A 72,089-nucleotide genomic window follows, 5' to 3' on the forward strand; every position below is an offset into this window, starting at 1 on the left:
AGGAAGCTGTATACCAAGTCTGAAGTCAATCAGAACTGTAGTTTGGGAGAAAAAGACGATTGAAATGTTTTCCCCATAAGAGCCCATGTTAAATTTTCCGTAAGTTCCCGGATCCAGAAGAAGATCCTGATCAGCATGTGGCCATTATGTTTTGATCATCTCCCCATCAGGGCTGTATTGTAGAAATTTCAACTTGATATAATTTAGTTACTGAGTTATTGCGTCGATCCACTTTCTATCGCTTATAATGGGGAAATTTTTCAAAGTCACACCAAATCCAGAATCAGATCCAGATCCAAATAATTTCACTAACTTTTGTTGACATCATCATAAAGAAGCTGTATACCAAGTTTGAAGTCAATCGGAATTGTAGTTTCGGAGAAGAAGACGATTGAAATTTTTGTAACGGACGACTGACGACAGACGATGACGACGGATGCCGCATGACGACAATAGCTTACGGCCTGTCGGCTGGTAAGCTAAAAATGGAGAAGAAGACAAGGAGCATGCGCATAAAGCTTACTTGGTTCTACTGGGTCTGATCCAGTATTTCCTCTTGGTTGCCCTTCTGGTTGCCCCTTTCTGTGATAGATCAAAAAGCATGTAATGAATATTGTTTGTTGCAGTTGTTTGTTGCTAATTGTAATGAAAAAGTAGCTGGAGATTTTGATTCAATATTTCCAATAAGTTCAATAGCTGTTGTAACACGAGCATTACTCTGTAGTCCACCATTGTTGTTGTTGTTGTGAAGTGGTGTCTTGCCTCTGGGGTGAAAGGGTAGAGAGGTGGGGCTATGGCATCATTGTGTTAGGAAAGTTGCGGTTTGGTCGTACAGACGAAGACATGAAACCGGCACTTTCAGAGCTATCCACTCTGGGACCCGGTTTCAAAAAGTTGTGGTTTCAGTGACTGAAAACACCGGTTTTGTGTGGATGAAAGGCCTATCCGATACCAAACTACGACTGAAACCGTCTTCGTCTGGACAGGGCCTTAGTCTCAGTATTAGGAACCTGTGATCTACGGAGTCAAACCCAAATCAACAAACATAGCAAAAGCATGTCACCACTGTTTCTATGAACAGTCCCACACTAACAAAACCAAAGGGCTGTACTGCGGTATAAAACACTCTCAATTCAAGGACAAAAAATTCCCCCACTAAAACTTTTACCAGGTCAAAATGGATGAAACATCAGGAGAACCAGAAAGGAACAATGCAATAGATGTTGTTAGTACAGAAATGTCCGTATATTAAATGTTTCCAACTCTAAGCAGTGTTAGAATTCTAGAGTACAAACGTATCAAAAGTTTCAAAGAACATGTAAAGTCTAGAGGAAAAGCTTGTTTAGTCGATCCGTCCATCCATCCATCCATCCATCCATCCATCCATCCATCCTATAATTTACAATATTACTGTCACTTCTGTTAATTTTATGCCACCACTGTAGTTGAATCATACAGTACATCTACATTCAGCAGATCTGGCATGACTTCAATATACAAAGTGCATAACTGAAACATAGGACCAAGGTACATAATCAAAATAATGATCCTTTTCTCTGTTAATCTTATGACAGAATGGGGCGCAGTGACATGAAGGAGTCAAATGATGGTAAACAATGCCAAATAATGAAAAATATGTCATATCAGTTAGTTTCAGCTTCTGTTGTGTATACATGTAAATGCAAATGATTTTCACGATTATGTAAATAATCTCGATGATGTAAAATAATTGCTATATGAATTATGTAATAATTGTGACAGGCCTAATTTTGAGCAGTACTCTTCAGGCCTTGGGTGTTTTCAAAGTGTAAATAAGCAACACATGTGATTCAGTGGCCATTACTAGTGTCTCGCACATGTATTGTAACATAAATCTTTTGTTATTGAGGGGTAATAGAAGTTTACAGCCTCCATATTTTACAACCCCTGACCTCCACCGGCACTCCTCTGTTTTCAGCTAAATCTTTTCCATGTTTAGTTTTTCACCAGCATCTGTCTAGAGCAGGGATTTCCATGACACTGTCACTCCATGACATCGTAGGGCATTGCTCAAAATGTAATTCATTATACAGTTTCTAGATAATCACCACTATTTTAGAAAAGTATAATTGTGTGTTCTTATTACACAGTGTTTCACAGATTCAGGGTCAAAATGTTCTGCTTCTGCAGTAATCACAGTTTCCACTGTGTTAATAAATTAATAAAGTGTAAATGTTCCTTCAACCTGAAGGGAATGTAGCTAAAATTAGTTTCAGTACATCTGCGTAGCCCTGCAGTTATATCATACCAGTAATTAATAACCATTCTGAATGCAGTGCAGCAAATACTGGATATTTATGTTCAGCACTCTATTAATAATAAAAATAATATTAATTTACAGAAATATATCAAATTTGAGCCAGTTATGACAAAAATAGACATTTTATTACTGAGACCAGACGCAGTAATTGACAGTGATGGCAAAAACATGAAGGCAGCTAATATTAGACTTTTTATGGCATCTGCATTAATGGTCATTTTTGTCTCTGTCATTCCTGATTTGTATCAGATAACAAATATTGTCAAGTTGATCAACAGCCTCATTTTAAAACATTAAAATTAGCTTACTGTTGCATAAAAGACAGAGTAGGAGAGTCAGGAGACATGTAGTATGTAGGTTTACGCCATAAGCAGCGGTTCACCAAGTGTTCTCCAATCAATATCCTTCCCTCCCAGTCCCTCCATCTCTGGTGTCTGACCTCAGTGCTGGTGCAGCAGCTGAGTCCCTTATTGCCTGGTAACAACAGCACATTCTCATTTTCTGTGACAGCTACTCATGCCCCTTCTGAGCCATTCAGCATCATTCACTGCCTGCAGGTCTTGAACAAATCTTTGAATGTCAAATTTTGTTGTTCTGTAGTTTTCTGGCTGGAAGATTTAAAATTTAGCAAGAGAAAGTCAATGGAACGATTACACCAGCCTTTAAGGGTGACGACACACCGACCCAATTTTTGGTGGTCGGGCGTTGTTGGGCAGTCTGGCGAGATCGACATGAGTTTGTTTGTTGTGTTCTGTGCGTTAATGCCATCGCCATTCTTTTCAGCCAGTTCAACATGTGTAATCGGCCAATACCCAGTCGTTCAGTCCGACCAATCTGATTAGTGGAGGGATAGCCCTTGACTAGTGAATCAGTGAACGAGAAGACTTCCTTCCTTCCTTTTTCCACAAGAAGAAGCCAGAGAGCTGACAATGCCAGTTCTTCTTATGACTAGCTATCCATTCAACGAGTACAACAACAATCCTTCTTCACTACTCAACACTCTCTGCTGACAACAATGAATGACAACAGCGAGCTCTGTTTTTTGGTCTAGAAAGATGTTCTGTCATTTTCGTTTTTTGTTTTTTTGGGCCATAATACAGATTAGTGCCACCTGCTGTTAATGGAAACATTATGTCTCGCGCAAGAGCAGAACATATGCTCAAGTCAGTAGTCGATTTGGTGTGTTCTTCGCACTTTTTTGACCGTGTCGGGGAGACGGGAGTCAACTGATCAGTCTGGCTACCTTTTCTGGCAGCGGTCGGCAGTCAATTTGGTGTTTCTTCATCTTAACAAGGAGTTAAAAACCAGTCTAACCAATTATGCACCTCTTGTTTGGGAGGGCATTGTTCTCTGTGTGGTCTATAATGTGGTTTTGTTGTATCTGAACCAGTTCAGTCTCCTTAATTAAACCCACCTTATATTTTTTTTTTTTAGCCCAGAGCTCTTCAGGAACTTCTTAAGGGATCGGATGAGTTGCAACATCAATTTTGTTTAGCAGATTTTTTTTTTGTTTCCTCAAGTGGATTTTAATTAACTGAACTGTTCTAGGACCAGCTGTGGTGTTTAGAGACACTGAGAAGCAAGATCACTTTTTTTCTCATGGATCCAGTGTTAATTTTGACAACCATTTTTAATTTAGTTTTATTCATAGTCTTTAGATGAAAATATTTTATTTTTAGTCATAATTTAGCCGTCAAAAATATTTTGATTTAGTCTGGTTTCAGTCAGCTAAATATCATTAAAATTTATTCGACTAAATCTACAACAGATTTAGTCAACTAACTTCTCATGTAGTGATATAAAGGGTATCTGAGGTCATAATTTTGACCTATGACTGATTTCAAACACAAATGTATCTTTATTTGCCACAGGTCTCATTAAACGGCATCTCAATTACAATAGAAAAACAATGAGAAGTAGAGTCCTACTTTCCCTGGCTAAGATGTGCATTAATCATAACAAACTGCACATGGCATTCTCCATGAAACTGAAGATTGTTAACTATAAGTAGTGCTCACCTGAAACTATTTTAATGGCTAAAACTGCCCAAAACATTTCAAAGGATGTCACAAATCCACCAGGGATTTAAACTTGGTATCAAGAAAAGTGGCGTAGAATTAAAAACACATTTCTAAACCTTAACAACAACAGCAGTAAATAGCACTGAATAATACTGATAATAACGACACAGCAGAGTTTACAGTGCATCTGGTTGGCCTTAATATCAAGAGTAAAATGTTCCCATATATCTGCTCTTCCCTTTCTCCCAAGCGACAACATTTTTCGGTTCCCATGTGCAGCTTTACTGTTGACACACTCTGTTGGCGGTTAGATCAAAACAAATCTAAGCACCTCATAAAGTTGAGTTCTGATTGGTGTTGACAAAGACTATGACAAAAACTGTTCGTCAACAAAATTAACACCGCATGGATCTGAATCCTGTCATTTCATTTTTGTGTTTTAGTTTTTGCAAAGGACACATGTAACTGAGTGAAGCCCATGATCATCATATGCTGCATTTGATTGCCAGAGAAATGAGCAAATCTGTGACCCACCCAAAACAAACCAACTTGATGTAAACTTTTTTCAAAAGTTGCTTGAACCATTTTTCTCAACATTTTCATAGACTTAAACATAAATAAGGTGTACATTGCAAATCAGCTGGTGTCATGCAGTTGTTAAGAGCTGATGCAGCATAGCAGGCTTTATTTGTTAATTCATTATTAACATGACACAATGCTAAAGTCCCCTTATAAACATGTAACAGTGCTCATGAAGGACTATGACATGGTGAAACAGAATCTCACCATGGCTAAACCGTCAGGTGTCGATATAAGACTAATTCCTTGAAAAGACATTATATGTTTAGCCAAAATGTTAATAGGGCAGTGATCTGATGAGATAAATCTATGCGTAACAACTCCTGTTTCATAATCTTCACATGATAAGGGTGTGGTGTATTTCCGAATATTCCTGATGCATCTAATGAGTCCTACAGTTCTATAACAATTCTTTTGGCTTGTTAAATATTTTTTCCCCTCTGTTCCCTCTAATTTCCCTCTATTGAATTTTTAGCTCCTGATTCTACCAAAAATACCACTTGTTGACCATTCACAAATAATGTATGAGTGGGTAGCTGCACCCCGCCTTCACCCAGTGGCACCAGGGATAGGCTCCAGCACCCCCACAACTCTCTCAAGGACTACGCAATTTGGAAAATGAATGAATGAATGACTGAATGAATGGGTAGCTGCAAATAGGCTGATGTGGAAAATTTTATACATGTCTCCAGGTGGTATGTTTTCTTACTTCATAGCCTGGGCTAAGAGATTATGTGTGTCTTGTGAGGCTGAGTGTGTGTTTTGAGGTGCGTTCACCAGTCTGATGAGGCTATTCCTCATCATGTGTCCATGCTTAAGTTTCTTTGTCCTCCTCCTGGACCTCTGTGTTTCTTAACTGGTGTATCGATATTTTTCTTTTGTGGACAGTCTCTTGATCACAGTCCCTTTGTATGTTTCTTGTCATTGTAGTCAATGTCTGTCATTTTGTGGATAATTATCTGCTACTTTGGGCCAGTGGATGCCTAATTTCCCTCATACACAGACATCTCAGTTAATAAGTTGTTGGTCTGAACAACTGGGGAAGGCAAATGTGCAGCATCAGCCATAACGTTGTTTTCAGTCTATGTCCTGAAGACAAGACTATCATGTCCTGATGCCACTTTGTACATGGGCATTTGGATGTCCTTTAACAGCATAAAGATGGACTTGGCTCTTGGTTCATCTTGTCAGGCTGTTTCTGGCGAGACCTAGACAAGAGGGTCCAGTGAAACCCGTCTAGATCAAACCCATCGTCATCATCATCTGTTGTTACTTGGTTTATGTTGCCAGGGAGCAGATGGGTTGTGTGTTGGCGGTGGTCTGGATGGATCTGTTTGTGGTGCTGGATCTAGTTAGTTTTGGGATCATCCTTCTGGAGTATCACACACTGAGAAGCATTAGATTTTTTCAATCCTGCTTTTGTTTTCCTTTCCCTAATCATAATACAGGCCTCCACAAATTGAATGCCTTCGAGAATACTCTGAAATTACTTCTCTCAGGAAGTGGAGACTCTGTGATCCATACATTCAGTTGTTTTCATGAATCAGCATTAAAGTTTTTATCATGTCCTGTATTATTTGGCTCTAAGGGGGTCATCACAATCATTGTCAACAAGGTTTTTTAGTTTTATGCTACACCAAGCCATTGTCTTTTTTTTTAACTGCTTAGAAATTAATGCTAGATCATTTTAATCCTTCTTTACCTTCTGCTTAATTTATTATTATTTTTTGCCTATCCTTATTCCATATTCTGTACATCCTTTGGCACTTTACTCTTCACTTGCGATTCCTTCAACTTACTGTTTCCTTCCTCTTGTAGCTATATCTACTGTCTCACGCTAAATCTACCTCCATGAGGTAAGCCAAAATCTTTTACCCAATCATCTAATGTTCCTGCAGCTTCTTCACCATATTTCCTTTCCATAAGAACATTTAGAGCTTTAAACAGGGTTCCCGCAGGGTCTTAAAAAGTCTTAAAAGTCATGAATTTACAAATCTACTTTTAATACCTTAAAAAAAGTCTAAAATGTATTATATTTGGTATGGTAGGTTTTAAGTTATGTTGCCATAAATTTGTTGGCTGTATTGTGTTTAAATGTGTCTGTTAAATGTCCAAGCTGCACAGAAAGTAATGTTAGTCCTACTCAGTTCCACCCATTCCTACCTGACAATTTGTATTGAAATTAGGAACCAGTTATCGCTAACTTTACAGCCCAACACACGTGCAGCTGTTATTCAGCATGTCGCCCAAAAAAGCTGACTTTGGGAACTTTAAGAGATGGCTTACAAGCAGAAAGTAAGCATGACAAAGTGCACATTAATAATGCCTGGTTGCAGAAAAGATCATTCTCATCCTGGTTGATATGAGTTTTCCTAAAGTCTAGGAGTTATATATTTTTGCCAGTATGGCTGTGAAATAGGCTCTGAAATGAGCATTACATTTTGTTCTAAGTAGTCTTAAGAAGGTCTTAAAAAGACGTGAATTTTACTTGTAGAAACCTGTAGGAACCCTGTTTAAAATCTAGGGTTTCACTTGCATTACATGTTTTGTGTCCCATGGTCATAAATTTCTACTGGGTTCCGGTGTGCACTATCTCATAAAGACACAATTGTCACTGTGAATCCAGGTGGTTTCCCCTACAAGATCCGTAAAAGCAGTCAGACAGTGATAAAAACTACATGGGAGGCCCACGTCTTAAACCAAGCATGTTTCCCTTTTCACCATTTTTACTTGCCCCTGTATTGACTAATTCTGTGACCAAATGTGGCAATGGGAAAGCAACCAAAAGTACCATTTAATTACATCTTCCCTATCAAATTTAACACCAACTTATCTCAGATTTCTCATAATTTGGAACAAAGGCCCAATTAGTTAGTGTCTTAGCGGTGATGGTCCAGGGCCAGTAATGGTCAGTCCTCTCATCTCCGAGTTCTGGAGAGGATGGAAGTTTTCTCTCTCCATGATTATCAGTCACCATCAGTCGCTGGCCCCAGATCCAGTCACCCAATGGATTCCACCTCTGACACGAAGTTTGTCATTGAAATTTGGCTTGGGGCCTTGTGATTAGCAGAGGGGGGGCTTATTTCAGGAAAATGTTCAGATTCAACTTTAGCCCTGATTTTCTGATTCAACAAGATGTTCTAAGCACTCCTATGTAATTATTTTTTTTAAATTTTCATCCAAACCCCCACCCCCCCACCACCCCAAAATTACTTTTTCAACCCTGAAAACGTGGGTTTTTTGGCAACTTTCAAACCTTCTTCACTTTTGATAAAGTACAGTGTAACAATATGCTCATGCTGGGCCCTTAAATGTTTTTTTTTGTGAGACATGTCATGTCTTAAGAGTGCTTTGCACTACAAAAGGTGTAGTGTCAAGGTCAAATCATAGGTCAAAGGTCACCCAAATGGTCAAAATGCATATTTGATGGAATTAAGCTGTTAATGTGGGTTCTTCCAAATGTTGGACTCAGGTTCTCTCCTCATAACACATCTATTGACCACAAACAACTTCCATTCAATAAGACACAGTAAACACAACTATTTACTCAATGTATTATCCATATAGACATGTCAAAAAGAACAAACGATAGTTTCACATGACTTTGACATTTACATGGATATGTCCCGTTGTGGGTGACACAGTGGTGCAGTGGATAGCACTGGTGCCTCACAGACAGAAGGTCCTGGGTTCGATTCCAACACCAGTCGATGGGGGTGGGACCTTTCTGTGTGGAGTTTGCATGGTCTCCCCGTGTCTGCGTGGGTTCTCTCCAGGTACTCTCTCTTCCCACCATCCAAAGACATGCACTGATAGGTTAATGGGTTAATCTAAATCACCCATAGATGTGAATGTGAGAGTGATTGTTTGTCTCTATATTTCAGCCCTGTGATGAACTGGAGACATGTCCAGGGTGTACCCCGCCTTCGCCTGTAAGTAGCTGGGATAGGCTCCAAGCGACCCTCATGACCCTAGTGAGGATAAAGCGGGTTCAGAAAATGAATGAATGAATGAAGTGTTAGTGATTCCCGCCAAAATGTGTGCTAGTGTTTCCCACCACACTAATGGTGGCAAATTCAAATGGAATGTACACGTTGCAATATTTTGTCTCTAATGTGGCTTTGAAAGGGCCAAAGGCCTTTGGGGGATCCCACCAGGAAACCAGAGGGAAGAGAACTTAGGACAGATTTGATAAATGTCAGAATGGTATAAATTTTTTAAAAACCTAGGCATTTTGGTGACCTTTAACTTACAACATGACCTTGACATTAGACTTTTCATTGTACAAAGTACTCTTACGATACAATATGGCACTTACAAGATCATTAAATGGCCCATCATGAACATATTTATACATTGCACTGGACAAAGAGTGGAGAAGCTGTGAAAGTTGCAATTTTCAGAGGTAAAAAGTAATTTCCGGGGTGGGGGGTTTGGACGAAAATTTCAAAAAAAATTACACAGGAGTGCTAAGAACATCTTGTTGCATTAGAAAATCAGGGCTAATGTGGTATTTGATATTGAGCCCCCCCCCTATTGTGATGAACTGGCCTCCCATCCAGGGTGAACCTCATTTCACCCATTGGCAGCTGGGACAAGCTTCAACATTCCTAACGACCCTCTCAAGGACTAAGCAGTTTGGAAAATGAATGAATTAATGAATGAATTTGCCTTTGTGAGGTCCTGACAAAGAGTCAGGATTGTCTTTTGTTTGGTTTATTCCTGCAAGAAGAGAGAAAGTTCAGTGATTTTTAAAGAGTCTGGGTAGAGGAAGTATGCATGAGACAGTTAAATGGTTTTAGTAACAGAGATATCAGCCAATTCATACCAGTTATATCAACGTCTTGGACATAGTGAAAACATTATATGTGACAAAGGAACATTTTATTTATGAGCATCTACATCAACCTTAAGACCTTTTAGCTAATGTAAAACAAGATAATGACAGTAGTGTATTTGGAGTGTCTTACTCATTGGTTACCTTAAAGGGGTCATATTTTGCTAAACCCACTTTTATCATCTTTGGTACATTTATTTGTGTATTTGGACCCTAATAGTTCAATAACTTTGAATTTGAACCCTCCAGGTGCTGCAAAGCTATCTTTATATTCATTTTGGCTAAAATCAAATGGATTTCTACAACCCATTTCAGTTCCTGCTTAATGTGTTATGTCTATAACTAGTTGCGTCACAACATTTGCACATATAAGGTCAAGACTTCTGATAAACATTTCTCTGAGTACTACATAATTTTTTGTCAGCAGCAGCGGTTATAGTCCATACTGAAAATATGGCCAGACTTTGAGCCGATTACCTAAAATGTTCAGGTGTTGATTGAATGGGACAGAGCAGCAAAGCAAACAACTTGGAGGGGGTGGGGCATGAAGTGGCTTTCTGGTGTCATTACTCAGAAATAGGGTTGAAGATGGACCTGTGGAGTTGAATTAATGAAGAATTCAGACCCAAGCATAGCATTTACAGTTATATAGACCACAGGGAAATGTTTTAAAATGCATAATATCACTCCTTTAAGCCAACGTTCACACTGCAAAATTCAGATCCTATTATTTGTTAATATTATTTTTCAAATTGGGCCGATATCAGATCAACCTGCATAGAGGGTCACTAAAGGCTCGGTTCATCCATTTCTATCTTGCTTTCAAACACAGATGGCTTACCATACGTCCCCTCAAGTTTCAACAGCAGTGTTCCCCCAAATACTTAGTTCTAGCATCTCACTATTCCCCATTGCTACTTTTTTCCATGTTTGTTTTCACAGAGTAACTCCCACCAGCATAGAATTTAGATTAATGTCGATTTAAGTTGCGTGACGGCTCAGACTGAGGTCACATTGAAAAGCTCTGATTTACATCATATGGAAGTACCCCAATTCACCACTGAAAAGGTCACATTCCATGCTTTTCATGCTGTCATGAAAAAAACAGACTTGAGTCACAATATGAGCAAAAGATTTGTGTCACTTTTTCCTGCAGCCCTGAATGTAGCCTTACTGCGTTTAGAAGTAGGCATTTGTTGAACATAGTCAAAGTTTGACAAATGGAGTATTAATGCATATTACCGTTATACCATCAGTTATTAATTTGTTTCTACTCCTTCAACCGCTTCAGTTTGTTCTGCGACAACACTTGTAGTACGACTGCCGTTTTAAGCCGTACAATTACCCGGCCACCTGTAACGAAGCATGCTGAAGCTACACACTCACTCACGCTGTCCGAGCTTACTACAAACACGCCTCTGCTCACACATAAACACACACATTCATACACACACGTGGCCTGTCTGACGTCAGCAGAGGGGATTTCCTATGTCGTATGAGAGCTTCAGACAGACACTACAAATGCTGTGTCATTGTGTGGCTGCCTCGCCTCACCACGCCACTTCAGCTCCCTCGCTTTTCGATTGCCTTTCTGTTTCTGTGCGTCTGTCTGCCTCTTGCTGTCCGTCCTGTTTCGTCTCGATCTGTTGTCTTCGCCAGCCCGCATGAACTTTAGCTGACTTCGTCTTGTCTTTCGGTGGCTCCAAATTCAGCAGCCCCTGTTCACTCTGGCACGTCCTTGCGGTTAATATCTGAACAGTCTGTTTTGCAGCACTCTGTTTTTCTTCAGATGATTTAAGATGATTTCACTCGATAAGGAAAATACATCTAGGTAGCGGTGCTCACTTGCCGCGTTGGACAACATCAGTTTCCCATTGGTTTTTGTAAGAACATGCAGATTATGCACTGACATCTAGTTTAAAAAGATAAACCATAAATGATGTTTCAGTTTATCACAAAGACTTTGTAAAGTGGAAACACCAGCCTTTTCCATTGACGGTTTAAATGGCACGTCCTGTCATGAGCACTGTAGATCTCTGATTTGTATATAATTTGAAGCTCAGTTTTTTGTCTCCTGCTTGCATTGAGTCAGCACATTGCTCTTTGCTGTGTAACTGTGCATTTTGCCTGTCACAGGATTGTGTAGCTGCTTGAATGAGGGAATGAGTGTGTGTGTGTTAGTGTGTGTCTATGTGTGTGTATGAACTGTGCAGTCCAGTCCAGTTATTGCAGGCAGCCCTGACACAGATGGTGCTCAGTGATACCACATACCAGAGGCATTGTTTAGGGAAGGCGAGTTCGAGGAGATAATTGACAGGCATAGAGAGGACCCTCCCCCCCCCACGCACGAACACACCTCCTATCCACCTTCACTGTGTCTCTTTTTGTCAGCCACTCTTTTATGGTGCTGCACACACACACACGAACACAAACGCAAAGACCCTTTCTCTTTTTAAACCTCCTGTTTCCCCCCTTTTTTTACTAGCTCCCATTCCTCTCGCTCTCCCTTATTTCCCTCTTTCGCCGCCCTCCCTCGCTCTCCTTCAATTTCACCCTAGCAGCAGAGCCCAGCGCCGCCTCTGATTGGTGGACATAGTGCCTTTGTGTGCTATCTCTAGCGTGACGTCTCTCTCCGGCGAGCTCTGTGTGTTTGCATGCGTGTGTACATTTACTCGTGAGTGTGTATGTTTAAAGAGGAGCCAGAGGGGGGAGGGGAGGTGATGGACAGGGGGGAAGAGGGCATTCACATCATGTATGCAGAAGGGGAGTGAAAATAAACGGAGAGAGCAAGAGGAAGGATCTATGTAGCACGGCGCGATGATAGCGATCAGAGTAAAAAAAAAAATCCCTCTTGCGCGTGTGTGTGTGAGCGTGTGTGCGGTAGACCCATTGGCATACTAGCAAGAGTGAGGGAGGGGGTAGAGCAAGGGGACGAGCAGGCTAGAGCGACACAGAGCGAAGTAGAGAGAGGGGGAGAGAGAGAGAGAGAGAGAGAGAACGTGCGTACGAGGGCTCATGTAAAAGCAGATTAAAAACACAAGATGGCTTCCTGAATGGGCTGCTGGAACACTGACGGAGAGAAAGAGACTGAGAAAGAAGAGTGGAGAGAGAGAGAGAGAAGAAAGAGGAAAGGGATAGAGGCGAAGACGAGAGGGAGCCGGAGTCTTCTGATGGGGATTTGGCCACCGGACGGAGGAATACAAACCAAGGCAGCTCAGAGGCTTGGAGGGTAAATATTCATTACCAAAGAGTCCAGACTATTTTAGGATTGATAGGTGGGTAGGTGGAGGATTAGAGGGTTGGAAGGAGGGGGGAGATGGAGGAGGTTGGCGGGACTGGGGGAGCAGCTCGAGACAAAACACATCATTTAACATTGAGACAGCCAGGGCCATGTAGACAAGGGGGACATGCTGTGCCAACTAAGAACATGCTATTGTTTTACACTAACCAGCCCTGCTTTGATGGAACACTTCTATGTATTTCACTTACCCACTGACACTTGTGTGTATTGTCAATTTTCCTGTTGAAAACTGGGTTGTCTGATGCACACATACATTACTAAGCCTGCGCCAGGTCAGGATACAGACATTACATAATTCTATGATTGAAATTGAATCCTCGCTTTGCCGTCTTTGATTCTCTATCCCAGCAGTAGAGGGAAGTACCGGCTTAATGTTTGAGCACAAACCAAAGAGACAAAATTAGCTTTTTGATGGTTTCTGAAGATGACAGAAATGATAATGAAATTGTGTGTAGAATTGCATTCCTGTTGTGACTGCTAGTCCTACTGTCATTATTGATAAGGCTTTCTGAACAGGCCCTTGTCGCATTATTTCATTGATTGTTATTCTCTCCCCCTCCCTTCTCTCTCTCTGTCTTCTTCTCACCCCCTCCCATGCTCTGTTGAATGGCTGTAAAGGTGGAATATTTTGAAGACAACAGTCCAGGCTGCTTGGGAAACCCTAAACTGGCAGCAGAGGTAAGAGAGGACACTGGGTTTCTTTCTGTGCTATGTAATCTCTACCTGTATGTGTCACTTTGACTCTCAAATGTTTATTCATTGGTATAATGAGACACTTGAGGTGTCAACCAGGGAAAAGCCTGTTCCAATAAATGTCTGCTGTCTATGTGTCTGTTTGAGCGTGTACCTTTTTCCGAATGTGTTGGTGTTTTTTTTTCATATTTGTACAGAATGTGTGCCTCTATTAAAAAGCGGCCTGGCCGATGTACCTACATCCCAGAAAAAGCTTTCATCATCACCGCTGTGTCTCAAGGATGTCATTTCCATATGCTGCTCTCACCGGCGGGCTCACAAGCTCATTATGTTAGCCTTGATATCATCATGGGTTGGAATAAAGGTGCGTTAGGCACCTTTAAGCGTCTGTCTTTCGTGGAAAGTGGCCCCATTCAGGCGATATTAAAACATCTATTTCGGGTTTATCTCCAAGCTACGGCGAACTCAGAGCTTCAGTGATGAAGTGGCGGCATCCTCAGTTTAAAGCGTCCCACGCTGCCCGCTGATTGGTGCCAGAGCCAGGCATGTGTAGATACAAGAGACCAGCGAGAGGAGGAGGGAGGAGGAGGAGGAACCCTACGCTCTGGCTCAGGAGCCAGGGGGGCCGTCCTTCTTCTCCTAGGTTCTGGAGTCAAATGAGGTAAAGGGAGTAAAAGTTAGTGGGTCACGCATGCGTACGTGTTTGATTGTCGGCGTAGTAACCTGTGGCGTGTGGCGTGTGCCGCTTAGCGCTGCTGTTCTACAGCTTACCGAGTCGGGGCACGCTTCTGTGCTTATGTAGAAGTTTGAGCTACGAGGTTTCCAAGAGTAAGGATTTATTGGGCACCATACAGCTGCTGTCTTGTGCAGAAGACGGTTGGATTATAGGAATCATATGATCATCCAAAAAAAAAAAAGCTGTAGCAAGACGTGATGAATTTTCCACCTTAAGCTGCAGAGCTGCATCTGAGTGCTGTGACCGAGACATGTAGAAGTGAGAGATGTCATTTGAGGTCATTTACACTGGGAGGTACTGGAAGGTACCTTATCTGCTGTCAATACAGTGATTAGAAATATAGGCTAGCTGATCACCTTGGATGGATAATGCTCAGTTGAACCCCTAATCCCTGTCCATATGTGGATTGTCTCTTTATCTCCAAGGTATGGGTTACCATCTGGTTTGCAGCCAAAGAATCACTGTGATTAGTTTGCATTTAACAAGGTGCTGTTTTCTGCTTTTGTGCTTTTTCTATGCACCTGCTTCCCAAGGGCTGTTGCTATACTTCCTTTTGGTCAAGTGTTTGACATGAAGGTCTGCTGTCCTTGTCAAACAGTTCCTTGGTTACACAAATGCAATTTGTGCCTATAGCTAACAAGCTGGATGTTGTTTTTAGGGTGACATTTAAATAAGTAAGAATTTCAGGGCCCAAACATTATACCGAATGTGGGAAGACAAGAGCTCTGTTTGGAACAAACATGGATAAAACTTGGTCAGGCATCAGTGTTACAAGAAGTGCTTAGTTCTTAATTTTCTTGGCTGCTCTGGATGTAGAAGTGAAATGAAACTGAGGTTACCACAGCAGGTTAAGAGACTGCACTTGCGTGATTTTTTTTTCCCAAAGACAGGATTTCCTTTCAATACGCAAGATTAACACACACAGTAAACCGGTGAGAAGGTTTTTAAAAAGCAGAGTAGAAACTCTCAAACCTCTGAGAGCATGACAGCAGATGGAATATTTGTTAATCATATGTTTAGCCTAGCGTGGAATCCCAGCCCTGCTTGCAAAGGGTTAACACTGACCTAGTTTCCGTGGCAACATTGAATCTCTGATGACATCATTACTTTAATTTTAGCTCAAGTCCGGCATCTGAGGTTGGTCACATGACCTACTAGCCAGCACCACATGCATGTGTGTTTGATGTGTAGTAGGTGGTTTGGTATATACTGTAGTAGAGACTCAGGAAGTGGAGGCTTTGACATCATCTCTTCCAATAAGCGTTGGCTTTCGATGTAGTCTCTGCTCTGAGGTTTCCTTTCAGTCAGAAAAGAACTGTTTTCTAACACATCTGCCTTGACATACAACTAGTCATATAATGCTTTATTAAATATGGGAAGATTGTGACATACAGTCAGCAGTTTGCCTCTTGACAGGAAAGATGAGTCAGTTTAGTCACATTTCACCTTACTAAGTGTTGTTTTCTTGGTGATTTTGACCATCATTACAATCTGATATTATTTATATTAAATAAAACATTTTTATTTATTCATTTTACTTTACATTATTCTCAGGTATTTCAAAATCAATTGACTGATAATTTACTGGTGAATTTCAATCCTGCATGCAAAATGTATTAATTAATATTGCTTTTTCACTTAATAAAAGGATACAAAAGTGAAAATAGTAGAAAAAGTAAGAAAATAGTCCAAAGTCCTATCTTTTTCACCAAAAACAGTCCAAAAGTGAAAACATACTGTCTTGTTACCATTGAACCAAACTGAAGGTTGCTAATTATTTTTCAAATGACTAATCTATTAGTTGTTGCAAACCTAATGCACATGCAAGTCTTTGAACTACAGTGAGACATGCTCATCGTTGTCTCCTTATCTGCTCTAAGACAAAACTGTAGACTTTAAAGAAGCATTTAATCAATGACACCACAAGGACTAGTCACCATCATACATAAAACATCACGTACAGTGGTAAAGTAGTCATTTACATGCAGTCATTCATCAATCCAGACTTGCTAAGCTCTACAGTTTTGCGATGCTTCTTTCTTAATTAATAATGGCAGTTATTACACACAGGTCTCTGGATTGTCTGTCTCATCTCTTGGCCTTTCCTTTAGCATAGAACAAAGCTGATCAGTGTCCTGAGGTGGATTGATTCTTTGCATGCACAATAAGTTTTGGATGGAGGTTTAATGGAATCGATGGTAGTATTGTGTTTGATGTTGGAGGGAGGTTGTCGGTCGCCCAGTGCCGCAGTTAATAAAAATGAATGGAAAGAGAATGGGGAGGAGTCCTCAGCTGTTGCTTGAGCTCTTTAATTCTCACCTCTCTGGCAGCTGCTCTGCTGCTCCCAATGGGCACACAGTTTATACAATCCTGAATCCCTCTACTGCCAGACACTGCCAGGTTTTATGTAACACATCACCACAGCTGTTTGAGTTTTTATCACACACTACTGAAGCACATGCATGAAAAGTCATTTCTGAGGCAATAAATGGCAACAATGTTTGTGAATTCAGTGACTGGTGTCTCCAAAGGATGAGGAGGATGTACTGATAATATAATATGGCTAGGCTTCAGTAGAGAATGAAGCGGGGGTCACAAAAATGCATGGCATGAGTTTGCTGCAATCAAAAAAAAAAAAAAAAAAAAAAAAAAAAAAAAAAAAAAATCACATTGAAACAAAACATCATCTACCCTTTATGTTCTGAACTGTCAAAGAATGGAGCTGCCTTCCTTTTGAACTGTAACAAAGTTATTGGGAACTTTGTGATAATTAAGCAGGATAATTTAGTACATATTTGGATAGTGTACAGTCTAATGCATTATCGCAGCAGAGTACTGGCCCTTTAAGCCAGGCTACGCCTGACTTGAACATATGGGAAGCTAATCTTAGCCCAAGTCCTGAGAGAAACAAGGCTGGCAACCAGCCACTGTGCAGGCTGTAGAAGGTTTGTTTTTCTCTCTTAAATCATAGCAGATTTTCATCTAATCCTAAAATAGTGTCCTAAAAATGTTTCACCTAAACATTCACCTGACAGAAATTGTCAACACTGTTTTACATTTTCATGATTTGGCACACATCACACAGCAGGTAGTAGTACATAATGTTCTTTTTATTTGCTCACTCATGTACAACCCATTCACCTCTTTTCTGTTACTTTTACTCTGTACACTGTACATGAGGTTACTTTTCTCTTTTCATCTTCTGCCCCAAACCCCAAGCACAAAGAGCTGCCTTTTAAAAACAGAGCCCTCCTCCCCTGCTCTCGCTCCTCCTCCTCCTCTCTTGTCATTATTTTTTGGCAGCTCCACCCTGCCGACAGCCCCCACAGCACCACCTTTCCATTTTTACTCTCCTCCCTTTCCAACCACTCCTCCTTTTCTTTGTGAGGAGTGTTAAGGAGGGGTAGGCCTTCCCCAGCTGTGCGGTTCGTGTTGACTTGCACGTGCCGAATGTCAGGAGGTATGACTCAGACTGGATATCCTACATTCAATACTACAATCCACACCCAAACACACCCTGAACCTAACACCATCCTGCCTGGGAACAGGTCGCAGAGTGAGCCAGGCAGACAGATGTCAGGATAACACAACAAGGTGATGTCCTAAATATGAACAATATGTTAACAGTCTGTTACTCATTATAGACAGATGGGAAGACACTCTACATACATATACAAACTACATATGGTTACACATCTTTACAGACAGAATTCATCATAATATATTTTAAACTGAAAGACACTGGCTATCATTTTATCATCATTTATTTACTAAAACACTGAGTATGATGAGATCTTTCAGTTAATTATGTGCCCTATTTGCATAACTAGGGTCAAACACTTTTCTTTTAGTTGTTTTTATTCTGCGAATTTTCCTGTAATATGTTCTGTGCAGCGCTTCTTGTCCCACCCACCAATAAACCCAGTGACCCTCACTCAACAATCCAATACTGTATGCATACTAGCATGTGTATGCAGAGGGACAGGGGATCACTGAAGTGTGCCTCATATGTTTGCCACTCCTGCATCTGGAGCAGTCCACAGCATGTTTTTCTATACTTCTGTCTTTTGGATACATATGATATGAAACATGTCTTTCTGTTTGAAGTAGAAACAAAGAAAGTGAAAGGTAGAGAGACAGAGGGCAGAAGGGAGAGAGGGGGAAGGAGAGAGAGTCACTGTGTGTGTCAGATCAGATGACCTTGATGCCATTAGACTGCAGGGCAATGTGGGTCGGCGTGGGGGTGTGTGGTGGTAAATGGCAGTAGCGGTTGAAGGGAGGTGGAGTCAGCTGACAGGAAAAGATGGGAGGAGGGGTGAGGGTCCAATGTCATGACTGACTGTGATGCTCACTGTCATGTGAATTCTTTAATGGTTGCCAGATGCAGCCATGCTTTATAAGCAAAAAGGAAACACTTTTACATGAAGACATTATATAGTATACATAATATTCTTACAGGTACAAATACAGTCATTGGTGTACTTTTAACAGAACAATTACTCTAAGAACTACAATGAGTAAACCATAAAAATGAACTGATACTAGAAGGAACTGCCTGTAAATTCAGCTTAATATGCCCCCCCCCCAGTTAATGGTTCACAGCTTCCAATATTTGAACAATATGTGGCGTGTGATAATGTGCTTTTTAAATAACATTTGATGCCATGAGCTACTACAAATCAGGACTTCATATATCTGGAAATGTGAAAACTGGCAGAAGAAGAACTTAACAATCAATCTAAAACTAGTCACTTCCTCAAAATAAAGTGAAACTAAAAATATAAATCTTCTTGTAAAAATACTGAACTGAAGTAAGAAACACGATAGGTCTGAATAAAAATTTCAAAACTAAAGTAACTCTGAGACCTTTTAGAACTGTCGAAAATTTTAGAAGCTTTTTTGTTCGCAAGGGTATTTATGTCATGACCTTGTTTAAAAAACGACTGAGAAGAAATGACTCAGGCTTAGTCATATGCAAGCCATCCCAACACACACTGCTGAGGATGGACTTTTGTTGTCAGTCATCCCTCCTACAACCAGGACCTTTTGCTGTGCTGCTGAGAAACAGTGAGCAAGAGAGACAGAGAGAGATGGAGGTAGAGAGAGAAACCAGCGAGAGGTAGCAGAGGGCGTGAAACAGCTCATTTGGATGAAATTTGACTTGGTTGTGAGATGATCGATGTGAGAACCGGAGACGTACCTTTTCCTCCGTCCATGCCGGGTTACAGCAGGTTTACCGTAAGTGTGGCAACATACTTGTGTACCGTTTCATTTTCGCACATTTCAAAAAGTTAGGTAATGGAATTGTTCTTAGAATTTCCAGTAAATGAAAGTAGACTATAATGAGGACAAAGCTACAGACTGTATGCCTTAAGGCTCTCACGTTGTCTATGGAGAAGTAAACCATTGTGATTTTAGAACACTTTTCTGGGGCAAACCTGAATGGCAGCATCATTGAATTACATGTGTTTATGGCTTTATTCACAAAGAAACATCTTGAAGGCTTTGTTGCCTTTTCACATGAACATGTCCCAGGCAAGTTCTTGACAGTCACGATGATAAAGCATGATTAGAAATGGAAAGATTATTTACACGAAATGACACCATGATGTTGGCTGGTTTGACTCATCAGTCACTACTCAGAGGCTTGTGATCATGTCATTTTTTGTTGAACCCACATACTGTAAGTTGAAAACACTATACATTTACTGGCAAAAGCTGAGTTTGCTATAATGGGTTATTACTTATTCTTTGATGATGTTGAGATGAAATTGTAGTTCAGATTTTTCCTCATCAGTGCACATGTCACAGACAAACCTTCATCAGAGGTTTTTGTTTTCACGGTGTGAATGAGTTCGTTCATTCACATTCACACATTCAATTTCTGTTCTGTTTGCCTTAACAGTTATGTGCAACAGTGAAGATGTTATGACTGTGAGATATTTCTTTTGTAGCACCTGTAATATTATTTCCACTTAAGATGATGGCTGATTGGTCAAGGTCTTTTAGCATATCAATGTTGTCTTTATTTTGGCACGTGTTGATAAGGCACTTCATTTTCTCTACGTAAAAGTCTAACTCTTCATCGATCGTAACTCAGAGTTATTACAGAGAACACGTTTTCTGGTGTGAAATGAGGAACTGTGCATAGAGAGCATGTGATTCAGGGGTTAAGTCGAGCCTTGAGCTAGAACGCTGTGTCATTGCAGCTGGGGGTGTGAGCGAGAAGTTGTTCGATGGAATGAAAGAGCATGTTTTGAGTGTCCGTTGGTGTGTGATGTTGGTGATAGAGAGTGGGCATGTGTCAGATGACACATGTGCCCACCCAGCGGTGGAGGCAGGCGGCCTGGTGGGAGACACTGATGATGATGCAGATGACGAAACAGCTACGTCATCACCACATGTTTCCTACCTCTCTTGCTCATTGCTCTCCCTTTCACTCATTGGCAGTCCACGATCATGTGACCTAATGCTCTATTTCTTCTCTCCTTCCCGTAGACAGCTTAGGCTGCGCTGTGTTTCTCTTTGGGATTGACTCTCATCTGTGTGTGTATATACGAATATGTGTAGCAAAAGAGAGGCAGACAGTGTACAATTTACAACGCCAGAGAGCGGGTGCGTCAGAAAGTGTTGGAACGGTAATGCAATAAGCTATTGTAGAAGTAAGAAAGGCTAAGGAAACAAAACAGAGACACATCGAGAGGGGGACGCAAGGGCAGATTGAGAAAATGAGAGACTAAGAGAAACAGAGAAAGCTTGAGGGAGAAAGCTGGGAAAGGCTACTGAAGTTAATCCAGCCATAGCACAGTGTAACCGGCACATGCTCAGTAATATAAGAGAGCTGAGAGCGATCTGCATGGAGGAGACGGCCATGTTCCCCCTCCTCCTCTTGGTCAAATCTACTCCAAAACTCCACTAATATTGAAGAGAAGAGTCACCCAAGGCCGGTCAGCCTGCAAGTAGGCGAGAGGAACGTTCAGCGATCATGACGACTATGATGATGACAGTGACACCAAGGCAGAAGAATGGTGAGGAGACAACAATAAAAAGGACAGTATCGTACTGAAGGCTGGTGGACGGGAAAGGACAGGAGAGTCTTGTGTCCTCAGCGAACAGTGATGGTTTGATTAGTGGTAGCTGCTGTTTTCATCAGCAGCAACTTGCCGATCATTTTGCTGTATGATCCTTGTCGTTTTCATCATCTTTCCTCCAGAATCAGTCAGATAAATAACTGAGGGACTCTGTTTTGCTGCTATTTTCTTCGCAGATACCCTTGTGTTAGTCATGCCTCTTGTCAATTTCCTTTTTATATCCTTTATTCATTTTTCTTCATCACAGTTGACTTGCTTCTCGATGTCGAATTGTCATCCTGTCTTCCTTCTTCATTGCCCTGCAGAACAGTATTGTTGTATAACACAATTTTCATAATATCATTGATATCATTTTTCCATCCTCTTCGCTCCCTCAAGTATATTAATACGTATTACAGACTTTAGGAGGATGACGATCTACTGAGCATGTTCTGACTTCCTTCAGTTAGAAACCTCTTTAGTGTCCTTTTGGATCTTGAAAGAAGGGATGACAAGAGCAAATGAAAATAATCATCAAGCCGGTTTCCTCTGTCTTCCTTCTGCTAGAGAACCTATTATTAGCCACAGGTGTAAATCTCATGGGAAAAAATGGGCAACATAAACATGAATGTGGAAAAGGACGAGCAAATGGAGAGCCATCATCGTTCGCTTCTCCTTTGGCCCAGGGCTGAGTCGAAACCAGACACTCAAAGATGGATCAGAATCTCCGCGAGGAAAACCTGCCGCCGGATGCTGAAGACATAAACAAGCAACTTAATGTTGCTTTTCCTCACTCCTTTTTCCTTTTCCTGTTGATGCCGTTGTGAGTTGAGATGGTCTATTCGCTTGGCAGCCTCTGGTCGCTTCAACACTGGAAAGGAGGAAACCTCTGTCATAGCAGAAATTGCAAATACCTGGCATTTGTGGCTAAACAAATCGCATTACATTGCCTTATATGCAAAAAATGCGGTAAAGCAAGGAGTGTTGAAGGGTGTTGATTGAAACAGATAGAGGTTTTCTCATTGGTAAGAGCTCTGCTGCACTGCTGTTTCCTAGGCTGCCACTACTAGTGACGATTCCCCACAGCTCTCTGTGTTTCTGCTCACTGCACACTCCTCCATTCCATCGTACGTGCCCGCTGTGGCTCAGATAATGGCCTCTCGCTCTGCACACACTGAGAGAGAGAGGAGAGGAGATGGAGGGAGAGGCTGCACGAGAGGGAGGGGAATGAAGGGAGGGAGGGAGGCAAGAGAGAGAGAAGGTGGGGGCTCAGAAAAACGCCGACTGCATGTGTAGCTGAGAGAAAGAAAGAGGATATTGAAAAAGGGAAGGGAGGAGCAGACAGAGATAATGAGAAAGGAAAAAGGAGAGAACAGAAAGCATCGGCCATAAGAAGAGGCAAAGAGAATGAGAAACGCGTGTGCCGCACAAGGGGGGAGGTGTGTTTTTGTGCGGCTGATTGTGTGTGCGTGTGTGAATGCATGCATGTGTATCTCAGTGCTCGGTCTGTCTGTGCGCTGCACAGACTGGAAGCAATAAAGAGGAATATAACCCAACCAGGCCATATTTGCTTGTGTGCTGTTCTGCCGGCAAGCAATTCACATGCTCCTTTTCATCGTCTCTTCTGCTTTCCGCTCTGTCTGGACGTTTAGGACCACGTAAGTATGCGTTTCTGGTCCTCGAGCACTCAACCGGCTTCATATTGTCACAGCCTTTCCTTCATGTTCCTGCTCGGCACAGCCGCAAAGGAAGGGGTGGGGGATGAGAGAGGAGGACAAGAAGAAGGATTGGGGGTGTTGTGTATCTGGGATTTAGGTTCAGCTGTCTACACACACTGAATTTAACCCCCTCACCACCACCTTTACACATTCTATGTCCTCTGTCTAGTTTTTTCTTTTTTACCTGGAATGTCAGTGGTGAACAACACTTGTCTGCTTTGGTGCATATCTGTGAGGACATCTAGTTTAAAGGGCTCCCGGTCTGGTCTATCAGGTTGTGCAAGGTTTGAGCCGGTCAGGTGTGCTTATGTTTTTAGATGCACTGTGTGTCAAGACTGTACAAATATGTGTGTAAAAAAATGGACGCTGTCAGAAGCATATTGTCAGTATAAGAGTGGGTTCTGTTGTGGTGTAAATATTTCAAGGCACGTGGTCTGTACTGTCTAAGAAACCCGGATATGTATAAAGCATAGTGTATGAGTGCATCATTTCCATCCTTGACTGACAAATGCCTTTACAAAAAAGTCACCCATGATAATCAAAGCTCAGATTAGCTGAGGATGTACAGTCATTTTGTACATGCGGTGGTGTTTTATGATACAGTGTAATACACCTGCAAATAGGAGTAAATTCCACTGTGTTGTGTGGTCAGGTGTTTCGCTTGAGGCACTTTAAACCCATGTGACTTTTGTCTGTGACAGTATTTTGTATATGTAACTGAGAAAAAGGGGAAAAGAGAGTGTCAGTGTGACAGATAGTGACTGATTGTGGGATGTGTGGTTGTGCAGTGTTGCAGTCTCTCTCTGTTTCAACACTGCAGTTCTCATAACTGCCGTGCACAACCCCCCCTTCCTCTGATGCCACTGATAGTGCAGACATGGGGCCTCTCACGTATTGCATGCCGGCTGTTGACTACCACCCCGACGCCCTCCCCTTATATCCCCACACCGATTCTTACCAGTACCACCACTACCCACTGGGACCCCCACTAGACACACTGCACAGAAGGTGGATTCAAAAGATCCGAGCATACGGCCAGTCCAGTAATTAGTCAGTTCAAAGGCTCATTTCAATAATATTCAAATGATGGGGAAGCTGGACGTCAAACTCACTTCTACTGTCATATACATGATCTATCTCATGTACAAACACAGGCCAGCCTCTTTATTTTCTCTGGCTGGAGATAATAGAATACTGGGTTTACATCCCTTTGAATGAGGAACTAGCACACTTTTATGTTGGGCTGTTAGCCTGTCAGCTGGTTTGTGTGTATGTCCAGAGAATTAATTGGGTCTGTATTTCTATTTTAGCTCAGTTTTTGGAGTCTCCTCTACTTTGGAAATGTTTTACTGGCACATTTAAGTATCTGGACCTTATTTGAGTACCATGTCAAAGTTTTTAATACAGTGTGCCATTGTTTTTTTCACAGAAGGCATAGTGGAATACTCAGTTCAGACACAACATGAACTCTGTCAATAATTTCTGAGCATGCCCTTGGATTATCTTTGTTTGCTGTTCCTCTCTGGACTCATTAAATTATAATTTATGAGTAACTAACCTGGGCTGAATAGTGTTTGCAGGTAACATCATATATTTCAGTAGAAGTGGAGTGGCAGGTTGTTTAACCCTTTAACACAGTAAGACATAAGTCACACACATGACACATGTAGCACAATTTGTCCATTTTGTGCCTGAAACTGACCTAGATGAACAGAATTGCTGGAAAATGAAATTTGACAAACAATCAGGTGATGTGTCTGCAGTTTTCAGTGCTCTACAATGTGTTAACTGGGCCAGTTTTGGCTTAGAGAAGAAATGAGATACATACAACTTCTGGTGTTACCAAATGGAAAATGAAGAGCAGTGTACTGCAATGTGTAGTATTTAAAATACAACATAAATGTGCAGTAACCACTGCTGTGTCAAAACATTTAGTGTTTTATATTGCTATTCAATATGACTTTTTATTAAACCAATTACACTGCGCTATTCCTTAAAGTATGTCTGGATTGCAGAATAATGAGCAGCGAACACTTATGTTAGTCCTCAGTCCAAACTTCAGATGCACAATAACATCTTGTCATAATTTTAGCCAAAGGAAAATTATTTGTACAGCAGATGGCTGGAGATGGGAGAATTAAGACCATACTGAGTCCTATTGGGAACAGTCAGTTGTTGCTTATATTCTACTTTGAATATCAGCATTAGGAACATGCAAGCATAGAGCATGAATTGTTAATCATAAACAAAAACAGCAGTGCAAAATCCTTAGACCTGAGACATTGACAAAACTCCTTTCCTTCATCATTTGACAAGAAAAGAAATGTTTATTTCTCAACAAACATATGTTTTCAGTTATGTTTAATCAGTTAAAAGCATTAGACTGAAGCCCACAAGAAGACTGCTATGTTCTTAAACTACATCAGTGTAGTCATTTTAAAAACAAGTCAGTGTGAGCTGAAAATCAGTATAATGAAAGTCAGTGTTTCTGTACACATGTGCCCAGTGTTTTCTTGAACTGTAGCATTTTTTTCACATGGTCAGACCATCATGTGAGCAAAGCCATATGAAAATATGTCTTCTTGCTGTGGATAAACTATTGATATGATCACTCGTAGTATTTAACACCAAATTAACTACAACATAACAAACTTTCAAAAATTATCGTTACACTATTATTGTCAGCTTCTTTTCCCTGCTGCATCTTTTGACTTTGTGACACTTGATGCAGTGTTGTAGATGGCTGCTTTTCTGTTACAGATAACCCCCATAATTTCAGTTAACATGATATTTTTAGGGTGTTATTGTAGATAAATATTATTTGCCCAGTAATTGCATATATTAAGTGTTGTAACTAAAACAATTACCCCACATACCCATAACTGTGAGTATCAGTATTACTTGAGGACAGTCAAATAACACTGTCCTGTTGTAATGAACAAGACTTAAATATCTAACTATTTTCATTGGAGACTTATACATTCTTTCAACACCACAGGAGACCTGTTTTACTCCCAACTGCCTGTTTTGCATAGCCCAACTGATCTGGAGCAGGGTGTCCATTTATAACAACAGTGAAACTATGTCACATGACCTGTGACTTCCCTGACAAAACACTTTGGTGTTGTGAAATCACTCTGCTGAAGCATTGGTTAATTCAGTTTTCCTTAGCCCTACTGACCCGACCCTGCAGCACTGTATGTTCTGTGTAGGTGGGAGGGAAACCCTGGATAAAATGTGCTAGAATGGAGGGAATGGAGTCTGCTCTGTCTTTAAGAGTCTTATCATTCTGTTAAATATTTTCAGACTATAAATACAGATTATTATTTATATTGCTAACACTTTATTTGGATAGTCTACCTACAGTCAGGCCAGAGTATTTGGAACATCTCAAATGTTTATTAAATGAGATTCAGCAGTTTAGATGTTTTCCTTTGTCTTTACATGAGTAATCACCCTCACTCTATAGATAAACTGTTCAACATTATTGACTCTTTTACTCTTTGAGCATGAATAATGAGAAAAATTATTCATATTTTTAAGTAAAGATTGTTGATATTATTCAGTGTTGAAATTGCTGAAATTGAAACCCATTTTAATTTTTTTTTACAAAATTCTGTTTTAAATTAAATATTGAGCATAACACTGAAGTGTTACAAATTAATTCACTGTAGGGGGACTATCCACGTAAAGAGTTACAATTATATTCATTTACAGTGCTTATTAAATCCGCAAAGACAATTATTTAAGATCTTGTCTGATGAACAGTACATACTGTTTACCTTATTACCTCACTAACCTTTCTCCTTGTTTGCTTTTCAGACTGTTTGCAAAGTCACTTCAGTGGATGGCCCCAGAAGTGGAGGCCAGATGGAAATTGGGTCACATGACCGCCTCAAGGAAGGCGCGTTGAGCCTGGAATTGGCCAATGGCGTAAATCGCTACCCTAATGATGATGAGGCATCTATGGAATTGGAGCAGCAGAGAGCAGGAGGCATGCCTCCAAGGCAGTGCTGGGTACCGGCACATGGCAAGGTCACTGACACCCAACAACAGCCATCATGTTGGAATAGCAGCAGGAGCATAACTGTGGGGGAACCCGTCCACCATGCTAACATAGAGGATGCCCACAATCTGGTGGCTTTTTCTGCTACTGCTGGGTCATTGCCTCCTTCTTCCTCCTCTTCCTCCACCCTGGTGCAGCCTAATACAACCAAGCTGTATGAGAAGTTCACCCAGGAGATGGGTGCTGAGGGAGCCCAAGTGAGACTATCTGCAGGGGCTTCAGAGGGAAGCTGCCAACCTCCAGAAGACCTGAACACCCTCCAAACAGCACTGAGCCAAGCCAAACATGGGCACAAGCCCCCAAACTGCAACTGCCATGGTCCTGACTGTCCAGATTACCTTGAGTGGCTGGAGAAAAGATTAAGTTGGCAACCAGCGAGGATCAAGTTGCATGCAAGATGGCTAATGCACAGCCTCAGCCACATCAACAGCATCACACTGAGCCTTATCATAAGGTGAATGGTGGCAACAGCGGGTCTACTACTTACCCCCAACAGCAACAGGGAACTCAACGCCCTTACCCAGACAAAGTACCCTGTTCTAAACCCCCAATTCCGTGCTCTCCCCAGGTGCTCTCCATAGCCAAGGAAAAGAACATCAGTCTCAGACAGCCATTCGCATAGAAGCTCTTACCCAGTTATCTGGCACTGGCCACAGGATACTGGCTCTCCAGGTCAAACCCACTACAACAATAACCTCCATCACCACCAACATCCCCAGCGCTCTCAACTCAGCCCCCCAAATGGCACTAGTTTGATTTTGCCCTCTCCCAACACCCACTCATCTTTTCTCACGCTCTCAATCCGTCCCCCCCAGGACTACAAACAGTCCAACAATCTCGGTGTCCTGTGAGCATCGGACCCCAGTCCCAGGGCCAGCCACCCCATGCTACCCCTCTCCTATCCTCTACCTCTCTTTCCCAGGTAGGGAAAACATCCAGGCCTCAACCCTCACCCCCAGCAGTGGCAGCAGGGTTCAGGTAGAGGCCCGAACCAGCGAACCCATGGATGTGTGTGAAGTCTGAACCCCAGTCTCATTATGCCGCTGCACCCTCACAGCAGCTCAGACCAATGTCAGAGCCAAACAGCTGCTTGGTGACACCAGTGCAAGTTCAACAGTGCTCCTTTCAAGCTTCCAGTCTCACAGCAACTCAATCAAAATGGAAGTATCCAGGCCCAGGATAATCTTGTGTTGGACAGAATAAAGAAAGAGCCAGAAGCCAGTGAGCACTACCATCATGCTTCCTCCATGGAACGTATGGCATGGTTAATGGTCAGCAGCAGGGTCAGCACCTACCCTGGCACTCCCCTGTCTCCGAACCAAGCAGCCATCAGCCACTCACTCAGGCAGCTTTGCAACAGCACCTTCACTACAAGAGGAACCTCTTCTCTAACCACTCCCCTGGCTTCGGCACACCAGGCCCACGTGCACCTCTTGCTTGCCAAAACTTGAAGAAGTGGTGGCCACAGATGGAACCAGAAGCTTTGTCACATCTGGGTATCAAACAGGAGCCAAGGAACCCAAGAAGAAGAAAAGCAGCCAAGGCTCTCCTATAATAAAGCCTATGAGTGGGATGCTCACACCCCCTCCCAACCCAAACAGTAATCATCAAGAAGACCAAGCAGAAAGCCTCCATGCCAACTTTCCTGCCTCAGACTCAGATCATCATGCAGAAACCACCCGTTCTCATGATGGACAGAGCCCTGGCTCTGCCCACCTTGCAACCAGGTTCTCTTCCCTCCCTGCCCCTCCATGGTATTCCCACTCAGGCTGCTGCTGCAGGCCTCCCTGCCCCAGCCCAATCTCAGGTATCCATTTCCAACTCCTCAGTGACTCCCTCTTCAACTGTTTCTGCTTTGCCAGAAAACACTCCAGCCCTCATAAGCCCTCTTCCCCCACCTGTTGCCCCCACTATGTCAGAGGGAGCAGGCCAGCTTGACGCCCAGTAACACCAGCACCATCACACCTCTGACCCTCCACTCAATCCAGCACCTCACAGTTACCAAGTCTCATCAATATAGACCCGAAGTATGAAGAACTTATCCGCCAGTTGAGGCTGAATTTGGGGACTCAGACATACCGCCAGTCAGCCCATGGAGGAGACTGCTACAGCCTCTCCACCAGGGAGTCAGTCCCAGACCAGTCCTCAGGCCCCCAGTCAAATGTCATCATCCAGTTCTCAGTCTGCTCCCATAATTCCTTCCACTCCAGCCAGCTCCTCAACTCATACAGGCGATCATGAGATGGAAGGAAATGAGAAGGAGTCAGGGAACCAAAGTAAAGCAACCTTGGACCAGGCTTCCACAGAAAGCCCTATGGGGGAGCAGCATGAAGGCCCCCTCTGTACGACTTTGCATCAGGAGGCCATCCCAGACAAGCAGCAGCAGCCCCCCAGTGTATTAGGTGATAGGTTTAGCATGCCATGTTCCCCACTACCTAAACGCATGAAGATTGAAACCTCCGGTGATATAGCTGTACTCTCTACCACGTGCTACTCTGAAGAGGATACACCTACTAAGGACAGTCTGCCAGCTTCTCCATCTCTCAGAGGCTTCCTAGAGTCTCCTCTGCGCTACCTGGATACCCCTACCAAGAGCTTGCTGGGTACTCCCTCCAAGGATTTACAGGCAGAATTCCCAACCTGCAACTGCGTGGGTAAGTCAGCGTGCTTATGTGTATGCTTCTGTTTATACCTTGGGAAGTAGATCGGATCCATCAAAGGAGCATTCAGATCAAAAAAGTACATTTTCATCTCTACTTTTAGCTACATGCATGTAACTAAATCTGTATGTGCCATTTCATACCAACTCACCCAGTCCTCCAAGTTCATGTGGAAACTTCTTTTAAGTTCATGGGATCACTGCAAAATTTTGAAGTTCTACCTCAAATACTTGTGAACATTGAAGCTCAGTTATTGAAGCTAAATTTCAAGCTTGAAGCTTCAAGTTTATTGTCATGTGGATCATGAGTATTAAGAGAATACAATGCACATCCTTATGCCTGTGTTAGTCTCCATGAATGAATAGTATGAAAACAGTTTTCAAAGGCAGTGCAGTGCATGAGGACAATGCTCACAAAAGTGCAAACATAATATACAATAAATAGTATAAGAGAAGTGCACAAATAGGCCTAGGGCAAAACATGAGGATGAAACATAATAGACAGGATAAAAACAGTCTGAAAATATCAAGAAGGATGGCATATATGATGGTTTTATGCATCATAAATGTGTGCATGCTTCACCAATTACTCAGAATTTGCTGATGATTCAAAAAACTCTTCAACATTTGTACCATGTATTCATATAAACATAATTTGTGACTTGAGGAAATAACAAATTGCTCTTGTAGTATCAATTAGTTCTATGATAATTCAAAGTTGTGCAGCCTAGCATTATATTTGCTTTCACTAAATACAGACTAGGAGCCACAAAATAAGTATTTTTTATGGGAACGCATAAATATTCATTACAGATGTTTATTATTCAAAATATATGGTATTACTTCACGCTACATTATTCTTTTACTGTACAAGTTCACTACAAGGCTTTTTTCGCCCCCACTCCTTCCCCTCCTCTGTCTGGATGCTTGTTTAGTGTATCTAAATGTGTGTTGCCAGGGTGTGTGGTGCGGCCATCCAGACTGCGACAGTGTGAGGCACAGTAAGGCAGCAGGGCAGAAACAATAGCTGTGGTGGCAGAAGGAGCTTTTGTGTGGGTTTGGGACTGGGAGGCTAGGAGAACAGATCCTTTTGTTAGACAGAAAAGGAGTTCAGTCCAGTAGCTTGGGTGCACTGTTCAGGTTTACAAAAGGTGTAGGTGGTCCAAATTAACAGGTCATGCTATTCATATATGTCCCCATTTAGTAAGACATCAATGTCTTTGTCTGACTTAATACGCTGGTAAAGACAGTTGTGCAGCCATGTTATTTTTGCTTTTCTTTTATTGATTCATAAACAATTCAAACCTCATCTAACCTTTAATAAGTCTGTCCCTGTCACAAACAAAATTCACTATCACTGAGTTTTCATCTTTCATCTTATAAGACAGGCAACAGCGAACTTAATATATTGCAACACCAATATAAAAGACAACAGTTAGTAGCTAGCTCTTGCTCTTGAACTTGGAAAAACAATAAAACTGTCCACACCATGAATTCATTAATTGATAACTCCATAAACCACAGCTGTTGCTATCATGGGTAATGACAAATTTGCTTGGCTGAATAAATGAATAATGTCTTGGTTTGTTCTTAAGGAAGTTATGAGGCCTCTGAATGGGTTAAAGCCTGGTACATAGACTATTACTGTCCTTAAACATTGCAGTTGGTCTGTAGTAGGGGAGAACAGCTGCAGTAAACACTTGCTAGCTGTGTGCTGTTAGCAAATACCTTCATACCCAACACAGGAATGAGAATCCATCTCTTACAGACAGTGCGCAGCCATGATGAGCACACACAAACATAATTCTCATGCAAGAATTTGTTTTGACTCCTCCGCTTCCTGCGCTGAACCACTCCCTTACCAACAAGGGAATGTGTCCTCACATTTCCACCAAACCAAAGGGACACATAACACTGATTGAGGTCCACAGTTTAGAATAACAGCTGATAGTGAAGCACAGCATTAGCAACACTAGATATTTTATTATTAGGTTATTAAGCATTGTGTACATGAGCCTGGATCAAGAACACTTAGCACAAGACATGGTTTGGAACACACGCTCACTCATTCACAACATAAACACACATGTATACAGTATGCACAAAACACTCCCTTAGACCCACTTTACTTTAGACTTTGCTTTACCCTGAGTCATCATCACTACCTCAAAAAAGCTTCTGCCTCATAAAGTGTCTCCATTCTCACACCACACCCTACACTTAAAGCCCACTGTCTGCATGTGGGGAAACTTATGCATGTTCATGTTGTGTGAAGTGGATGTTGCAATCAGAGGAACATTCTCACACTTCTTAATGATAATCTCTTCTGAAAGATCAGCTACTCTGATGACCTTTAACATGTCTGTACAGAAGCTGAGATATTGAAAACAGTTCAACTGCAGCATGTCTAAATGGACTTTTTGTGTTTAGCTTGAGTGACTACACCAAAGCAGTAGCAACAAAGGATTCCAGGCAGATAAATGCAGATAAATTATGTTTATTTTTGATGGGTATTTGCAAAGCTATGTAGATTTCAACTCAATAGACTTCAGTGGCGCTGCTGGTAATGTTAAAGAAAAGCTGACTCAAAGAATAAAACATGCAGACATAGAAATTTAAGTAAAGTTATGCTTTGTTAATACATTCGAGGAGACAAATTTACAATATATTGCACAAGAATTAGGCTTCACCACTAGCTTTGGTGTCAGATGGTTAAATCTGCGGTCACATTAATGAGCCAAGTGTTTTTTTGTCAAGTAAAACAAAACCTGAATAAGTGAACTAAGTCATTTACTCTTGATAAGTTGAAAGTGAACCAGCAGTACTAGTAAAGCAGCCTGTGTGTGGAATTAATGTTATAAATTTGTATTGACATGGACGTGGACTTCAGTTGCTGTACATGATACCCAGATGTTGCTTTTGTAGTTTATGGTTGTGATTGTGCTGTTTTCTCACATCTTGTCTCTCTTCCTAGAGCAAATTCTGGAGAAAGATGAAGGCCCTACTACAATCACCTAGGATCTGGACCACTGTCGCCTCTATACGAAGCCTGATGGAGATGAGGTAAGACTTCAACTTCTCTTCTCTTCTCTTCTCTTCTCTCTTCTCTTCTCTTCTCTTCTTCTCTTCTCTTCTCTTCTCTTCTCTTCTCTTTCTCTTCCTCTTCTCTCTCTTCTCTCTTCTCTTCTCTTCTCTTCTCTTCTCTTCTCTCTCTTCTCTTCTTCCTACGTGTTGTTGCTTCTATGCCTTTCCTTCCTTCCACCTCCTCCTCCTCCTCTTCTTCTTTTCTTTCTCCGCCTCCCCTCCTCCTCACATTTTGTCCTCAGGGAATCCGTGACCCAGAATCCAGTAGGAGGAACAGGAAATATCAGCATCCTCAGCATATCACAGGCAGAGCTGGAGGAGCAGGAGTAGCAGCAGATGATAGGAGAGAATGAGAAGAATGAGGGAGAAAAAAGAGAAAAATGACAGTCCTCTGAGAGACAAAGATGGAATGGGATGAAAGTGATAAAAAGTCAAATTTCAGAAGCTGCTAGTGCGATGCAAATGGTGAACCTTGAGTTGTTTCGATTATGTAACAGTTCTCTCCTACATGACAATAAGGCGTAGTTATTATGGCTGTACATAAAGTGATAAATTATCTCAGTTGAAAAGTGAAAAAATCACTTAATACTTAATATTAGGGTACATATTGTCGCTGTCAGATGGAAACCTTGTAAGTCCATTTTTGGTCTTTTTTTTTGTCAGAAAACGATTCTGTTGGTCAATTTTCATGTTGGCTTGTCGGTTTAGAATTATTTGACCAATTGATCTCTTGACTCCAGTCATTTATTTAGAATATATATGTTTTTTCCTGTATTCTGGAAAAATAACTCTTTTGGACATAAGAGGCTTCTGCTCGACAGTGACAATATATTTGTCTCATATCTTATCCTGTGTAACCACATTCTTTCAAAGTGAGTCCAGTTTTCCCACACTAACCGCCTAAATACTGCATTTTGAGCATTTTTTGTTGGTGAACCATGAGAATAGTTATTTTCTCTTAAAGCTATATCTACCGATGTGGCATTTCTCACAGCACTTAGTAAAAGTTTGAACATGAACAACCCGCCTCCCTCCAAAGCACCGCCCGCTTCCCCTGCCTGAGCTCTGATGCTCTCCTCCTCTTACCTGAAGCGCACGGTGGAAGCGGAGGTGGAGGCGGAGGTCTGGTCTGCTTCAGCGTGCCCGTGGACCCCTACCTCTGTAATCAGATACATCATCCACCTGCCACAGTTCCTGTTTCATCAGTAGACCCTGTATTTAAGGGTCTGGTCTGTGCAGTGCTGGGTCAATGTCTTCACTTCACCTCATCAGCTGGGAGATGAGGTGCCCAGGCGATGGGCGCACACACTGTGAACATGCAGACTCCACAAATTTTCTGTGGACATTTGAGGTTTCATAGTCCATACATTTATCATCCTACATCATCCTACATTGTGTGACACCAAGTACATGTACCTGTATGAGTCCCACGGTCATAAAAGCTGACCTTTGTGCAGACCAGTCTGTTTAGTCCAGCACACCAGACTTCCAGACTTTTATCTCCATCCTTCATTCACCGGACTTATGTTTGTTCCCCTTAGTTGTTGTTTCTGTTAATAAATCCGTTTTTTCCCTTCCACATGTGCATTTGAGTTCTATCCATTCACATCCTTAGGCAGTAGACTGTTGTCAGTGACAGGAGGAGCAGCACAAGTGAAGTGTCAGATTCATAGGTACACATAGTGTGGAGACGGCGATAATGGATCGGATGCTGGACGTCCGTAATGGATGATTGACAGGAGGCTCAGCCAGGTTCGGCCAATTATTTCATTTGGACCGAATAAAATGATCGGTCAGAATTTTATCAGAAATATGAGCGATATATGAGGATTAAACATTTTTGAGTTTCAATACCTGGTGGATTTTTTTTACATTTTAGTTTGACACACACTTACTAGGAGCATTTTAACATGACAAAAGAAAAGTGTAAAAATGCCACATCATACGGTATAGCTTTAATAAATACTGATATCTAGGGACTGAAGTTAGTAAATGCGTCGTTCCTGTTTTTAACTTCATTTCCCATCGTGCAACGTGGTACTATGTGAAGATAAACTGATAAACTGAGTGAAAAGTAAATGTATAATTTTGGGAAAATATGTCTCATGTTTTTGCTTATAGTGTTTAAACATTTGAGAAAACCTGTTTAGATCATAATTCATGCATAACTTCCCTATGTATTATCAATAAGCAGTAATTAAGAGGCTATTGAAGGAATACCGTTAGTTGTAGAATATAAGTGCATAGAATAGTAGAATATTTATAATATTGATATCAGCTAACAAGATTTAATTTCACTAATGTTGGTGGCTGACATTTATCTGTTGTGTTATATCAAAGGGTTTCCCCTGATAAATTGATAAATAATAACAAAAACAAAATAAATACAAAATTGCATTGGTATTAATCCATGTATAGTTTGTTCATTGGTTATTTCATTTCAAACTAAAATCAGAAAAACTAAATTTCTGGCTGTTTTTTTTTTTTATTTTTGTCTTTTTTAAACAAAATTCGGAAAAACCTTAAATTGAAATGAAACATCAGACCGTTTTGTAGTTATACAGTAGAAAGAAACACTGAAAAAACAGCTTTTAATGTTCTGGTTGGTGTTGTTTCTCCAGCATGTATTCCAATGAATGCCAAGTATCCCGTCCTAAACTTCTATCCACAGGCCGGACCAGTCTGTAACAGGCATAGATTTGTTTTAGTGCTAGATTCAAAAACATCATTTGTGCAGTAAAAGCTTTACAGATGTAGCTTCATATTACTGCACATCCCTGATAGTGATAGTGAAGAGATCACTGCCGTTTCCAGTTCAGTGTGGGAAACATAGTTTCAGCGTCTAAGGTTATGGTGTGAGCAGAACCTCCTTCCTGTCATTAAACACCATCGTGTTGCTCCCTGGTGATATAAAGCATGGCAGATTTCTGCACGGGTCGCCCCATTTGTAAACAGGTCCGTAATGAAATCTGCAAGATGCTCGAGTGCAGCTATCGTAGATAAAACCAGAGATACTTTAAATGACTTTGATAAAACTCATCACCGCAAACTACCACTTCACGCTTCTGGTGTCGCAATAATAGTAAAACCAAAATGATAACTTAATATTTTTGTTTTGAACGTAAAACGTAAATTACACACAGGTATGTAAAAAAATTAGGTAATACATTTTTTCTACACAAGTTTAGAAAAGGAAAAAACAAAAATAAAAACAAAAATTTGGTTTTCCTGATTTTATTTTGAAACGGAATAACAAATGAACAAACCATACACGGATTGGCATTGGCCCAAATGCCATTTTAAATATTGGTTTGGGCCTATAATTTTCTAGTCCATGCACCCGTACTTAATATAATACAGACCAAATACTATTGATATAATGATGAATATTTGTGCCTTAAAATGTGTTTCCAAAAATAATTATACACTTAAACAAAAGTTAAGTTGTGCTAGCTATGTATATGGTAGCATGACATCATCCTTTGTTAGCCATCCCAGTTCTAAATATAATCTACTGTATGTCTCATACATGGTAGGAAGAGGACAGCCTCACTCAACAAATCCAGTAAGTTGTTGTCTCATGGTCTGAAATACATTGTCAGATTTATTGATAAAACTTATTGATAAAAATAGATCTAGCAGCAGTTTTATCTTCATGTGCCTCAGTATATTTTCAGTAAAGGAGTGAACACCAAAAGGCTCCCCTTACTGGGAATTTTATTAACTGAGGTGCACCTGGAGCCTCTATAATGGAATTGATTTTGGTCTATCTAAAACAAAATACTAATCAGTATTAATGAGAGTGACTGGATGTATCATAGCTTTGATAATGATTTTTTTTTTTTTATTTGTACAATCATGAAACTTCTAGATGCAAAAACTCTCTGTTCAGGGTTTGGTAATATTCTATAACTGGAAGTCTGATTGTGTTATGCTTCATATAAACAGGGCTGAACATTGTGCTGAAGCAAACCATGGGCTGTTATTCACTGAGTGGGTGTGTTTCATTTGGACCAATGAGTCATTAGTCCCCAGAGAACACAGACTGAGTGAGGGGGGATGCTGGACAAAGCCCATTTTTTGTTGTTTGAGAATGACGTAAGATTAAGACCCATAGTCCCTCGCTGACCTTTGACCCAACCCTAACCCCAGCAGGTCACCCTGTGGTGCTAGAGCCTACTTTCCTCCCACTTTCTGAGCTACCTCAGGGTGATTCCTATTCAGAGAGAGCTCCTTGTGTTCACTGTCACGCCAAATCTGTTCAAGGCTGATGTTTTCACAAAGGGCCTTATCAAGTTGACGGGAGACCTGATCTAAACCGTGAGCCAACATCTGACAAGTTCTGGTGACCTGCCCCCAACCCAGCCCAACCTCTGACCCTGCTATTCTCAAATACATCTCCCCTCTCAAATAAACAGTCCTGTGGAAGCACATACATGCGAATGCAGGGCTATTCTTATATAAACCATTTCCAAGTAACTGCTAAAGTACAAACCGGTGAAAAATTAACGGACAAAAGCAACATAAAGTGTCTCATTAGTATCACGTTGGTCCATTACATGTTTACAGAACAGCTTCATTGCTTCCTCTGCTGAAGATGGAGGCTGGAGGTTAATTTCACTGAACTGAGATCTGGTGTCTGCTCTAGAAAAAAGTAGGAGGCCACTGGTACTGAACTTACTGATATTTCTCCCAAATTCCAAATAAAAATATTTCAGTTTAAATAGACGTAAGCACGAAAGGACATTTGGTCAAAATGGCAAAAAACGGCATTTTTGATCTCAAATAATCAAAGAAAACACAAGCAGCACAATATTAATGTTTTTACATAGGATCAGTGTGGAATAACCTTTTCAGTCTTAGCATTTATGTGTTTCTTCAGTCTTTCACATTGTGCAGCACAGTTTGTGTGATGGTTTATGAACATCCATCTTCATCTTGATCACATTCCAGATGTTTTCAATAGGGTCCAGGTCTGGAAACTTTGAGTAGTCTTGTAATTTTTTCCACAGCTGCATGATTCATATCATTTTCCTACTCATTAAGCTGTTCAATGACTCCGTATCAAGCGTAGAGCACGAGGTCATCCTTAATGGTCCACTCATCTGTAGGTGTACACTTATATGTGTGTGTAAGTATTTGTACGGAATAAAGTCACACTTAAGTACAAACCGTGCACATAAATCCCAACACAGAAACGTTTCCTAGAGACAGACCTGTGGCTGGCATTGTGTAGAGGCTGGTGGGTTCTGGTTAACTGTCTCGTACTCGTGTGAATCTCAGCAGAGCTCTGTGAACACTCTCCACCAGCCTTCACTGTTGACCATGGTTTATGTCAGAGTTGGCTGATACTGCTACAATACAGGTGACATGAATAGTAAAAATACTAAAAAATCCAAATTCACATTTAAGGTGCTTCTTAAATAGCAGCTGCTGAGAAGATGCTGAACTTAGGATCTCTTGTCAAGTGTCGCTCATAGTTTTTGCAGTGTAGCACCAGTTGAACTGTAAACATTCAGGTCTGTTTTTAGTTGAGTTTATAACCAAACAGTTTTAAGAGAACTAAAACTTTTAGTTAAATGTTTGTCTCAAGTAGTTTTTCATTTATTAACAACAGCCACTGAATGTTTATTGTACTGTTTATCACAGACAGACAGTTTCTGTTGGTTTTCAGTTGTTGCCTTTAAAAGAAAATGCAATATTTTTTCATGCCTCTTGTGTGACCCACAGCACTATGACACACAGGGAAAATTATATACAGTTCAGACTGTTTAAGTTCATGTGCACATTGACTTGGCCTTTTTCACAATTCTGAACATATATTTCAAAAAGTATTCCCTCTGTTACTTCACTTAGCCCAGCTACTTGATTTTGATGATGTGAAATAATAAATATTGTTGGGAGCATCTGTAAATTATGCAACTTGGATTAAACTCTTTGAGTAGCCTTTCACAAGCTCAGGATAAGCTCCCACAACACTGCAGGAATTCTGGCCCATTCCACCTGAGAACTCACACTGAGTCAGATTTGTGGGCTGCTTTACACGAACCGTCTGTTTATTTTCAGCCCACGGATGTTTTATTGCATATGAGGAGGGAATAAATATATTGAAATATATTGTTTGGAATGGTGAGTTTGAGTGCATTAAACAAGGTTTATGTAGGTCACTAGAATGTCAGCCATCAAGGTTTGAATCCATTGTGACTCCAAACACAATGTGCTGAAGTTTAGAAGAAGTGTATGAATGTGGAAAAAAAAAACATGAGGTGTTTGTGTCCTTTTTTTAGATTTGGTGAGAAAGGAGATGCCATCCGCATTGAAAAAGTGGTGTACACAGGAAGGGAAGGGAAGAGCTCTCGAGGGTGTCCTATTGCTAAATGGGTAAGTGGTCTGATATTACATGGTTAATATCCCCCTTTTATACATTCTTATTTACAATAGCATATAAATATGTAAATAATATTTATTTCTTATTTTTAATTCTTATTCTATATTTATATCAATATTTATATCAATACCACATTCCTTATTTTTGTCTTTGTATTTAATTTTTCACTTGTTTGTGGGGGTTTTCTACCTGCCTTTTTTCTGCAGTTGTTGTATGTTGCTGCTGTCAACTGAAATTTACCCAGAGTGGGATAAATAAAATCTTATTTTATCTTATCTTATCTTAGGGTGGTGCATCACTTTCAATTATTTGCTGTTTAGGTGAGACAAAAAAGAGGGAGTTTTTTTTGTGTGTGGACTTTTCACACCTGACAGCATTGACAATCAAAAACAGACTTATGCAGTGTCTGTGTATGGGTGGAGGTGTGTATAATGAGGGGTTTTGAGGAGACACCTTGCCAAATTTGTCACCCACAGAGAGTAAATCAGTAGGTCTCCTTCTCCTCCACTGTTACCCTTGACATATTCAGCTTAGAAATAGAAAGCAGCCATCCTACTCAGGAAGGTGTGTGTAATATGTCTTGTAGAAAACACTGGCATCTAAGGACTTCCTTCACCTTTTCTCATAGAGAGCCAACTTATTAAGGAAATTAATATTAATGTTGCAATTATACCTGGAATATTCATATTCTTTTTCATCTAGTGTGAAATTTCTAATTCTAATTCTAATAAAAGATTCATTTTGTGTGTGCAAATGGTAATTTACAGCAGAATCTGTTTGATCTATATCGCCATAAACAACTTTAGGATCAAAGTATCACATTATTTGGTTATAGGTAATTCTACCATGAAAGTCATATTTGGCAGGATGGCAGCTTCAGGATTCAACTAAAATAATCATGAACCCCATTTCATGTCAGGTGATCCGTCGTGCCAGCGAGACAGAGAAACTGCTGTGTTTGGTGCGTCAGCGTGCAGGCCACCACTGTGACAACGCTGTCATCATCATCCTCATTATGGCCTGGGAAGGTGTCCCGAAGGTCCTGGCCAACAAGCTGTACCGAGAGCTCAGTGACACCCTCACCAAATATGGCAACCCGACCAGCAGACGCTGTGGCCTCAATGATGAGTGAGTCCATGACAGTTATCCCTTGACATTCAACCCACATGCAACTCTTATTCACAAACAGCAGGCAGGTTTATTTTAGGGTCAGGAGTGTGATGCATTTTAACACCTTTGCTGCATCTGTACATCCTGCTATTAGTTAAGAAATTGTCACAAATCATCTTCCAAACAACCACAAAACATACCAGGAAAGAATGAATATATGTTTTTATTTTACCAACAAAATCCACAAATGTAATCTGTGTTCATGTGGGAGTTAGTAACATGGAAACAAGTAAAAATTGCAAACATTTTTTTTGCAGAGATGAGTTTTAAAGAAAGAAATTATGTGTCGTAGTCACCAGGTATCACATCCTCTCTGTCACACTTTCTTGACATTTACTGACCACATGAATTCATGATGTTTCAGACATGAATGCTTGATAAGTTTCCCCTATATTGCTTCTATAGCTCCTCAAAGAAAGTACATTTTATTTATAGAGGGCTTTTCACAGACAGGGAGTCACAAAGTGCCGCACAGTACAAAATACAATTAAAATACAATACCAAGATTCTAAATATTTGTTTGGATCCCAACCCTCTGGTGGCTCTGTTTGGGATCTTAGATGATCAGGTGACTTTACCATCATCTAAGAGACAGGCCCTGTCATTCTGTTCCCTGCTGGTGAGGCGTGCTGTCCTACTCAAATGGAGAGACTCTGCCCCTCTTACTCATGCAGTGGCTCCATGACCTTATGTCCTCCTTAAAACTAGAAAAAATGAGAAACTGGCTTCAGCGTACTACTGCTACGTTTTACAATATATGGGGCCCTTTTTTTTTGGCACATTCCAGTGTATTCTGACTCATGCACCTTTTATCAACTTGCACAACTGCATGCTGAGAGGTGAGGGACTGTGTTGGGCCTGTGAATGTGAACTGCATGGGGATAAATGGGATTACTTTGAAGGGATTACTTTGATTATTTTTTACTTTTGGTTTTTTCCTTCCTTTTTTTTTTCTCTCTCTCTTTTCTATAATGCACAGTTCTGTATTGTTCATTGTCATTATTTGCATTATTTGTAAGAAAAAAAACAATGGTTAAAAGTACAATACAATACAATAAATACATTAAATGCAATCAGCTGTAGCAGCTCTGAGGCAGTTTGGATCTAAAATGCCTGCTTGAACAGGAATGTCTTTATTTGTTTTTTAAAAGACTCAACAAAGTCCATGGAGCGTAGGAGGAAGATCATTCCAGAGATGCGGCACAGCAGCTTTTAAAGATCTGTCACCTTGTGTTTTAAAACAAGTGTGGGGGACTATCTGCAGGTGCTGCCCTGAGGACCTCAGGCTGCGAGCCGAGCTGCAGGGCTGGATCAGGGCAGCAATATAGACAGGGGCCTGGTCATGTAAAGCTCAGAAAGTGAGCACCAGAATTTTAAAATGAAAGCGAAATGGAACATGGAGCCATGGGAGAGATTTTAGAATAGATGTAATATCAGCTTTCCTGTTAGTGCAGGTCAGAAGCCTCGCAGTGGAGTTTGGACAAATTGCAAGTGAGCAGGCTTCGTCTTTTTTAAGCGCGTGAATAAGCTGTTGCAATAGTCTGAGTGTGAAGAGACAAATGTGTGAATGATCATCTCTAGCTCATTCGAATGATGTACACTAACTTAATTATGTGCTCTCTTTCTCCCCCTGCAGTCGTACCTGTGCATGTCAAGGCAAGGACGCAGACACTTGTGGTGCTTCCTTCTCCTTCGGCTGTTCCTGGAGTATGTACTTTAATGGCTGTAAGTACGCGAGGAGCAAAACCCCACGAAAGTTCAGGCTACAAGGAGATCACCCTCAAGAGGTAGTCTTTGCATTGCATAATGCTGTAGCGTTAACATTTAAACAGAATGATTTTGTCATTGTTTGTGTTGACCTGTGATGTTGAATGTTTTGTTTGTTAGGAGGACAAACTCAGGGATAACTTCCAGCATCTGGCAACTGAGGTGGCTCCTTTATACAAGCGCTTGGCCCCACAGGCATACAGCAACCAGGTGACATATACTTTTATACTTGTATTTGATGGTATGTAAACTCACAAAACTGTTAAGCAGTGAAAACTTCAAAGATATGGTTCTATTGAGCCTGTTTACATGCACACCAATACTCCGATCATTATCCTATTTCTGGAGTTATCAGATTAATGTGTAAACACAATTAAAATCATAGAGAACGGAAGTTACAAAGTCAAACAGAAGCAAAAGATAATAACAGGAAGTTTAAGTCTATCATCACTATGTACTCTGAAAGAAATCCAATAATGGACTGGAACGTCTAAACCAGAGTTTTTTGATTATCGCATTTCTTAAGTGCATGTAAATGCATTAGATCCGATTATTACAATTACCCAGTTATCGGACTTTTAGAGTCATGTAAACAGGCCCATTGTTGTTGTTAATTGTCTTCCTCAAACAATAGTTTATGTGAGAGCACAGTCTTGACTGTCACACAGTGATACGTTAAAGAAACATGAAAAGAAACACATTAAGGACGGGTTCATCTGCAGGAGAAAATAGACAGTTGAGGTCAAATATCATTTGTATCTGCAGATGTATTAAAGTGTCCTCTGTCTTTTACCTCAGTGCCAGACGGAGTCAAAAGCCCCAGACTGCAGGTTGGGATTGAAGGAAGGTCGGCCATTCTCTGGAGTCACTGCTTGTATGGACTTCTGCGCTCACGCTCATAAGGACCAGCACAACCTCTACAATGGTTGCACAGTGGTAAGACGATCACTCACCATGACTTCACATTTGTGTCATGACATACTTTTAAGGCAAAGTAAGCATATATTGATCTTTCATGTTACTTATTTACTAGTGTTCACTATCACTTACCAGTGATAGTGGTGTTATGATGAGTCATTTTCTTTTAAACAGCAATAAATGGTTGTACGCAAAATGTAAATCTGTCTACCATACATATTACATTGTCCAGTTTGAAAGCATATAACATATAATAAGAATTAGGGGTGTAATGGTGCACTTCTTTGTACCGAACCGTTTCGGGGCCTTTCATACAATATGGAGGTGTACCGAAGGAATACATGTAGCCTATGTAAAGAATGCAAACACTCTGGAAGCAGGGTGGACACAAGCAGAACCCATGTGCAGGGTTTCCTCTATATACATTTAGTAGTGGCGAATTCTCAGCGCCGCTGCAAAAATAACCCAAAACATGACAACACAGGGTGTAACAGAGGCATAGAAGCCGGGTCAGATGTTTGAAGCATGTTGAGTTTCACTTTTGGTTTTTGGTATGTTGCAGCTTTGTGGCACAAAAGAGCCCATGGGTTTCTTTATAGCAAAAAGGGTTTTATTTTTTAACTGAAGTTGGCAAAAAGAAGTGAACCTGCTCCTCTTCTCCTTCCCTGTGCCTCTGCTGAAGTGTTACTGTGAGGTCATGTTCACAGCACCTCAGGGAATACTGTGAGATGTTCAAAAACACTCAGTAAATTACAGAGTTTGCCTTAAATGAACATTGAAGATTCATAAATACAAAAATACATAACATGTGGGGTGCCTGTTAATGCATAAATGACTGAACAATATTTTGTAGAAATATCCTGTGTCCCACAGGTAGTTACAGAGCGCACCCCTGCTATAACCCCCCTTGACTCCTTCACTGTACTGAAAACGTATTAAAAATGTATTGAACCGAAGACCCCTGTACCAAACACATACTGAATCAAAATTTTTCTGTTCCATTACACCCCTAAAAATAACGATAATAATAACAATAATAATGCTAAAAAAAGTTTCACAGCTAACATTTCCTCTGTCTTTTCTCTCTGTGCTAGGTGTGTACTTTAACTAAGGAGGACAACCGTACGGTGGGGGAGATCCCCGAGGATGAACAGCTCCATGTCTTGCCGCTTTACAAGATCTCCCTGACTGATGAGTTTGGCAACGAGGAGGCTCAGCGTCTCAAGATGAAGACAGGAGCCATCCAGGTGCTCCAGGCTTTCCGCCGTGAAGTGCGAAAATTGCCTGAACCTGCCAAGTCTTGCCGACAGCGCCGCCTGGAGGCCAAGAAGGCTGCGTCCGAGAAGAAGAAAAGTAAACTGCTGCAGCAAACAGGGGAGACGCCAGATAAGACAGTGGTCAAGGCAGAGGTCTGCATCAGCAGTTCCCCTCAACCCCAAGGCAATAAAGGTGAGTCAGCAAGTTGTATAGATGTTTTCTTGTACGTAGCCCTTTTCATGCATTTAGTGCTTTTACAAAAGCAGTTGACAAATTTAATTTGCTCAGGTAAATACAGTATTAGATGAACTTTTGAACAGAGTTGAAAGGGAGTAGGAAACACTCAAATGTTGGTTTGATATCAATAAATTATCTCTGAATGTCAAGAAAACTAAATTTTTGATTTTTTAAAGTCATCACGAAATCACTGATGATGTTAACCGAAAAATCTGTAATCATGAGATTGAAAGAGTATTTATGACAAAACTCCTTGGGGTCGTGATTGACCATAAGCTAACATGGAGACAACGTATTGGTTACATCAGAGGTAAACTTTCTAAATCAATAGGAATCCTTTATAAAACTACAGGAGTTTTGCATTATAAAGGCGTGTGTACCATTTCTTGTTCAATTATTCAACCATACCTGTCTGTGTGGAGCTATGCGGATCCACCTTCAAAACAATAACTCATCCAATAGTTGTACTGCAGAAACAAACCATACCGATCGTCCATAAAGCTGATCGTTATGCACACACAACTCCACTGTTTCTCAGTTCCTGTGTTACGAAATTCAATGACTTGTTTTATTACAAAACTATGCAAATAATGTTCAGAGCCAAACAAAAGTCCCTCCCAGACTCTGTTCAAAAGTTATTTTTGATACAGGAAAGAAGGTGTGCTTTTGGAGGTGTTTGTATGTTTACTGTACTAAAAGCCGTTAAATGTATAAAAAGAACATGTGTTTCTGGTACTGGGGTTAAATTATGGAATGACATAAATATAAACGTAAAGATGTGCGATTCATTAATGGTTTTCAAAACATTGGTGATTGATGCTTTGATTGGTGCCTAAAACTGATTTTGATTTGAATGTAGATAAGGCGTATTTAAATATTTAGCTTCTGCCTGAGCCTATTCAGTCTCAACATAATTCATAGACGGTTGACTTAAAATCAGCCTCATTGTTTGTATTTTCTGTGTTATGGATGATGACTGGACAAACATGAACCTGAATCTGACCCAATTAGAGGTTACTGAAACTGTTTTGGAAGATTTCCCTTCACTGTGAAAATTAGGTCCTTTGGTTTGTAGTGTTATTGTAATCAGGGAAAATTGATGTTTTGGTTCATACATCAGTCTATGTGCTTTTATCTCCAATCACCTGGAGTATGGTGAAGATAACTGTCTTAGGTAAATCCTTTTTGCAAACGGAAACTCTGTGGACAAGTGTAGTCTGCTGTTGGTATTGCACTGCAAGTCAAATTTTCAATAAGATGTCACCCATGGCCAGACTCAAGGCCACATTTTCCTGAGTTTTTTTTTCCTATTTAGTATAATTCAGTGTCATTTCAGTGAGGTTTTAAGAAATAACTCCACCTCACTGTTTGTTGACATTGTTTGTTATGTTATTAACAGCAATTCAGTTTTGTGATTAACCCATTTCATGTGGAAAGATATTTTGAAACTTATTTCATGAAGAGGAGTGGAAGAAAAACTGGATGTGTATGTACTGACAAGGCCTTAAAGTGGTTTGTGTTCAAGAGCATAAAAAAGAAAAGATACATGGGAGAATACTATATATACTATATAATACAAATATTAATAATGCTTTTAAAATTCTGACCAGCAGAGTTTCTTATTAACTTTTTTTATTGTTTCCATTATTCAGCAATTATAAAGCAAGAGGTGAAGCCCAACATCAAGAAGGAGCCCTTTAATGGATCAATAGATGGATATCCTGTGCAGACAGCAGACCCGTTCAACAACATCTATCCACACTCTGCCTACTATGCAAGGGGAGGCCTTCCCCCAACTGGCCAGCCCTCTGCACCAGACCCCGTAAATGGTTATCACCCCAATCTGCCTGCAATGCACTATGGCTACTACAACTATCCACCCAATGCACTTTTCCGCCCTAAGCTGAGGACCTACGAGGGTCGAAATGGCGCTTTACCCAAAGCAGGCAGTAAGGTTGTCCAGATGGACCAGAAGCCTGATATTCAGAATCTTCAGGCCAGACTGGCTCAGTCCTACCCCAGCCACCCTGAACAAACCAACCTACAAAACCACAGCGCTTACCCCAGCCTACGGACTACCAGTCCCGCCCCTCCTCTGTCTCCTCCGAGTCCTCCAACAGAGGCACTCCAGTCATCAAACAGGAGCCCATGGATGTGCCAGTGTATGAAGGTGCTGTACTCAGTCAGGCAGGTGCCATCACACCCAGCAGCACCCCACAGCCTGCTGCTTGGCCGGGGCACAAACTTAACGGAAGTATTGTTCCCACAAACTGGGATGGCCACCTAAACCCTAAACCGAGTCCTGAGGCCTCATCATTAATCCAAGATAAGAAGCAGTTTCACCAGCATCCTCAGCAGCAGCGGCAGCCTTCTCCTTACCCCCAGCAGTGGACTTCCTACCCCGGGGCAAACACCCCAATGGCCTCTCCTGCCCCATCACCATCACTCCAGGTCCCTCCCTCTCCATCTCCCTCACCTCACCTTGGCACAGTGCACCCGGGTAACATCCCCCAAGTCTCCACGCCACGGCCTTCCACCCCTCGGCCAAGCACCCCTCACCCAGGTACACCACAGCCTGGATCCTCTCACTCAGGCTCTGTCACGTTACAGCCAGGCGCTCCAAGCCCAGGTCCCCCCAGGCACTGGGCTAGACCCGCTCCCAGCCCGCAGCCAAATGCTTGGGCCATGGGGCCGGCCTCATACAGCCCTGCTCTGAAGCACAGCAACCCTACTGGAGCCTACCCCGACAAGATGTGGTCCGAGACCGGGGAGAGTCGCTGCTCCACACCACTTGGGCTCCAAGAAAAGGCCTGGAAGTCTTGTGGAGGTTCAGTTGCGGGCAGCACCCCGTCCCCGGCCCCTGAGGGTCGCCTTTTCCCTGATGCCCTCCAGCAGTCGGGTCAGGCCTGCTGGGACCCGAGCCAAGCTGAAAGTGATGCTGAGAGCGCCAAGGGACGCGAGGAGGACGAGGATGAGGTGTGGTCTGACAGCGAGCACAACTTCTTGGATCCCAACATCGGTGGAGTAGCAGTCGCACCAGCTCACGGCTCTATCCTAATTGAATGTGCCCGTCGGGAACTACACGCCACCACTCCACTCAAAAGGCCGGATCGCTCCCACCCCACACGCATCTCCTTGGTCTTCTACCAGCACAAGAACCTGAACCAGCCCATGCATGGCCTGGCTCTGTGGGAGGCTAAAATGAAGCTACTGGCAGAGCGAGCGCTTCAGAGGCAGCAGGAAGCGGCTCTCCTCGGACTCTCCCAGGAGGACATCAAGGCCCTCGGGAAGAAACGCAAGTGGGGGGCTACGGTAGCAGGGGCCAGTCCAGGGCCGGGACAATCTAAAGACAAGAAAGAGGGGCCAGTGACACGGTTAGCCCCCACATTCCACACCACCTCTGTTGTCAATGTGTCTCCCTATGCCTTCACCCACCTCACCGGGCCCTACAGCCACTTTGTCTGAGGTCAAAGAGACATGAACAGACTGAGCGCTACAGAGTGGTGCAGTGGAGGGAGAGAGCGATGAGCAGGATGAATGTTTCTCAGCCGTCCCGCAGTCTGGCATCTCTCCATCCTGACCCCTTCACAGTCCACTTGGAGGAGGGGACATTTTTATTGTTTTTACCTCATGTCAGGCAGTGGTTTGGGCTTCAGACACACTGCCTGTGGTGCTCTTCCTCTCTTTTCCCTGGAGAGGAACTCCATTGCTTTTTCTTGTTTATAGAATTTTAATGATTCTAATTATTGCTATTATTATCAATATTATTATGATTGCTATTGTTACTGTCAATGTTGTTATTACAGGTATTATTATAATGAAGACTTGTTTGTTTTTTTATTATTGCTGTTTTCATTAATGTTATTATTAATGATGTGATTGTTTTGAGTTATATATTTTTTTAATCAATCAGTCTGATCAATCAAACTCAGACAATTGCTTTTTCCATGTTTGGAAAATGTGTACGCTCTTTTATGTTAGATTTTTTTTTTCCTTTCTTTTTTGTCAGTTTTCCAGCTGTACTTAGAGGAGGAGCGTTCATCTACCAGGCAAGACAGTGTCATTAGAAATCACAGTCTTGTCTGCTGTTTGGATATTTTTCCTAAATTATAACATATAACAATATCCAGATATTTATCTTTGATGTGAAAAAGACACTTTAGGCCTACAAAATTTTGTTTCAGTTATCACTAACCTGGATTTTAAATGACAATGTTTTGTCAAAATGCACCAGTTGTCATTGCTTAAAAGTTATACAGTGGCCAGAGTGATTTTAGCTTATTTCATGGCAATTGAAAACGTTTGCTATTTTCATTTTTAATAACAAAAATAACTAGATAATGGCCAGGTTGAAATAATTGCAACTGGCAGTTAAACTGTAAAATTGCAAGTAAAAGTCACCACTTTTCTTGCCATTAGATGGTGCGCTTCTCCTCCTTTTCTACACCCCTCCAGCTTTCGACTGGTGCTCAACTTTCAGCTCTGATAAAATTTTCATTCCGCTTACTCTTCATGGCACTTGATGCTGTACTTCGGTGCTCTAACACAAATCTGGCTCAAGCAGTATTTGCAAGTAAATATTTTTCATACAGAGTACTATAAAGATTGGATTTATTACACCTAGGAATTTGTCATGCAAAGTAAAGTATTATAAATTATCGTACCGATATTGTTATATCCAACTGACAAATTGGATATTCCGCACTAATGATAAATATTATTTGGAAATGCTGTTTGACCCAGATGTGCTTTTACCACACAGAGATGGAACAGGTGAACACTCTATCTTCCTATAATGCTTGAGTAGGGGTGAGCACTTCCCAATGTAAACTCTAGAGGGCAGCAGTGACTGCCATTTCAAAGTGGCGTGTATTAACAAACCTACAAGCACTTGTAATCCATTCAGATGACTGTAGAGCCTTGCCTCACTGCTTTAACCATTCACATCCAGCAGAGGGGGATCTCTTACCCTGATTCTGGCTGAATGAGTTGAAAAAGCAGATCAAGGTAAAGGCGATCTGTCCCGCTGTGTGTGAAGTATGAGAAAGCCCGAGCTGGGTGAGAACAGAGGAAACAGTGTTGGGACAGCAGTGCTTTTGGTGCTCCGACACACACTCTGGTGCTCTCCTACTACACTTGATTTTACTGTGAAGGGCCCACTTCCTCTGCATGGTGCTGTCATCTCAGAGCAGAGTGAGGCGCGTCCTTCTACAGGCACCTTGTCACCACAGAGCCAGCCAATCACAGCGGCCGCCCTCTGGTTGCAGCTCTGTCTGGTTCCCTTTGAGGTGTTTTTTTTGCAGTTATTCTGGCATGGTTTTTGTCTCAAACAAAGTACACTGTACAGGGCAGAGAAAGCACAGTAATTCAATGCATTGTTGGTGACCTGCCAGCAGTGTTTGTCATAGTGAACAGACTTTGGAGATTGAGGGAGAATAAAATTACTGTAGCTTCTAGGAGCTGGCACCTAAAAGCCAACACAGTGAATCGATAAATCTCTCACTTTGTGTGTTTGTGTGCACGCATGTGTGCATGATGTGTGCGAGTATGAAAGTCAAGAGCCAAAGAGAGAGACTATTTGAGAATCTGAACAGAGTCCCATGAATCACTTGTTTTCATTTTCACCATCAACCATATGATTGCTTGGTCTGATGGTTTTGCTTGCGCTGAAAGTGAAAATGAGGGACTAATGGAACTGGGGCTTTAAGGGCCGACTCCTGGCTGCTAGTGGTTGTTTGGGTCAAGGCCCTGGTCATCTGTGAAAGACCCTGGGTCTCCAGCTCTCTACCTCACGCTGTAGAGACACTGGTCACAATCACAACTTGCTACTGAGGGCAGAGAATCATACATTTGTCCCTTTGTGTCCTCTAAATCTCCACACTCATTTTAACCTGTTTTTTTTTTGTTTTGTTTTTTAAACCCTTATTTATTACTACATGGTGATGATGATGATTGTCTTGATGTTTTTTTTTTTCATCTTTTTTTATACAGCTAATACAAATTGTACATAGAGAAGAAAAGATTTATAAAAGCACTTTTAATCTTGATTTTAATGACAAAAAGAAAGAGCCGATATTTCACAACTTGAAGCTTAATTTTTGTTTTGTTCTTTTTTTTTGTTTTTTAATTTTCTCAAGAGAGAGATAAAAAAATGTAAATATTAAAATATTTAGGTAAGATTATTTAACTGGTGAGGATAGTAACTAAACCATGAATGACTAGGGGGTATTTTGAAGTCTCTGGCAGCCCTTAACAATAGTAAACAACACTTGGTACCAGTGTGTTGTGTGTAAATGTGTGCTTAGTAACACTGCTGTTTTTGCTTTCGTAAGTACTGTACCCCCTGTCAGCATGTAACTGACAGAAACCCGTCGCTGTCTCAACACGAACCGACCAAGCCCGTCCTTGTAAGATTAAAACCACGCTCACTTGTGACGGTCGTAACTGGAGAATCCCCCTCCCGTGCTGCATTTATGCGACCAAATCTATGAATTTCACAACGAATTTGCTTCACATCACAGCAGATTTTAGTATCCCGTCTCAGATTACACTAGATATTTTTAATTCAAGACACCAAAATTGTGATTTGTGGTGATTTATAAATCTAAAAACTTTCCCCCGTTGAGATAAAACAGATGATTTGCATTGAACATGAAGGGGTGGGGTGTTTAGATACATGCTGGTAGATGCAGAAGCAGTCGGAAGTGAATCAGCAGGTGATGTTTAGCGAGGGATAGCGCAGCAATGTGGTAGACTATCAGGTAAGAGACTGTCTCCCTGCTTGTTTAAATGTACCTATAATTATACTCTAGTTCTCATAGTAAGTATGCACTTGGCAGAAAAGTTCTGGCGCTCCTGGATTACACCAGGTATTTAGTTTGCAATCCTCATTCTTTATTTTACACATTACAACCACCAGAGGGTCTGATGGAACCGGTGCAGTTCGCTATAACAGGGCCGTCTTGAACCTCTTTTTACTTTTGAACCATAAATGCATGGCCCACATTACACACATACACAACACACACTTAATAAGAATGGGTGCTGAAGATACAATGTACATGATATCTTATGAAACTTTGTAAATTTCCAATTTTCACATATTCGGTGGACGGTTCTCACGAGAGGCGCCACCTCCCAAGCACGTACCGAGATGGGGAGGTCGGTCGGTCGGTCGGCTGGTGCTATGATGCTACACTTTAAATTCACTGTGTAAAACAAAAAAAAAAAGGACAAAAAAGACAAAAAAACAAACAAAAAAAAAATAGGAATTAAAGATACCACAAATATTTTTCTGAGCTCTGAGAATGTCAAGAGAATTATACTTTTGATTAAAGCAGTTTCAACGGATAGGAAGCTGCCTTGGTGCTGACTTTGTGAAAAGTCTTTTTGTTACGACGCTACAAATTTCCATCTCTTTTTGAGGGCAGGGGGGTACTCAAACAGTTGAATACATTCTCTATTTAGATTCATTCCACATTGTACTTGAACTCATTTAAACTAGGATGAGACAGACGCATATGGGAAGACTGTTATCTGGGTTTCATGTTCGGTACGGTGCAAGTACCAACGGCTATTGAAATAAATGATCCTTTCAGTATGTTATACATGTTTATGTTAACTGAATGATAAGATACTCCAACAACACAAGACTAGCAATTGTGTACTGCCTCCCTCTTCCTCTACCTAGTTATGCACTTCCCCTTTTTTCTCTTCACACCTTGTATATTTTGCCTTTTCTCTCTCACACACACAAACACAGCGAATTATTTGCATCTCACAGTGTATGGCCCACTTTTAGAAGTCTACCCAACACCTATTTTAACAATCACGCTCCAGACTTGGAATAAAGGCTTGGACCCTGGCCCATACAAACAAATGAAAATGAACCTACACAACTGGCAGCTACATTTCTTTTTGAGTTCTAGGATTGTTCTTGGTTCTTTATTTTTCATGTCAAGGATGCAGTATGTAAAAAAAAAAAAAGTGTTTTTGTTCAGTCTCTCTCTCTTTGTAGCTGTATGGTGTATTATGTGAATACATAGTGTATGTGGTAAAAAGCCCACAATATTGTTTTATGTTGCGCGATAAATAAAAACATTGAAGTGATATGCGTTTGCTGTGTGTGTTTGTTTTCTGATGCTCAGTGGACGTTCCAACATAAGGTGGTAAAATATTATCCCTTTCTGTACTGATTTGTAACCTCTAGGTGGTCCAATCACATGGATATTAGAGTACACGGTTCGATAGACGTAGAAGGAGTGCAGAATGAGTGCGTCCTCGCTACAAACCCATGAGCGCTTTAGTGGCCCTGAGCAGAACTGGACACAGTGCATTTATTTCAAGGTCGATGAAAAACCTATTTTGCAGAATGATAAATGCAAGATAGCTTTTAAGAGCGCAATCGCAGGGTAAAGCGAGTCGATGAATGATGGATGGTTTGGGTAGTGCTGGACAGCTCAAGTTTCTACATTAGAATCAATAAAATGAGCTCAATGTGTAGGTTATGAGTCTGTCATTTTAAATCGTCGTTAATATTTTTACTGTAGAAAATGTAATTCTCTCTGCATGTGTTTCTCAAACTGCCTGCTTTGGCAGGTTTTTCATGTTTCTAATGTGTTTTTAGTAATTACTTGTAATGTTTTTTGACTATGATCAATTCTTATAACATAATATGATTTAACCAATTTTTTAATCATACTATACAAAGGCCAGACTTTAGATTACACTATTATTTTACACTAGTGCGTTGACCTGTAGGGATCCACGCTTTCCATGATCCATGATTTTTGTAATACTCCATGGCTGAGGGACATGTTTTGCTATGATAACATTTTCATTTTCTCCTTTTCGAGCATGTATAATTCCATTTCATTTGTTTTATTTATGTTATTATTATTATTATTATTATTTATTTATTTATTTTTAATTAATTAATTAATTAATTTATTTATTTATTTTTTGTGGTTTGTTTGCTTATCAGTCTTTTATGTACCAGTACCTATATTTTGCTGGTTGATTTTTGGTTTTGTTTTTTTTTTTCACTGTCTACATGTTTGAAATAAAGATTTCACTCATTCATTCATTCATTCATTCATTCATTCTAAGTGGTATCTTAAGTGTACTTTTTCTGGCCTTTATACTCACACCCAGTAGATCAACCAGTATGCACTTATGTACATATATTGGTGCCTGAGAGTATGTAGGAAGGTGGAACATGTCTTAATCCATGTTATATCACATCTACATAACCTAGGCTTTTAGAAAATATACAGTTTTCATAGGTGGGTGATTTAGATTTCCATTAATAATACAGGCCAAAATGTATCAGCTGTACACTTTTTCATCGATATAATGTAGGGCTATGTACAGGTAAAAGATTGAGGGCAGGTGGATCAAGTCCCAACTCATGTTATATCACATCTAGAGAATATGGGCTTTCAGAAAATATCTAGGTTAAGTGGTTGAATCTGCATTGCCTGCGTAGAGGCCTCCATGTCTTTGCTGCATACTTGGTTCAGCTATAGAGGATATGCACATGCAGTGGTGTAGTCTAGTTTATTCTAGTGGGTATACTCTGATTTTTCCCCTCCCAGCCTCATACACCCCCGTCCTGGAGCAACATCTGTACCACAGCACCCCTCCCAGAGCAGCAGCTGCTCCAAAACGGCCCCAAACAAGAACCACCACGCTCATTAATGCATAAAGTATACATCCACTCATAAGTGAGATCATGAAAGACTGATTATGTGTTATCAAAATGTAAATGTATTGTAAGCAAGACAAGATGTGTAACTGTCATTAGTAGCTGGAGATTAATTAACTGTTCAACAGCCCATGACAAGACAAGACATAGACGTTTCAAATCAAGAAGAGCGAATGATTAAATAATATAACCTGGAGGTAAACAAAAACCTGGAGGTAAACAAAAACATCAGTAATTAACATTAAGTATAACACAAGTTGTCTTTTTTGTATCTATGTTAGCATTCAGACCTGCTGAACAGGGTCAAAACCTATTAGTGAACTGTTTACAATCTTCAGCCATGGCTAAGAAAATGCATGAAAAATAAAAAGGAGGCAAAAATTCCACTCTTTCAAGGGCTCGAATTATGTTATTATGTTATTATCTAACATATCAGTCATTTAATGGTGTACATTGTGTCTTAATTAATGGACCGTTAAGATGCTAATGGGACCAGATCAAGTGCAAGTGAACATCAGTGTCATAAATTGAAGTTTCACCTATCATTTCTCAAATAGGGTCATTTTTAACTTAAGAACTCTATTTTATTGAACTGTTTACAAAATTTCAGTATCACTTGTAGAAAAAAAGAAAGATATAATCAATATAAAATTAACCTAAAAAGGATTAAAATATGTAAATGCACTATTACCTTTAATAATATTTGTTCTTGCTTGTGTCAGTGATATTTTAAGTCTGTGAATCTGAAGGAACTAACAAGTCAACAGTACAATAATATAGAAAGGTTCAGTCCAATCCAATTATTAGTCAAATATGTTGTTCTATTATCTGTATATATCACTACAGTTGGAATATGTATGTAAATAAAAGTTTATTAGCATATTTGTAGTGCTTTAGTTAAAGCAAAGTCTTTTACTCTGACTACTGAACAAAGGTACAAATTGCTGTCCCTGTGTCACAACATACTAGCGTTCATAAAAACTTATCATTGCAATATTTTTATCCAATATTGATTACAATTGTACTTCAACATCATAGCTAAAACCCTTTGATTCATTTACGATCCATTTCTTATGAGACCAGCATGTTTTCTGCATGTGTTTGTGAAAGGTGAAAAAAAAAACATTAATTTTGAGTCCCTGTGTCACAATCAGTAATTTTAAGTATTTTTACCCACAATTTTCTTTCTGTAAATTGCAACATGCCATGTGAAAGTATGTACTCAGACCTATTCATACATGTATTAAACATGGAGATCAGTTATATAGTTTAAACACAGACTATTGAACAGGAAAAGTGTCCCTGTGGCCCCGCTGGATCTAGTCCAATGAATTAATTTCATTTTTATTAACAATTTTATGAATTAACTATATTAACGTTTGAATATAGCATTAACTTTGTACATTTACATGGTTTCTACCAGCTTTATATGTTGTCTACTATTTACCTGACTTGCCTTGAATTCCCTTACCTGACTCTCACTCCACAAGGATGGACAGGTCCAGTTCTCATCTACCACACACACACACACACACACACGCACACACACACACAGAGAGAGAGAGAGAGAGAGAGAGAGAGAGAGAGAGAGAGAGAGAGAGAGAGAGAGAGAGAGAGAGAGAGAGCAGCAGCCGCACCTCATTAATTTCAACCAAACCACCAGTTAGCTAGTTTTCGGTAGAATTCAATGTGCCAATCACTTGCTGTTACAATAGCGGTTACTCTTTTTATAAGAACATACATGAGTAACAGTTACCAGGTAGGACGGTGTGGTCATCAGACTGTCCTTCTGTTCCCTCAGGTACAGCTGCTGTGGCCTCTGCAGGCTCTCTGACTGTAATACTAGCATTAGCATTAGCCACAGCACAGCTGGACTGTCCCCCAAAGTAGTAATGGTGGACTTACTGACACAGTGTCATTTGGCTTTGTTTTCTTTTCATTTTTTCAACACTATCCTTCACTGTCCAGTGTTAGACCAGTCGTTCCCGCCGTACAGTTTGACTGTTTCCTTAGTAGTAAATGTCAGGGAACGTCACTCCTGACGGAAGCCCCATATGATCCAAAAGGGTCCGCTTTGTAACACAGAGAAGTGGAATTTATGAACGGTAAAGTGGAAGTTATTTCACTAAACCATGCCGATACGTATGTTTGCACATTTTCAGCGGTTATACAGAAATGTGGGACCTTTTGTAGAAGGTATACGGCGTATACCTGCCTATCACGTAGACTACACCACTGTGCACATGACGTCACCGCTAGCGGACGTCACCGCGGTCCCGCCCACTGAGTGGCAGAAAGAGGGAGATGAGTGACAGCGTTGGCTTCAATACTGTTTAAAACTTAAGAACAATAATCAATAAAAATGGGAGAAGAGCTGTTGTGCGATTAATTGTATGAACAGGTTTGAAAAGCAGTCGGAGCTATTGTTTTACAGACACTGAAAGACAAAGAAAAGAGAAGTAGATGGATCCACAAATCCAGGAAACCAAACCTAGATTTGTGGATCCTGTTTCATGTCAGGTAACATTAATTTATGCTGTATTTTTGGGTAAAATCAGACCTTAAATTACGTACAGTTTTGGCTAACGTTACTTCTTAGTAAAGCTCTTGGTTTCATGATCAGATCTTTCATGGTTTTTGTCTTCATTTTGTGATTCTGAACCTTGTGCTCCTACATGATTTGTAAACTAACTTAAACTGAAGCTGACCTAGTTTTCAAAATACGGGGAAACTGGAGAATAAAGCTATGACGGCGTATTAGGGCCATATAAGAAAATAAAAAATGTTTGTCACTACAAGAATAAAGTCATAAAATATTGATATAAAACCTGTAATTTTATGATAAAGTCTAATACAAAAAGAATCACAATGTTATAAGAATAAAGTTGTAGTTATAAAAAAAAAACCAAAAACTCATAATTTAACAAAAATATCATTCATTTATGAGATTAAAGTCATCATATTCTGACAATAAAGCCATAATATTACAAGAATAAAGTCGTACCCTGCTGGTCCACAGCAGTAGTATCTGTGTTGTATAAAGTACTTGATATAAACTAGACATAAATCTCCTCAGCATCATCATGCATCATGATGCATATATTCACTGGGGTCAGTCCACGGTCTACTGTAAATGCACTTTGGATCAGCTGGTTCTGGGCCCTAGTTTTAGCTCCTGGTTGTCAGTAACGATGAAACCATTTATATTAGTTTCAGGTAAAACTAGTGATGATCCCCTCCACCCTGGACATCAGGATACGCGATTTTGAGCCACATGTCAATGTTCGTGGACCACTTGTTCTTTGGTAGCTCGTACAGATCCACGTCGAGTCCAATTGTCCTTAATTTAATTTCATATTTCACATTTTCCCGGTCTCACTGTGTTTACTGCTATACTCCGTCATGTTGAGCAGGATGGTTTTTGACACTCAGTCTGACTTAGAGGGGCGTGGCCTGGGGGGGAAGTGACGTACATGCATACCCTCTATAGGCTACAGTTCAGTGGAAGTTGAGGTGCAAGAATGTTTGAAGGAAGGCTTAACAATTTTATTTGTCAATATGACATTTGAAAATGATAACTATATTACAAGCGGTAGTTTGTTCACAGAAATGAGCCTTCAGTGAAACTAACTGTTGAGTGAAACATCAAATAATGTCACTTTATTTGAACAGGAAATGTCTCACATAACAAAAAATAATAACTACCTCGATTAACAATATTTGTCCAAACTGTTTCTATTCATCAACATTAATATCATCATTTTCAACCAGAGTAGCATTTATATCCTCCTCTTCCTCCTCCTCCTCCTCTTGATTGCTGCAGGTTTGTAGCCTGTATAATTCTGTGCACTTTTAACAAGAGTTGAAAATATAACAAAAGACCAGTCACAGTTTACAGTACCTAATGAATTACAATTATAAAAACAGACCAGGTTAAAAAAAAAAAAAAAAAAAAATCAAACAAACTCGATGTTTAAACTTTCAGTTTCGAAAATGATTTGTAAGGTGCAAAGTAAACTGTAACGTTCAGTATGATGAAGGTACAACCTGACATTTCAGTGCATAGTGACCTTTAGTGTTTGACCACAGTGGAAACATTCGAGTGGGCTGAGTTATTGTCCAGTGAATGGTCTGAGGCAGAACCAGCTCCTGTATGTGTGTGCAGTGTGTGCTGGAGAAGCTGTGATGAATGATGATGATGATGATCAGGTTCTTCAGTGTCCTCCTCTCCACCACAGTCCTCACATGGTCCAGCCTCAGACAGATGACAGATCCAGCTTTGGCCATAACTCTGTCCAGTCTGTCAGTGTAACTGGTTTAGACTGGTGTCCCAGCACACAGCAGCAAAGAACAGACCACTGCAGACTGGAGCAGGTGTTAACATATGTCACATTCCTCAGAAAACAGTCTGTGCGTACTCGGCGATCACTACACCCAGGTATTTGTAATCCTCCACCTCCTCCACAGCCTCCACCTCCTCCACATTCTGCACAGTGGCTGTGAAGACCTGCTCTTACTGAAGTCAGTCACCATCTCTATGGTCTTATAGACAACCTCAGGTGATTCTATATATGATTCTATATATGAAACTATATATGATTCTATATATGATACTATACATGTTTCTATACATGTTTCAATATATGATACTATACATGTTTCTATACATGATTCTATATATGATACTATACATGTTTCAATAAATGATACTATACATGTTTCTATACATGATTCTATATATGATACTATACACATTTCTATATATGATTCTATATATGATACTATATATGATTCTATATATGATACTACACGTTTCTATAAATGATACTATATATGATACTATACATGTTTCTATAAATGATTCTATATATGATACTATATATGTTTCTATACATGATTCTATATATGATACTATACACGTTTCTATATATGATTCTATATATGATTCTATATATGATACTACACGTTTCTATAAATGATACTATACATGTTTCTATATATGATTCTATATGATACTATATATGATACTATATTTGATTCACCATATGATACGATAAATGATACTATACATGTTTCTATAAATGATTCTACATATGATACTATATATGATACTATACATGTTTCTATAAATGATTCTATATATGATACTATGCATGTATGTTTCTATAAATGATTCTATATATGATACTATACATGTTTCTATAAATGATTCTATATATGATACTATACATGTTTCTATATATGATATTATACATGTTTTTACATATGATTCTATATATGATACTATCAATCTTGCTATACATGTTTCTATATATGATTCTATATATGATACTATACGTTTCTATAAATGATACTATATATGATACTATACATGTTTCTATAAATGATTCTATATATGATACTATGCATGTTTCTATATATGATTCTATATGATACTATATATGATACTATACATGTTTCTATAAATGATTCTACATATGATAGATATATGATATATGATATTACACATGTTTTTTATAAATGATTCTATATATGATACTATGCATGTATGTTTCTATAAATGATTCTATATATAATACTATACATGTTTCTATAAATGATTCTATATATGACACTATACATGTTTCTATATATGATACTATATATGATATTATACATGTTTTCATAGATGATTCTATATATGATACTATATGTGTTTTTATAAATGATTCTATATATGATACTATACATGTTCTTATATATGATTCTATATATGATTTTATATATTGTACTGTGACCAGTGTTTACCCCTTGGTCAAGATCTGGCCAAAGAAGTATTGTAATCGTTTTATCGTGTGTTGGTCTCTCCATCCGTCCGTCTGTCCGTCCATTCAACGACATAATCACATTCTCTGAAGAATGCATGGAGATATCTGCACCAAATTTATACCGTGGCTGCATCGTGGCATGGAGCAGAAGCCTAGAGAAAATATGTGACCTTGACCTACTTTTTCCAGGTCAAATGGTTTTGTGCAGTCATAATATCTGAGCACTTTCAAATATAAATATATATGTATTAATTTTTCACACAAAGACAATCTAATCTAAATTATAGGGCAGTAACTTTCAACACAATCATACACTATATTTAGTTAAGGAGTATTAAAAGTGCACAGCACATTATGTTTATATCATACTATACGTTGACCAGTTGTTATATACTCTACTGCTATTTTTATATCATACTATATTCTTATATCATACTACACTATGACCAATTTTTATATCATACTATACAATGTCCAATTTTTATATTATAATATAGTATGACACATTTTCTTTAATGTAGTACATACTATAGCCAGTTTTATGTCATACATATAAATGATATCTATGACTATTTTTTACATCATACTATACTACAACTATTTTTATATTCTAATATAGTATGACCAATTTTCATACCATACTATGCAATGGCTGGTTTTATATCATACAATACTATTACTATTTTTCATATCATACTATCCTATGACCTTTTTTTTTATCACACTATATCACTCTACGATTTTTTTTTTTTTATATCAAACTGTACTATGTCCGATTTTTTTATATCATACTATACTTTAGGCAGTTTTTAGACACTATTCACTAAATTTAGTAAAACTAAATTTAGTTATCTTTAAAAATAACAATACTAACAATACTGTGCTATGACAATTTTTTATACCATTCTATACTATGACCAATTAATTATTATTTTTGTTTTTATAGTTAATATTTTATAAACATTTTTATGCTTTTGTCATTTTATTCAGTAAATATTGATGATTCTGTTGGAGGTGGTGTATGTGGTGCAGCTGTGGCTGTAGTAAAAGCAGATCTGCTGAGTTGAATCGATTGGTTTCTTGCTGCAGCAATGGCATTATGGGATACCTATCTGTGATGCAATGGCCTGTTATAGTGGGCTTTTTGTATAGTATGGTATGGCACTCATATAAAAAGGTGGATTAAGTCGTGCAGAATACCACTGAAGGCTCAGATGTGTAGTACACTTGTCTCCAAGGGAATTGATTTCCAAGGGTTTTTTTTTTTTTTTCCTTCTAAGATTAAGACTGTTACTGATAAAATCTCCACCACTGGAGCAACAACAGAAACATTTAACAAAGGACTGGTGACCAGATGTAATGAAGATGGGGAGCACTTTGATTTTATGTGCCAGATTTAGTCTTATTCAGTTTAAAGTCAGTTAATGGGATTATCCTCAGTCTGACTTTCTGTCCAATACCTGAGGCCTGTTGCACAAAACTAGGATAAGGGATTAAGATGGGACATGTTGTTATCCTGGATCAATTTATCCATGATCCGGTTGCACAAAAGCAGGATAGGGGAAAGCAGGATATGTTATGACATAAGTTACCATGGTGATTTATTCTGTGGAGCTAGCCTGTTCCAGACCAGGCTAAATTCCAGGATTTATTAAATCTCATCCCTCATCTCAGTCAGCAGCCACAACAATTTATTTTATTTTATTTTATTTTATTAATTAGGGACAGTGCATATTAATGAACATCTACAACAACTGCAGCTGTAAATATGCCAGATTGTAGCAGCAGTGCTAATTTCCATCTGTAGTCCCGAGGCAGGTGACAAGAAAGACAACTGACAAAAGGCAAAACATCATAAAAACACACAAAACAACACAGTGAGGATGATCTACTGATGGTCACAGGCTTGGTTTTCCTTCATCCAATATTTAAAGGTTGGGTGTGAGATGTTTAGCTGGAGCATTTTTTACAATATTAATTAAAATCTCCTTCACACTCCGATTACAACTAATTAATCAAATGTTCTAACACAAAAATAAAAAAAATGTAGTCACCTGTGGAACGGACAGGACTGAAAAAACACCATCCAATCCTTCTGAGCACCCAATCGAAATGATTAAACAGTGATACGTCTATCAAACTCAACTGTCATTTGTCCCTCCCCCCTCTGTGCGTACCCCTCTTCGTGCATGAATCGTGCGTTCTCAGAGGTTTGGAGCACTTGTACAGGAAACGAAGCCAGAGCCAGAGCTTGGCTATATTAGTTATATTAGGATGGAAAGTTCACAGGCAAACTGTTTTGTCACTAACATAAATGTAACGTTAGTCAGATAGGTATGAACTGGGGCTGTTCTGTAAGAGTGGGGGTGTTGGAGGAGACTGGATGAGGTATGCATGGGCTGCTGGAGTGCAGCGCTCATGAACCCTTGGGAACAAGCATTGTGCGTGCCAGTACTCTGGAGGCGTGGCTTCAGGGGATGTCTGGAGAAAGGGGTTTGGACTTTTGAATTGAGAATTTTCAAAATGTAGCTTGAATGTTGCTCGAACCGTTTTTCTAAGATCTCATACCCCACCTTTAAGTTATGATCTGAAGGAGGCCTATGATTGTGAGTCTCTTATATTGAGTGGTAAACTGTTCCAATATTCAGTTCCAGTGACTGAAAGTGTAGTTTTTCCAACAGTAGTGCACCTGCGTGGCCCCTCACAGTCTCCTGCAGCTGTGGCCCTGGTGGCCCCTCCCACTGACAGCGGGATTTGATAAAATCTGTCCAGGGAGGAGGGGCAAGTCCATGCAAGACTTTAAATATCAGGCACACATTTTTAAAATTCACAAAATTATTAAAATTGAATATTTATATTAATCTAAAACAATGCAGTGGTGGGAATTAAATGTTTTTTTAATCAAAAATTTTTTATGGCTTTTTAAAAAAATTCATACTATGGGTTTGAGTGTTGTACCAGCAGCAAGTGACCAGGAAGTTATACAGTATTCAATGTGAGAGAAAATCATAGAGTGTAAAAACATCTTAGCAGCAAAAGGGTCTGACTTGTTTAAAATTTTGCATCTTTTGTAAATGGAAACTAACAGTTATTCCAGTGCCCACTACACAATGGAATCCCATTAACTAGACCCACCGTCAGTACTGAAAAATTTGTGATCAATAATTTCAATAATTTCAGACAAATTATGATTTTAGATGATTGTGCAATCATTACATCAGTTCATTACAGTTGAACTGTATTTATTCAGACATTTCAAATATTATAAATTTGTGCAAGATACAATATTTGAAAAATTAAAGAGTCTGTAAAGGAATAGGTTGAAGCCCAAGCTTATTCTGTCGAACCTCGCTATTTATATCACCAAACAGAATGAAAAATAAAATAGATACCAATGCCTGTAGCTTAGTAACAATAGCAACAACAAAAAACTAAGCTATTCAACAGTTTGAGTTTCGGAAAAATTTACATTCTTCATATATATTTTCATGACATTTCTTTTAAACATACTTTTAAACATTAATAACATTGTACTGTCTTTTAACTCAGGATTTAACTTGTTCCTAACATTTACACCAACAACACACAGACTAAATGACTTCATATTTGTTCTAACAGAAGGTTTTTTGAACACATGACTTCCTCTGAAATTATAAACACTTTATACTAACATCATAAGAGGCCAAATCAATTTAAATTGAATAAAAAAACACAAAGTCCTCTGCCACTGCAGAACATATTTAACTGAAATCTAAATCACGTAACATGCATAAAATAATTGAACACATATTGGTCCCTGACCAGCTGACCAGTGTGGTCATCAGGGAAGATGGCAGGATTGTCCCAGTCCATGTCTGATGCACTCTGGGGGGGGGGGGTCCCACTGCTTCCTCAAGCCACACTGTGGAGGACAGCACAGGCCACAGTGATGTCACATGACCTCAAAGGGATGACCCTTAAGTGGTGAAGACAGTGAAAGCCTGCCTTCAGGAGGTCAAAGGTCATTTGGATCCTGGTCCTAGTCCTGGCATGGGCGTGATTGTAGGTTTGCTGTGCTTCCGGGGGGTCTGTATATGGTGTCAGGAGAAACGGCTGGTGGGAAGACCCCCTGTCCCCCAGAAACACACCAGACAATTCACCTGTCAACACAAAACCTCAGCATCACAACCTCAGAAATACAGTGACATTCTGGACACAGATCTGATGGAAACAGTGGTTATTAATATAGGTTGTGTGGCTCATCTTGTGATAGGCACTGATAGATTCCAGAGGTCCCAGAGACTAGGGATACATGGACTGAGCCAGGCCACTGTGACACAACACTGATGAGACAGTCACTTACAACTTCAGCTGATTCATAATCAGAGAACAGCTGCATTAAGGAGATGTTCATTAACTATGTGGATTGTACTTGTGACGTTTCAGCGGAGCAGTGAGTGTGTATTTGTGCACTACTTACTCATTCATGTGGTCTCTGGTTGTTTTTATAACTGTGGCTGTGTTGTCTTTCTTTTTGATTTGGTCCTTTACCTCCTCATAAGCTAAAATAAGGAGTTCTGTGCTGAATCTGGGATCGATGTCAGGGTCTTTTACGGAAACAGCATGCACACACTTATCCTGGACTGGTTACACCTGGCTTGATGACTCCATGTCTGCTGATCCTGGTTTGGTCTTTGTGCGGGGGGTGCAGGAGTCTAGTGAATGACATTCTTGCCTATGGTGAGGTGAACGACCTCAGTCTCAACACAGACAAGACAAAAGAAATAATAATGGATTTCAGGAAGAATCCACCCCCCCTCCAGCCCCTCTTCATCAAGGAGACTGAGGTGGGGAGGGCTGACAGTGACAGATTCCTGTGCTTACAGGTAACATCTGATCTGAGCTGGACTCTGAACACTGCTACCACAGTGAAAAAAGCCCAGCAGAGACTTCATTTCATAAGGCTGCTCAGGAAAGCAGGTCTGCGCTGTCGCCCTCTAACCCAGTTCTACAACGGACTGATAGAGAGCAACCTCACAGTAGACTGCAAAGAGTCATAAAGACTGCAGAAACTGGAACTAAACTTCCCTTCATGAACACAATATACACATAGCGCTGTCAAAAAAGAGCAGAGAGAATCATCAGACACATGACATCCATCTCATTCCTGCTCAAACACAGACACTGCACATGCAACCGCAGACGCAGACCAGCGGACAGCATCATCACACACACAACACACTTCTAGAACAGCTTCTTCCTGCTGCAGTGAGGCTCTAGGCCAACGCAAAACAAACTGATCATAGTGCAATATAATGTATGTGTATATGTGTACATGTACGTGTGTATATGTATGTATATGCAGGTGTGTATGTGTGTATGTATTTATATGGGCTCATTGTAGACTGATTACCTCCTTGCGGTGTATTTATTTATTTCATTTCCTTTTATTATTATTATTATTATTGTCTCCTGGGTCGTTTTTTATGCACTTTTACTGGTTCTTATTCACTGTTATTAGTTTATATGCACTATTATTGGTTTATATGCACTTTTATTGGTTTATATGCACTATTATTGGTTTATATGCACTATTATTGGTTCATATGCACTTTTATTGGTTCATATGCACTTTTATTGGTTCTTATTCACTGTTATTAGTTTATATGCACTATTATTGGTTCATATGCACTTTTATTGGTTTATATGCACTATTATTGGTTCTTATGCACTTTTATTGGTTTATATGGACTTTTATTGGTCCATATGCACTTTTATTGGTTCATATGCACTTTTATTGGTTCTTATGCACTATTATTGTTTTTTTTTTAACACTTTTATTGGTTCAATACACTATTATTGGTTTTTATGCACTTTTATTGGTTCTTATGCACTATTTTTGGTTTTTATGCATTTTTATTTATTTATTTATTTATAGATATACATGGACTTTTTTTTTTTACAGAACTGTGTTTTTTTCTAGTATCCTTTATCTGACTCCCTGAATGACCGCACAAAAGTTCCTATGTGTACATGTATGCACAAATGGCAAATAAAATTTTGGAATCTTTGAATCTTGAATATTTTCACATCCTCCCAAGTCACTTCCTTCATAAACCAGAATCAATAGAGAGAGACAGATCAGAAAATGTCCCCCTCTCAGATCAGTCGATTGGTAACACATTAACAAACATGACAGTAGGTTTTAATAGAAAACTATGAGCTGCATTTACAAGAATAAAAATAAAGCTCAAGCAGGATTTATGTGTTCTGCTGCAGCTTTTACAAGATCACATTATTGTGATTTGATTTGATCTGTGCTTTTTCTGTCAAAAATGTTCTCCTTTTATTATTTTATTGTCCATTAATTTATTATTGAGCTTATTGAACTATGTTTGAACTGTTCTGATAACTTTATTTCAGTGGGGTGGTGCAGTGGTTTCCACTGTCGCCTCACAGCAACGAGGTCCTGGGTTCAATTCCAGCCAGGGACCTTTCTGTGTGGAGTGTGCATGTTCTCCCTGTGTCTGCATGGGTTCTTTCCGGGTACTCCAGCTTCCTCCCACCATCCGAAGACATGCACTGATAGGTTAATTGGTGAGCCTAAATATGCCCATAAGTGTGACAGTGATTGGTTGTTTGTCTCTATATGTCAGCCCTGCGATGAACTGACAACTCGTCCAGAGTGTACCCCGCCTTAGTCCATATGTAGCTGGGATAGGCTCCAGCACCCTGAGACCCTAGTGAGGATAAAGCAGGTTCAGAAGATGAATGAATGTGCACTGACAAAGTAATGGAAATTTCTTATTTGAAGATTTACTTCCATTTGTGGTTGACTCTTTCATTTAGTTGCATTTTTAATAGCCTCATGCAGAGGATTGTGGGTACTTACAAAGCACAAAGAACGCTGAAGGTCAGTGGATACATCCTGGCAATTTCTACAAAGGAACAATCCAGTTCTTGGTAGGATCCTCACAATTGGAACCGTTCTCTGGCAAACTCCGATAAGTTTTACGTTATGAATTCTTGATCCTTCTTTGTGATGAACAAATGGCTTTACCATGGATACTGCTTGCATGGAAACCTTCAGTATGTTATCATTGCTGTCTTATAGTATATATTTTATGCTCAAGGCATAATCTTATCTTGGTCTGGATAATGTGTTCTGCCAGCTGGATTCAAGTTAGAAAATTGCCAATTGTTCAGGGAAAATTAGTTTCATCTCAACATAATATAAATTATGTTGTGACCATGAGCGCCAAGTCTCAGAAAATAAAACATCAAACAAATGACATGTACTACAGTAACATAGCCAAAGGTCTGCCAGAGAAGAGATAAAGAAATGGATCACAATGACAGAACCTACCAATTACTGGCGAGGTCACATAACAGCAGTCTACAACAAGATAAATAAATAACAATAAATATATTTTTATGTTTTAGAGGAAAAACTTCCATTCCTCTATTGCTTAAAACTGCAAAACAAGCAAAATCTATTCAATTTGAAACTTGTAAAGACTATAGAATGGTAGAAAGCAGCAAAACTAAAGCCAAACTGGGGTTCTTAATAAAAAGGGTTACAAAATACAAAGAAGATAATAAATGGTAAAATTAATTAGACTTTAAAAACTTCTATCTCCGTGTGAAGATGGTCAATGGTCAAAGCCTCCAAAAGAGCAGCTTATACTCATTTAATGTTCTAATCTAACTGTTCTAATAACTGAGACAACCTGTTCTGAACTGTCATTCTTACAATAGTCGAAGGTGTGAGAACCTGTATGTAACTGATTTTATATGTAGCACAAGGGATGAACGGCAGTACTTTGTAATAATAGAAAAGGAATGACAAGAAGAAGAAGGGGGAAGGCCCCAGGACCTGTATCAGTCTAACACCTGTAGACTAAAAGGCCGAGTAGGTCTGGACAAGTAAGGCAAAGGATGTGATGAATTACAAACAAATGACTATTTTATCACAACACTTTATAAGATAGGCCTATTAATGCTGTAAGAATTAAAATTCAATAATTAAAACATTACACCCAGAGAAGAACATTAAGCAAACCAAAGCAAAAAAAAAGACAAACAAAACTGCAAAAAAAAAAAAAAAATTATATATAAAATCACAGCAAACATGCACAGCAAAATTAAGCACAGCAAAATACAATAGAACAAGCAACTAAAGAAACATTCAAAGCCACCAACAGTAAAATCATACAAAGCAAATTAAGCAAGAAATGTAACACACTCATGCAAACTTCACTCACCCAAATGTAGAATAAATCAAACTAGAAGAAAACAAAATGAAACATTATTCTCTGAGATCTGCTTGAACGCACACGTGCACCGGTTACTGCATAGCGGTGTGCGCGCACCAGACACACAGTTGAAAGGAGGGGGGGTCCAGAAGATGACGCTCTGTGCAGGAAACCCCGTAGAAACACAGGTGGACAAAACAACGGCACCTGTGAGGAAAGCAGAGGCAGCAGGCACAAACCAGGCCAAGCACTCGTACCTATGTAAAGACAGGAGTTTTAGTGGTCGGCTATACTGGTGTTGTGCCACCTGTGGCAACATGAAGCTGGTGTTCTGTCGAGTTGTTTTCCAAACCTAGCCTACTCTTCCTCAGCATGTATAGAATCATGACTTAATTCACACAAGTGTGGGTAGTTAAGGGAACTGTTAACATAGATTTAGTCAGTCAAACGGTAGACTACAACTACTGTTGTCCGTTGAACTAATTTAAACTAAACGCCATTAACCCTTTCATGCATGATTCACGAGAACCTTAGTCAATATTTTTTTCTTGAGTGATTTTATTCCTCTTTAGGCATGAAAAAAACAATGCAATTGATTTTTTTTTTTTTTTTTTTATGAACTTATTTTTAAAAATGTCCACTCAGCTGGACACCATGCATTTAAGTTTTGAAGCAAAGAAACATTTATTTAAAAAAATCATCATCAGAAAGTGATATACTGTGTGAAAACTATGAAATAAAAACATTTTTAATGCTGCTAATTGCTAAATTGCTACTGTTTTCTCACATTTTGTCATACTCTAATATTAGTTATTCATTTTACAGAGATAATATCCTCCTGAGACCCAGAAAATTGACAGTTTTAGCTTTTTTACATTAAAAAATTGTCTTGATTGGAAACTGCATAATGCAACAGCTTTTTCAGATACATTTTTAAATTATTTTTATTCATTGATTGATTTTTTAATGGAATGTCCTTTGCAATGCACAGCAATTTTAAAGTAAAACTGTCAAACTTTTGTCCCCTACAGAGGACAAAATGCATTGCTGGGCTTCAGGAGGATATGCAAAAAAAACAAAAACTTTTTTTTCCAGAAAACTGTTAATTACAGTCTAATAACAATTAGCAATTGATTTACACTAAAACATGTTACTGCAGATCAGGTTTATCAAGAACAGCAAAGTTACAGTAATTGTTTGAATTGCAGTGTATTGGATGGTGCATAAGTGTCCACTGTGTTGACTGATATGGAACGAAAACAACAAAACCCATGAATATACAAGAGAACAGCTGGAGAATAACTGTCCACTGTAGTGACCAGTACGCATGAAAGGGTTAACACCCACCTGACCCACGCACTTAACGCTAATATCATACCATGAGAACTTCCTTACGCTATTATCATCTCACGTCAATATTCTATGTCTATCTTTCGTGCACATGTAATTGCTTCCATGCTTACTGCTCAAAAGGCACTATAAAAGAAATTTACTTACAAAATATGACTCCCTTCTGCCTGAGGTAGCTCAAATCGATGGGCATTTAAACTGTGAAAACGCTTAGGGGTCACACATGCTCAGTAGTGCTAGGGAGCTCAACTCGACAGGTAGGGTGGCTCGACAGGACACCGGCCGTGTGCACTGGCCAGAGAGCTATGAGGAGGGGGTGCGTGACGGCCACGGGTAGACCCAAAAGCAGCTCTAGCTTACCACTGGTAATAAGGGAAACCAAAGATGGAGCAGTGAAGCCCTAACAATATGCCCGCGTGGCAACACCTGCTTCCACAAAGCCCACCTGAGTCATGCGTGGACTACCCACTATGCCTTATAGCAGGGGTGCCAAACTCATTTTAGTTCAGGGACCACATTCAGCCTAATAAAAAATACAGTGGGCCAGATCAGTAAAATAATGTAAATAATAGGATAAGAACTTAGAAATAACATCAACTCCAAAGTTTTCTCTATATTTTTGAGTGAAAAAAGTAAAATTCCGTCATTAAAATGTTTACATCTACGAACTGTACTTGAACGTAACATGATCAAATATGAACTACCTGAAAATTCTTAAGAAAAATATGTGTAATTTTAACAATATTACACCACAGTTTATCATTTATACATGTGCATCACAACTTACAGATCACAGTGGATCTACAAATACACAAAACAGTTGATAAGAGGCAGAATATTGTTAAAATACTACATACTTCTCTTAAGACATTTCAGGTTGATAAAATTTTTTGTGAAAAGCCGGTCTGTGAATGCAAACATTTTTGTGTAATTTTACTTTTTGACACTAAAACAAAAAGACAAAAAAAAAAGTGTTTTTTCATTATTTATAGGTTATTATGATAATATATTACTGGTTTGACCCACTTTAGATTGAACATCCTTGACTGATTATATCTTCAGTGTAATTTTTACATTTCACAAATTCATCCCAGGGGCCGGATTGGACCCTTTGGTGGGCCAGATTTGGCCCCCAGGCTGCATGTTTGACACCTGTGCCCAGGGCCGGACTGAGACTCATTTTCAGCCCTGGAGTTTCATACCTCAGACCGGCCCACTTTAGATCATGACCAATTATTAGACATATATGCTCCATCACCTGACGTTTCTGTTTCACTTGTACACACAATGACATTTGGTTGCCAGCCAACAAGCTTTTTACATCTGCCTTTTGTACATTCAGAAAATAAGCATCTGCACTATCTCTGTGTGTCTTAGTTTTTTCGTGTTCTGCTATCCTTTGATGAATGTGTCTCCAGTCTTTCATGCCTCCTTTGGTGAAAGGGCCATCACTAACCACAGGTGCAAATGCCAGAAAAACAGAGCAGTAGAGAGAGTGATTTTTTTCACAGTAAGTCAGCCACTTGTAGTTTGTTCCATCTATTGAAAACTTTTGTATAGTGATATCAGGGTTTTGACAAGGATGATGAGAAAAAAAATGTCTGTATATCCTGTGACTGAGGGCGACCAAAGTAATCAAAGCTAACGACAGACTCCTCTTCATCTGTCTCATTTGTGCCTAGTGGTTCAGGGTTGTGCTGCTGAGCTGCTCCTCTGTCATCAGTAGACTCTGCTCTCCCTTTCACACTTCCTCCAGTTTCCCTACACTCACCTGCACCTGGATCACAATAAAAAATAATATCTACAGACATTTGGACTTACTTAACCAATTCAGATATTTACATTGGCAAAATATGCAGGTTTATTTAATATTACTTTATACTATTGCCTTTCAGTTGTGGGCTTTGTGTATTTACTGTCTCACTGTTAATAATATAAAATAAAATAGGTCAGGACTATGGTTTGGGTATAGAAAGTGGTTTTACTGGAACTAATGCTTGTTCACACAGTCTGTTCCAACAGCTCACCTTTTCCTTCCATCCTGACAGGAACAATCCCCTCATCACTACTGGCTCCTGGCTCTGCTTCTGACACTAAAGCACAGTTTAAAAATGCTCAGAATTGTCAGCACAAATCTTCTATTTTCAAAGCCTTGGTGTCAGTTTCATTCATGTAGTGCTGAATCATGTAGC

At 39.9% G+C, this 72,089-nt stretch overlaps 1 protein-coding gene across 1 annotated transcript; it reads left to right on the forward strand.

Moving 5' to 3' along the window:
- The first annotated feature begins 12,837 nt into the window (after positions 1 to 12,837).
- On the forward strand, positions 12,838 to 52,909 carry LOC115426444 (methylcytosine dioxygenase TET3). Its single transcript, XM_075353492.1, is given in 31 exon segments — positions 12,838 to 12,965; positions 13,656 to 13,715; positions 27,077 to 27,671; positions 27,674 to 27,919; positions 27,922 to 27,966; positions 27,969 to 28,105; positions 28,107 to 28,177; positions 28,179 to 28,232; positions 28,234 to 28,304; positions 28,307 to 28,396; positions 28,399 to 28,422; positions 28,425 to 28,565; positions 28,568 to 28,611; positions 28,613 to 28,655; positions 28,658 to 28,831; positions 28,834 to 28,918; positions 28,920 to 29,244; positions 29,246 to 29,292; positions 29,294 to 29,395; positions 29,397 to 29,974; positions 32,954 to 32,974; positions 32,977 to 33,006; positions 33,009 to 33,042; positions 39,351 to 39,444; positions 40,371 to 40,579; positions 42,258 to 42,408; positions 42,509 to 42,598; positions 43,187 to 43,324; positions 44,401 to 44,755; positions 46,453 to 46,857; positions 46,860 to 52,909. Coding segments are annotated over 29 exon segments (5,757 nt in total). The 5' UTR covers positions 12,838 to 12,965; positions 13,656 to 13,715; positions 27,077 to 27,124; the 3' UTR covers positions 48,266 to 52,909.
- The last annotated feature ends 19,180 nt before the right edge of the window (positions 52,910 to 72,089 follow it).

The sequence above is a fragment of the Sphaeramia orbicularis genome, chromosome 9 (genome assembly GCF_902148855.1).
Source record: "Sphaeramia orbicularis chromosome 9, fSphaOr1.1, whole genome shotgun sequence".
In the NCBI taxonomy this organism is placed as follows: domain Eukaryota; kingdom Metazoa; phylum Chordata; class Actinopteri; order Kurtiformes; family Apogonidae; genus Sphaeramia; species Sphaeramia orbicularis.